The sequence below is a fragment of the Watersipora subatra genome, chromosome 11 (genome assembly GCF_963576615.1).
Source record: "Watersipora subatra chromosome 11, tzWatSuba1.1, whole genome shotgun sequence".
NCBI lineage: Eukaryota > Metazoa > Bryozoa > Gymnolaemata > Cheilostomatida > Watersiporidae > Watersipora > Watersipora subatra.
In genome coordinates, this window is record NC_088718.1 from 43,383,920 (window position 1) to 43,456,008 (window position 72,089).

General features: G+C 33.9%; 2 protein-coding genes across 2 annotated transcripts; one reads left to right on the forward strand and one right to left on the reverse strand.

Moving 5' to 3' along the window:
* The first annotated feature begins 649 nt into the window (after positions 1 to 649).
* Positions 650 to 17,525, forward strand: LOC137408100 (receptor-type tyrosine-protein phosphatase H-like). Its single transcript, XM_068094494.1, has 12 exons — positions 650 to 689; positions 837 to 1,082; positions 2,474 to 2,746; positions 4,101 to 4,346; positions 5,421 to 5,547; positions 9,263 to 9,275; positions 9,864 to 10,008; positions 11,618 to 11,782; positions 12,587 to 12,705; positions 13,122 to 13,281; positions 15,145 to 15,273; positions 17,395 to 17,525. Exons 1-12 carry the CDS (start codon positions 650 to 652, stop codon positions 17,523 to 17,525), a joined length of 1,794 nt encoding a protein of 597 aa, XP_067950595.1.
* A 31,897-nt stretch (positions 17,526 to 49,422) lies between these two features.
* LOC137408101 (uncharacterized) lies at positions 49,423 to 54,689 on the reverse strand. Its single transcript, XM_068094496.1, has 5 exons — positions 53,267 to 54,689; positions 52,720 to 52,912; positions 52,021 to 52,514; positions 51,419 to 51,930; positions 49,423 to 51,315 (listed from the first exon to the last, which is right to left on the reverse strand). Exons 1-5 carry the CDS (start codon positions 54,687 to 54,689, stop codon positions 49,423 to 49,425), a joined length of 4,515 nt encoding a protein of 1,504 aa, XP_067950597.1.
* Positions 54,690 to 72,089: the final 17,400 nt, after the last annotated feature.

A 72,089-nucleotide genomic window follows, 5' to 3' on the forward strand; every position in this document is an offset into this window, starting at 1 on the left:
TACCTACTGCATTTTGCACAATAACAATAAACCTATAGCCACATGAGCTCTAAACATAACTTATAGTCTAAAACTAGTCGTTTATATACTAACATAAAAGCAAGCATTTTTCATATGAGGCAAAGTACCAAAATCGTGTTAAGCATTAAACTACTATTAACCTCATACAGCTATTAAAATAATTAATCCCAGAGAAAAACAGTTTATTAGAAATACTGCGCAGAAACTGGTATTATTAGAAAAAAGATTTGTAAATGGGCAAACAACTCCTGTAACCGATAAAACTACAATAGATGGTATGTAAGGTGGTCTGGTGATGTGTACACTTTGCAAAAGGAAACTAGTTGTAGAGAGGTTTTATATTAAACAGCAGTTTTAACTCATTTCTTTCGATATGACTGATATATTCCCAGATAATGTCAGTTACGTGATTTTATACGTGTGAAACATACATATTCACATACATGTGAAACGATAGCCACATGAAACCTTAAAGTCTAAACCTTTCATTACAGCTCATAGTTAGCATCTATTGCCATATCATGAAAATTTTAATATGTAAATTAACAGATAACATTGAAATCAGACTCTAACATATATTTCTTTTACGTTAAGTTTTTTTTAAAGTGTCAATATTTTTGTCCATGCCATGACTATCCCTCCATACAAGCTGGCCAAACGTTCAGATTGTAATTTTACTCCTCCGTGTCTTTATTTCACTTGAGGTTTGCTACGCTTTGTTATCTTTTTTCATACTTTGCATTGTTTAGTTTCTAATCTTTTTACTTTATTATAGGTAAGATGTGTGTATTTAACTCTTAACTTACACTGTTTAGTTCCTAACCCAACTGGTGTACCAACTGTTGTGAGAGCTTCTACTAACAGCTCTACAATTGCTACTGTGTCTTGGAGCAATCCAACGTACACTGAGTGGGATGATGTCACAGTTTCCTGTCAGCCATCTTGTACAAACCAAATAGTTCATAAACCAACATCTACTGTGGATATAACTGGTCTAACACCTGGGGAGACATATACCTTTACTGCTGTTGTATCTATCAGTGGTGTTTACTCTAGTCCAAGTCAGACATCTGCTCCTCTCACAATGAGTAGGCTCTATGTTTATTTAACCACTCAAACTAAACAATTTGTGAACCTTCCTTCTTGCCTTTGTATGTTGTAGTATAAAAATATCTAAAATATTGTTTTGACATGCAACTTTTTTCAGATAGATGTACACGATTAGTTTACATTGCTATATAAAGATGTTTTTAGACCTTTTGTACTCTAAAATTATTTCCTACTGAAGTATGATAAGTACAAAGTTAAAACTAAAGTTAAACACACCACAATCTTACCTAACATTTCGACGTAGGTTAACACTCAGTTCAATTATTTTGAGAAATCTAGAGCAAAATATTTTTCACAAAGCAAAAGCAGTAAAATTATAGTTTTTGATGAAAGGTCAATATTTTGTCAGAGTGGCGCTAACTCGAATGTTTACTATTATCTTCATTCCTTCATTTAAGATTTGCTGTTAGTTGTAGTTCTTTGGGGAGTTTCATTAAAATTTAACCTGTACCTTGTTTGTCATGTTAAGGACTTTCTATATCTCTACATCTAAATGCAATAACAATCGCCAAACAATAAATACACATGTTTTTATGCTATAGCTATCTGCTAAACATAGTATTCATGTGTATTTAAATACTTTAGGTATTTGTTAAACATAATATAGTATTATGTACTACAGCTATCTGTAAAACATACACATGTGTATTTATAAACCACAGCTATCTTTTGAATATACAAATGTATTGAGATTACAAAATCAATTAAAAGAATCACTTTATCCTGTGGCATACTCTAGGCACAGCTTCATTATCTAATGATATATTGTGTCTTTAAAGTTCCTAGTTGAAAATATTGACAGTTGATTAAAGTTTCTGCTATTTGAATGGTTACATAATATGTATGAAATTAATTATAAAATTGTTATAAGTGTGTAGAAGCAAATAACAAAACCCTGTATGCCAGTTACCAGTATAATACTTGTATGAAATGTTTTTTGTACTATTACCTTCACATATGTCAATTTAACTTTATATATTATTCAATAACAAGATAAACTAGACATCTAACAACAATAGTTAAAATTTTATCTACTTAAACAGTGTAAGGGTCCCGTAAGGAATTACAACTCAAACATTCATATAAAAGTATCGCGCTTGCATGATAGAGATCATAGTTTTCATTAGACTTGATCAATGTGTGTATAGTTTATTTTCTGTTAACTCTTTATGAGGTCTTTATATACGTGAAACCTTAATTTTAAAGTTTCTTGCCAGCCATGCTTTTGCTTTATAACTTACATTTTCACTAATCCGAATATTTCCATCTTACCTCTATTTTGCTAAGCTTTGGTTGCAAAATATGTTTGGTGCTTAAACTGCTTTTAACTTACGCTGTTTAGTTCCTAACCCAACTGGTGTACCAACTGCTATGAGAGCTTCTACTGACAGCTCTACCATAGCTACTGTGTCTTGGAGCAATCCAAATAACACTGAGTGGGATGATGTCACAGTTTCCTGTCAACCATCTTGTACCAACCAAACAGTTGATAAACCAACATCTACTGTGGATATAACTGGGCTAACACCTGGGGAGACATATACCTTTACGGCTGTTGTATCTATCAATGGTGTTAAATCTTGTCTCAGTCAGACATCTGCTCCTCTCACAATGAGTAGGCTCTATGTTTATTTAACCACTCAAACTAAACAATTTGTGAACCTTCCTTCTTGCCTTTGTATGTTGTAGTATAAAAATATCTAAAATATTGTTTTGACATGCAACTTTTTTCAGATAGATGTACACGATTAGTTTACATTGCTATATAAAGATGTTTTTAGACCTTTTGTACTCTAAAATTATTTCCTACTGAAGTATGATAAGTACAAAGTTAAAACTAAAGTTAAACACACCACAATCTTACCTAACATTTCGACGTAGGTTAACACTCAGTTCAATTATTTTGAGAAATCTAGAGCAAAATATTTTTTACAAAGCAAAAGCAGTAAAATTATAGTTTTTGATGAAAGGTCAATATTCTGTCAGAGTGGCGCTAACTCGAATGTTTACTATTATCTTCATTCTTTCATTTAAGATTTGCTGTTAGTTGTAGTTCTTTGGGGAGTTTCATTAAAATTTAACCTGTACCTTGTTTGTCATGTTAAGGACTTTCTATATCTCTACATCTAAATGCAATAACAATCGCCAAACAATAAATAGACATGTTTTTATGCTATAGCTATTTGCTAGACATAGTATTCATGTGTATTTAAATACTTTAGGTATTTGTTAAACATAATATAGTATTATGTACTACAGCTATCTGTAAAACATACACATGTGTATTTATAAACCACAGCTATCTTTTGAATATACAAATATATTGAGATTACCAAATCAATTTAAAGAGTTACTTTGTCTTGTACCATAATCTATACACAGCTTCATTGTCTCATGACATATTGTGTCTTTAATGTTCTGGGTTGACAATACTGACAGTTGATTAAAATGCCGGTTATCTGAATTCTTATATTAAATGTATAAACTTTATTACAAAGTTGTTATGATTATTTAAAAATCAATGATGAAACTCTGTATGCCCAGTTACCAGTTTAATATTTGTACAAAATATTTGTTGCACTATTTCCTTTACATATGTCTATTTAATTTTATATATTATTTAATAGCAGGATAAACTAGACATCTAACAACAGTAGCTAATATGTTATCTACATAAACCGTGTAAGTTTTCTTTAAGGTACTACAAATTAAACATTTATATAAAAGTATTGAGCTTGCATGGCAGAAGCCATGGAATTTATTGCTAGACTCTACCAATGTATGTAGATTTGCTTAACTGTTAACTCTTTAAGAGTTCTTCAGATACGGAAAACCTTAATTTTACAATCTCCTGCCATCCATGCTGCCACTCTGTAACCTATATTTTCACTAATTTGAATGTTACTATCTTACCTATATTTTATTATAGCTCAGCTTCACGTGTTTCACGCTTAACTTATACTGTTCAGCTCCTAACCCAACTGGTGTACCAACTGCTATGAGAGCTTCTACCGACGGCTCTACCATTGCTACTGTGTCTTGGAGCAATCCAACTAACACTGAGTGGGATGATGTCACAGTTTCCTGTCAACCATTTTGTAACAACCAAACTGTTCATAAACCAACATCTACTGTGGATATAACTGGGCTAACACCTGGGGAGACATATACCTTTACTACTGTTGTATCTAGCGATGGTGTTAAATCTGGTCCCAGTCAGACATTTACCCCTCTTACAATGAGTATGTATTTTTATCATATAGTGATGTTCTTCATGCTCCTCTTTCTTATCATCATCTACTTTATCTCACATTAGTTCTTCATTCTGTTATTTACGATTTGCTGTTAGATGTGGTTCTTTTGGGATTTTCATTAAAATTTTAACAGCACCTTGTTTCTCATGTTAAGGCTTTCTATTGCTCTTCATATCAGTGCAATCAAAACCGTGAAACATTAAAAACAAACCTTTTATACTATAGCCATCTATTGAACCATCTATAGCCATCTAATCATATGTATGTATATGCTTTTGCTATATGTTAAGCATAACATACCCGTAGGACTCATATGTATTTATATACTATAGCTATCTGTAAAACATACACATGTGTATTTATAAACCACAGCTATCTTTTGAATATACAAATGTATTGAGATTACAAAATCAATTAAAAGAATCACTTTATCCTGTGGCATACTCTAGGCACAGCTTCATTATCTAATGATATATTGTGTCTTTAAAGTTCCTAGTTGAAAATATTGACAGTTGATTAAAGTTTCTGCTATTTGAATGGTTACATAATATGTATGAAATTAATTATAAAATTGTTATGATTATTTAAAAATCAATGATGAAACTCTGTATGCCAGTTACCAGTTTAATATTTGTACAAAATATTTGTTGTACTATTACCTTTACATATGTCTATTTAATTTTATATATTATTTAATAGCAGGATAAACTAGACATCTAACAACAATAGCTAATATGTTATCTACATAAACCATGTAAGTTTTCTTTAAGGCACTACAAATTAAACATTTATATAAAAGTATTGAGCTTGCATGGCAGAAGCCATGATAATTGTTGTTAGACTCTGTATGCAGAGTTGCTTAACTGTTAACTCTTTAATAGTTTTTCAGATACGTTAAAACTTAATTTTACAATCTCCTGCTATCCATGCTGTTGCTCTGTAACCTATATTTTCACCAATCTGAATGTCTCCATATTACCTACACTTTATCATAGCTAAGCTTTGTGTGTTTCACGCTTACCTTATGCTGTTTAGTTCTTAACCCAACTGGTGTACCAACCACTGTGAGAGCTTCCACTGACAGCTCTACCATTGTTACTGTGTCTTGGAGCAATCCAACTAACACAGAGTGGGATGATGTCACAGTTTCCTGTCAACCATCGTGTGTCAACCAAATAGTTGATAATCTAACATCTACTCTGAATATAACTAGGCTAATACCTGGGGATACATACACCTTTACTACTGTTGTATCTAGCAATGGAGTTAAATCTAGTCCCAGTCAGACATCTGCTTCTCTCACAATGAGTATGTATTCTTATCATATAATAATCCTTATTCTTGCTTCTTTTTCTTCTCGTCATCTACTTTATTTCACATTAGCTCCCTTTCTTTTTTTGTGACAGAATAGAATATATTATTAAATATGCTATTATGTTCTATTTTTATGTAAAACCTTAGACCATGGTACAGCGTATAGTTTATGTTATGTGTAATGTACTGTAGCAATCACAGTATATATGACAGCTGCCTAGATCATGCAGGGTGTGCTGCAATGGTCCTGGGGTGTTCTAAAAACTAGATCATTTGAAGGTCAACCGCTATTGGTGTAGACTGATGTAAGAACAAGTTTCATGTTTCTATGTACTATAGTTCATGTCTCTTGGGTTATCTGACAGTATGTTTTGCTAAAACATACTATTCACACAAAGTACAGGAGTTAGTATTATTTGCACATGGATGAAGTGGCCGTACTAGTTTTGCTATGTGCTAAAGGTTTCCGATATTTTCATTACTGTAAATGTTTAAAATGCCTGACTTCACAGCCCATTTCTGCCAAAGGTTCATAGCTGAGAGACAATGAAGTAGTTGAGTATTGTATATGCTTCATTCTGTGCGTCGCAAACTGGTTTAACATGTTAACAGTTTCAGGAGTACTTTGAATCTTTAAAAATTTTCAGAAGTTTTATTCAAATCTTTGCAATGGTTTTGAAGGAAATTATACTTATCCTACAGTTGGTCCAACTTTAGTAGTTCTGAATATTATTTAGTGTCAGCCATATGTTTGCAAAACTTGAAATGCTTCTTTTGAGAGAATTTTCAAAGCTCTTTCAAGTCTTGACTGAGTCATTATTTATTATCATTGTTAAGATTTTTAAAATGAGTACAGAGCCCTTCCCAGTCCTGCATCTCTCAGCTGAAGCTAACTTCAATGGTACTGATGCAATGCCTCAATGGAGTAACCAAGAAAAACTTAAAGAAAGTTTAAGTAGATTAAAATCATCAAAACCTGACTGCTGTTAGATTGCTCTGAAAAAAATACATTTAAAATTGCATCACTAGTCGATGTTGCTATAGTTGATACTATCCTTCGCGTTTAAATTGCAACTTTACACGTATATGTTTCTAGTCCGTCAGCTCCTTTGCAAGTATGGACCTCACAATCACACTTTCACTTTATTGGAGTATTTTAACTGCAATCATGTTCTGTTTATTTTGATTTTAAAACATCAAAAACTTGCAAATGATGGAAAATTACTAATACTTTCTGATTAAATCAATTGAAATTTTGGGAAATTTTGTCATGGATGATATTTCTCAAGGTTTTGATCTTTAGTGTGTTGTTGATGTCGATCACTTGTTGCAAGGCTAACAGTAGTAGTAACAATTTTCTCATCGCTAGTGAGCATCATAGGGTTAACACTTCTAGATTTTCCAGCAAATATTATACCCGAGTACAACAGTGTAAAAATGATGGCAACCACCCTAAAAATAAGAAATATGTTATGTTTATTTTATGGTTGCCATGTTTAAAATTGGCAAAGATAAATTCTATATATCCAGAATAATGTTCTAGATATATAGAATTTATCTCAGCTAGCAAATTCAGGATAAAACATATTATGTTTTATCCTAGATTTGCTAGCAGTTTACATGTGTAGTTGAAACTTTATATAATTTAATTCTATTGTTTTCATTCAACAAAACATGAAACATGTCTTTGTTGCAAAAACCTTTCAACAGTTTTGCAGTGGTGGCATGAGCACAACTTTATAAACAGCCCTTTTCCTTGCGATATTTCTACACTGTTGCTGAAGTCAGAGTTTCTTGCACTTTTTGCGTAGCACAACAGGACTTTTTGAGATTTTCAATAATAAACAAGTTTGTTATACACTAGGTCCTACAGTAGGTTATATAGTTTCAAATCAGCATCTGGCTATGGTAGACCCACAAATTGGTGTTTGTAAACATTCACACTTGTTATTTGGTTAGTTGTTGTGTACGTTAGTTGCAACGCACTGTTATTGCTATGTAGGCTGCCAGCACTTTCAATCTTAAGTCTCATAACATAGGTTTTACTATCTTTTTGCAACTTGATCAGACAAATATCTTAATAGCACATCTTTAACCCCTTTTGCCACAACTTTTTATTGCATAATAATAACTTGTGTCTATGACTTGGTCCAATAAATAGTACAGCATTTAAGATAGTATTGGAGTAGTATCTTAACAGCACGTTCTTTTATAACTTCTGGTGCTGGCTTCGTTCAATAAATAGTACAGCATTCGGGGTAATGCAGAAATTATGGCGTAATAGTTTATGCAGACAAAAACTTCTGTCCCAGCTAATGATCCTAAAATTATTGGACTGTTGCCTGGGTAGACATAATTTTCATGACTGTAGTGGCAAGTATACCGGTCTACTTGAGACTTTCCATGCCATTTTTCATCACACTAGGTATTGCCTGTGCTAACTTCCCACCAGCTGCATGGCTTTAATAGTAGCAAAGTCACTCGCTATAAGCCTGGCATTGTAATCATAGCTGTACATTAGTCTCTGCCTTTTCATCTCTCTTATTGCTGAAATATTTTCATCTATATGTTGGTTTTTTAATTCTTGCTTTGTGAGTTTGTCACAGGTCTTGATCTTACCATAGTTTGATTTTCAGGGGCCTTCTCTAATGTTTAAACAGTATTCTTAAGAATTTTTCGAAACTTTCATGTTGTTTTGTTCTTTTATTTTTGTACTTTTGTTCTCTGATACTAGGGTTATTCTTTTCGTCTTGTACTTGAAAGAGCAACTATTTAAAAAAAAACTTACACTTACTCTGCAATTTGAAAAACCAGCTTCGATTTTATTAGTATTGTTCGAGGGTAGACAACTTGAGTGCACCATTGACGTAAAGGCAACCAATTTTTATTTGTCATTTTTTTGCACTGTTCATTGCTGATTTTTCAGCTAAGTGTTGATTTTAAGGAATGCACTGTGCAATCACTTTTTTGACAAAACAGTTACTGCTCGTTTAAGCGACGACTGTTCTGTCAGATCAGTTAGTGCTTGTTTAGGCAATTCAACATATTGTAGTGTCAAACTAATTTGCTGTAAGATGGTTGACTACTTCCAGCATGCTGCTTCTGTGTGATATTTTTTTAATTAGACCTTATTGCTGAAATATTTTCATCTATATGCTGGTTTTTTAATTCTTGCTTTGTGAGTTTGCCACAGGTCTTGATCTTACCATATTTTGATTTTCAGGGGCCTGTGTTCCTGTAAGAATTCTGATCCTGTTTATTCCAAATAATTGGTTTCCTTTTAAAACTGGAAGATTAATGTAGAAAAGAAGATAATTGTTTTTCAGTTATCTTTGCACTTATGTGATTCTACAAACATTAGAGTGTTTGTAGACAAATTTATATTAAATGCATGTCAAAAAATTAGAGGTTTTTTGTCAGGTCTAAACATTGATGACCTCATCTTAACTGTTAGACAGTCAACAAATACAGTATACTCCACAAATGGTTAATTTAAACAGGTTTACAGGTTTGCCTAAAACAGACCTATTCCGATTGTTACCCTGATAATGGGTATATTGCAGGGAAGGCCCTAGAGTGAGCCACTTTTTGTTAAAATAGTGCAATCATTTGTTAAGAGCAGTATTGAACTTTTAGTTCTTACCTGATACAGTGGTAACCATATTTAGTAATGGAACATTGCCTCTCAAAGATGATTAAAATGACCAGCGGTGTCGGGACAATATGGTACACGTGCTAAAAAATTATGTTAGTTTTACTATGACTTATTTGTCTTCTGCTTGATGTCCAAGCTTGTCAAAAAAGATTTTAGCCACTAATTCATAGGATGAATAGGCATGAAGTCATCCTCTCGCTAACCTTGCATGTTGGCAGCTGCTACAGCAACTCGTGAGATTTTCTAGAATCTAACGAACTTATCTAAAATATTTAAGCTACAAAATGAAGTCGTATAAAACTAGTAGTGTATACTAACTAGTGAACCTTTCCATATTGTAAGGACATCAATATGTGTGCTGTATATATCAACAGTAAACATAATTTCTTGCATAGCTTCAACTGTAACTTTTCATTGCATGAGTTTTTTAAAATCTATCATGGCCTCAACTTCTTTAAATCAGACTACAAAAAGCACTATGTTAACCATTCAGTTTACTGTTTGTTTAGTGCTCTGTTGTAAATATTTTCATAAAGCCATCTGATCCAACATCATTTCTAGCCAGTGCTAATGGTGAGAACATAACTCTTACCTGGGACTATCCAGCTGGTCATGTTACCTCAGGCTTCTCCCTCCGTTGCAGCCCTTCTATTGGTTTGTATATCTCTATAACCTTTCTGGCTAATTAATTTATGTACACCTTTCACTCTGCTTATATTTTCTAGCTGTGTTAACTTAAATTAAGATAGTTTAGTTCTTGATAACCTCTCCTAGAAATAGTACTGTGATATGCGAACAATGTGTTGCTGTAATGTGGTTCTTGTCTAGCTATTGATAAAGTCAATAGATTAGCTTCTCTCATAACTCACCAGCTACCCTTATAACCCTATACATCATCTCTTGTATTCACATTTTAAAGCGGTTATAGCATTGTTGCATGCTGCTTTGCTGTACACACTACAGTAGATGCTTTATAATGTATATCTTCTATAACATATATTCCAGATAACCTAAATAGTTCATGTGAAGTTTTTGCTTTGTACTACATAATAAATTCTATATAATGTAAAATGAAAAGTTGGGTCAGTCCTCAAAGATGATTTGACTAGTAACCTATCTCGCCGAACTTGCAAGAGAAAAAACGAAATGCGTATAACATTTTATCAATGATATATAAAACTTTTGCGATATTCTAGTTCATTGTGATAGATTTTCAGATATGTCAACAAAACAGAGAGCAGGGTGGCTGCAAAATTGTTCATATGTGCTACAACATTCCATCTACCAATCTGAATGTCACAAGTTGGAGTATCGCCAAAATTTTTCTTTTATTTTAATATTAAACCCCTGGGGTGCAGATTCATGACAAACAGGTGGTATCGCTTATTCTATAGTACCAATAACTTTTGTTTTTCTATATTGTAGACGTATAAAATATTTTTGATTAGCTTTACTTTGCAAAATAGACTGTACTGCTAAGTAAAAATTAACAAATTATTGTGAATGACTATCGAAAATGCGTGCTCTCCCGCAACTAGATGAAAAATTATTGCAATCATCATTTACAAAATCAGTGAAGTTGATCAGAAAAAAGGAAAAATTGTCAATGCAAACCGATAGTACTGAATTTTTGGTACAGCTCACAAACTGAAAAATTAAGTCAAGTTTTTCTTTTTGTATGGCCAAAGAAATGAGTTTGGAAAGATTTTGAAACAAATAAAGCATTTTACATGTATTTTATTGTTCATATAACCTTAATTCCTTATAAAGAAAATGTTCCTGTAACGAATTAGTTAAGTTATATGAGCGGTTCTTATGTAGTTTAATTAATTGAGAGGTCTCATTAACTATTTTTGGATAAAAGACAAAAAATTTATCGAAACAAACAATATAGTAGATTATAGAACTGAATTTTTTTAAAGCAAATATTACAAGCCCATGTAGAATTTTTGGATGTTTTTCAAAATTAACTATTTTGTTTTATTACATTTTTGTATTATACTATGACTATCAGAAAACTTATTTTTATTATACTACAGCTTTTGTTAAAAGACTGAATATTAATACTGATAATTAAAATACTGGAATTGCCACGGTTAACCTATCGGAATGAAGCGGCAAAAAAGTGCTTGAAAAAGCAAATTGTCTTTGACTTGAAATTCTGACAGAACAAGAATAAACTGATAAATGCAATCAGTTATTAATATAAATAGTGAGTAAAAATTTGAACAGATTTTTATTTTGTATAATGAACTTGTTTCAGATGGCTGCAATAGTATATGGAAACCAGTTGATAGTGAAAACTCAAGAACACTTTCTTTTGTTGGAGCAAATTACGGTCAGACATACAGCTTCATGTTGAGGGCAGTATCTGGTCCTGCTGCCTCTAAAGTGTACAGTGACAAAGCTTCTTTGGCAATCAATTTAGGTATGTATATGTAAATAGAAGAGTAGGTTTCGTATGTAAATTGAGTCGAGTATGTATGTAGGTGTATGTAGGAGAGTAGGTTTAGTGTGTGTACAAGGATCCGATCTGGCTAACTCAAATTTGGTTGATTTGGCCATTTCAGCAGTTGTTTACAAAGTTGCCCTCCATTTCTGAGTCATTGTCAAGGTTGGTGAAATTTGATATTTAAAAGAAATTCAGTTTCATGTAAACGGTGCATGATTACCATTACCCTTATGTAGAATATCAATCATATATAAGCTTATTTAAAAAGTTAGGACTTAATAGAAAATGAGTCTATAAACTGTTGTACGTTAAGATTAACAATTTAGGTTAGTCTAACTAGGTGTTTAAAACATACCATGATTTTTGTGCTAGACTTAGGCACTTTCATAGTCAAAAACTTTTATTCCATGTTACATGATGAATCAAAAGTTCATCTTTATTTGTACTGCAATTGTGTAACACCATTAAGCTCAGCCATCCCTTGCTTCCATTAGGTACAAACTAGTAGTATAGTAGGACTTATCTCCTCTTCGAAAGATGTGCCAAAATTGACCCACAAATTTACTTGACTTACTCAATACCTATACTGGGAGTGACCTACTTAAAAGTGTTTTTATTAATGCTGTCGATGAGTATATTAAACTCATTTATTTAAAATTTGCTTTAGAGAGTTTAGAGTCCTGCATGTTGATCAGCAGCAATTTTCATCTTCATATTTCTGTTTTCTACATTTTTCATTGTTGCATTTTGATTGCTTACCAACAAGTTTTTATTCTACAGATGCTGCCAGTCCATTGAATCTTGAAAATATTGATGAGAACATAGACAATGTAACATTACGATGGAATGCCCCTGTGAACTCTGTGCTGCATTTGTATAGCCTCTACTGGAATGCTACGGTTAGCTAAAAAATTGTTTAACAAAAATTTTTTTCTGCAAGTTTACTGAAGGTTTTATGACAGTGAATATCAATTACCTTCACGTATGTTACTTTATATTAGATTTGAAAGGTTATTCTATGTTGCTAGATAATGGTTGCTCTAGAAAAAGTTAGTTAAGTATTAGCTAGAGAAAGCTGTGCTATTTTAGCTTAAATTTTAATGGCCTAAGAAGGTAGCATAAAAATCTGCCTGTAAGCAGATAGTTTTTCAGGGTTCACCCTACTTGATAAATTTACTTTTGTGCCATCGGGAGAGTTACCTAGCAACATGTATACATCATCTCACATAGTTTGTGGTTAAATTCATTTGTTATATAATCTGTTGTGTCAGTACAATAAGTGCCACTCTAAGTAATCTATATTTTACAACTACAGAATGGAGCACCGAGTAACTACGCAGATACTAAGGATAGCACATCTACAACTCTCACTGTGTCTACACTTGAGCCAGGTTTCAGCTATGACTTCTCTGTAGCATCTCTCAGCTACTCTGGTGCTCTGAGCTCACCAAGCAATGTGATCTCATACACAGCTTGTAAGTCACTCACTTTCTATAGCAGCATTTCATTGTCACTACTTACAATCTCTTATGAAATGTTGTGGTCTGAGTCGATCATCTGCAAATATTTATTTCTGTACTGGAATTTTGATAATAGAAACTAAATTTTATGTAGCATAATTTGTCCTATGGTAAATTAAAAAAACTACAAAAAAATCTTATTTACAGTTTATTTGATACACAGTATTTGCAAAATACATATATACATTGTAATTATTCCTTCCAATGAATATTTCTTATGATGGGCATCCATTAAACAGTAGGACTATCAAATAGAAATGGAAGTCACAAAAATGTCATTCAGTTTGTCTTTATTGACACTGGTACCTTTTGATACTGACACAAAATTAAAAATGAGATATCGAAATTAAATTTGTCAGTGAAGCCTATGAGGGTACTTTTCTGACAAAAACTAGAAAGAATGTAGAGGCAACTCCTACTTGAGAATATTTATGCAAACATTTTTTAGTGTTTCAGCTTATAGTGATTGCCCTTTGCTCTAAATAGAAATTGCCTATACCTTAGCTGGACTAATCAAATTTTTCTCCAAAAGTACAAAATTTTTGCCAATCATGTGCAACCAACTGAAAATCTTTTTGCTGAGCTATTTTATTTCTAATTATTTTTCAAAACGGGAAAAACAGTTCGCATGGCATAAAATGTCATGGCAGTAAAAAACTCTTCACATTTTTTCAATGCAAAGGAAGTGTCAGAAATTTTGTGAGAGTGGGATTCAGTAAAATTTTTATACTTATCCTGTAGAAAACTTTATTCTGAATAAAATGTATTTTACAGTAAAACGACACTTGCTTTGATTTTTGAGATATTTCATAAATACTTGCAGTATATCAATTTTTTTGAAAATTCGTTCGAATTAATTTGGTCCAAATAGCTAATTTAGCGCATTAGTAAGATTTAATAACAAAAATTACACACTCATTTATTTTGGAGCTTGCACTCACTTTAAGTTGCCTATAGCTAACATAGTTGTAATGATAAGAATTGGCTTATATTGTGGTTAAATGAGTGTGTTTCAGAGTGTACTTGCAATTAAAATTGTTGCGAGTTCAATTCTAATATTGGGCAAAATATTTCTGCTAGATTTTAAAAACTATAACTGGAAGAAGACAAACACAAAACAAACTGAGATTTATATATACGTATATAGATATTAATAAGTAGCATGTGTGAAAAAATAGCTTCTTATTTCACTCTCAATTGGTGTTTTTAGGAGACATCTATGTGTGCCATCATACTTACATAGACATTATTTATAATAAATGATGGTGTCCTGCACCACTAATAAACATTAACTATGTTTTTCTATGCACGTAGCCACAACAAACTTAAGCAGTTTTTGATTATCCACCGCGCCGAGAAGTTGCAGATGGCATTTTATGCAAATCTACAATATATCTATTCTGTACAACTTTTAAAGCTATTCAAACCTTTCGCTGATTTTTACTTAGGAGTTTCAAGTGAGTATTTATCATCTATAAAAACTTGTTTTATTGTGTTCTTTGTAAGCAGGCATTATTTATTGTCTGGTATACAGATGCTACCATGACTCCAGTGTCTCACGAGTTCTTCAATAATGGAACTCATTATTAACATGGCAGTTGGTACTGGAGAATTATTAAATATGTTTTTTCTTACTTAAAAGCAAACTAGTGGTTTTTTCTTGTGTAAAAAGCTTATAAGGTAAGCTTCAGACTAGTTTCAGGTAGTTTTACTTATTCATCTTTTTGCAAGGTTACAAGAACATTCATACATTCTAAATAAGAGCTTAGTATAAGTTTAAATGTAACTTTAATAAGATTATTTGTTCTCTTCCTACAGATCCTTCAGAGGTAACTGGACTAACTCTACAACCTCCTTCTCATGACACTCTTATATTTACCTGGAACTTTACTGGCAGATATGAAGACTTTACCTACAGCCTCGTTCCTGATACTTCTGGTAGCCAAGGTATAATTATTAACAACACTTTGTTCTTCTTATCTCTAATAAGTTGTTGATCAGCAGCTTGTGTTCTTTACAATAATATTATGCATAAACAAATTGTATAAAAAATATATATACTAGAAATTTCCCTGTCATACAGCTCACGACCAAAGTGATATTGGAAAAAAGAAAGGGTACTGATGTTTGAGAAATGCAATATTAGCAGTCAAATAGCACTGCGGTGCAATAGGATAACTGCAATGGTAGCTGCAATGGTAGCTGTAATGTACTGGGTTTGGGTGTTATTATATACAACAAACAGCAATAACGAAAGAAAAAGATTATATGTATATACAGTATCTCTACTCCTGCAATAGGAGAAACGCAATATTATAAATAAAATGCACTGAAATTATTAGAATAACCAATAATATTGATATAGTAATACAGTAATAATATAAAACCAATGCACAATTTTGTTTACATTTCAAAACGTCATAACTACCAATATCAAGAAATTGTGATATTTATATGGATTTTTAGAAAATCTATTTAACAGAATTATTTAGAAAAAATAATAACAGTAACATATTGCCCATCATCGATGTTGTTAGTGTGACTATAGCATTTCAATAGTCATCCAAACTTATAATTAAATATTGTAAAAAACTCATAAGAATTGTTAGAAAAAAATATCATCGTCATTTCCTTTACTTTCCCTGCTTTGGACAACAGTTAGAATACCAAAGTACTCAAAAGTGTCCAAAATGTTAGTTTCTTTGAAATCGGCAAAAAAGAAATGATTATATTTCAGTACTTCTACGTTAATTACAGAAACCGTCGGCGTTTCGAAAATGCTATAGACTGGTGAAATGTGCACGCTATTTTTTTATGAAATGTGCATTACCTAATGATTCTATTCTTTGTCACTCGACGATTTGCTTGCCGGTCTTAATTTTGATAAAAATAAGGCTTGCCAAGTTTAATAATGATTTTCGGCCAAATTAATCTGTCTATTGGTGAATAATCCAATCAGGTGGGTAAGTTTTAAGATATTGTCGACAATTTACAAAGACTTGGTAACATATTTAAATAGGCTTATATGTGTTTTGTATCTTTATTATACTTATACGACTCCATTGAAAAATGGTTAAACTTGTTGATGAGATTTCGATACAAGGGTTTGCGACGTTGTTGATGAATAATTTTTGTGAGTTGTGTGCACATGCATTTATCATAAAACTCTCAAGCATTAGCTCCGCTCGTGTTTGGTCGTGGGACTATATACAGTATATGCAATATATAATATACATTCCATATATTGACGCAAAGTGTTCACTATATAATACAACTGTATATAAATAATTATTTGCTCACCCTTTTGCATGCATAATTCATTATTGACCAGCAGTTTGTGTTGGCAATTTATGTGGAGAAAGAAGCTTTGATTTCAGGGAGAGGTTTGTCATCCTATAACCTGAACAGAAAAATATGGCTTCAAATATTGTATCTGATGCTATACTATCCATTAAAGTTAGTATTACTAGCTAGTAATATTGTCCAGTAAAGCTTTGTCTAATACAGTCATATTTCTACATACGAGTGCCTAAGTTTTTATTACATAGGGTCCAAAACGTTTAGTGTACTGAAAGTGTTGCTATCAAAACTCTCCCAAATCATTGTTATCTACCTAAAGATCTATACAGTAGTGTACATAGTAATGTAACATATTATTACAGATCATTCCAACTAAATATATTTTGCTACTCTTTTAGTACACATACCGAATTATAACAATTAAAAACATTTTTCATCAAAATATTCTGTTTGGGTAGTTTTTTCATAGTATGGTAACATATTAACTTGTATTTAGTTGTTTTATATAATAAAGATTGCCTTGAGACACAAGTAAATTGATATGCAAGCTTAGCTTCAGGGCATTAAGCTCATATGTCAGGTGTAATTGTAGTCTAGAAGTCAACTCAATGACATCGTCTACAAGAAGCACATTAGTTCTTATTGCCTCTACCAGCTTGTGAGAACAACTCCTGTATATCTATGAATTATCATAGACTTAGTCTCTCATGCTTCAAAAATTATCTTTACAGTAATTTGGTTGACAATCAGAGTTTTTCTTTATTTCAGTAGTTCTGGTGAACAAATCAGATGTTTACACTTTGAAATACAGCAGTCTTTCTGTGGACACCGAGTATAATTTCAGAGTCGGAACACAGGTTCAAGATGCAGCTAATGCTAGTAGTTACAAGTCTAAGTGAATTTATCACCGCTAGTGGACAGACCGATGAGCTCAGTAAGTATTGTTTTACTCACTGAAAAAAGCTTTAAAGTAGATTTTAATTGTTGAAAAGTTGAAAGTACAAACAAACCTCGACAACCAGGCCTTGAATACACATTCCCTTTGAGAGTTGGCATGGTCAGATTGTCTTCATATCATCATTTTATGTTGTACATGTATTAAACTGTCTGCTAAGTATCCAGTCTTCATATTCTGAGAGTGTAGCTGTACACTTATAGCTTTATCAACTCAGGTTGTGAGTATATAAAATTTTGTTATAAGTCATCTATTCATGGTACTGCTAAAGGCTCACTTATTTACAGATCCTGGCCAGGTAGTTGGTCTGAGAAAAGTTAAATCAACAAATAACTCTATCACCATAGGCTGGAATGCACCTGATCAACCAAATGGCGTAGTTATTGGATATGTTGTAAAGAGATACATGAAATATCAGAGTAACTGCACTAAGAGCGTGTTTTTCAATTGCACCAACTGTCAGGTATGTTTGGAAGATTGAGATGGTTGGTCCTAGTTACTGTAGTAATCACTTATAGTCTTTTATATGTTACTTTTTCTACTTGCCACAGATACACACTGAGTTCGCTTCTGTGAGAATACTAATGTGCGTTACTAAAGTTTCAACTTCATAAAATAATTTTCTAGTTGGTAAAAGTATGGATCATATGACAATTTGAAAGACACATATTTTTATAAAAACTTGTTAACATCCTTTCATGGTTGTTTGAATCAATTGTAAACTTACAGCATCTTAAAAATGACCTGAGGTAAGTTTAAATGTGATCCTTATTTTGAATCTATATATTATTGCTATGAACCACAGGTGTCCTTTAGCAGGGAAATTGCCAAAGCCGAGATCGGGCCGTAGTCTACACACACAAAAAAGCAACAAAGGTCCACGTATTTATGAGCAAAAACAAAAGTATCTACCCAAATATCTCACCAATCCGATGAGCAGCACACACAAAAACTAAACCAATCGACTGAGCCACACATCATGTTAAAATATTCCAAGTTTCAAGTCATGTCGTGCACAACTCACCTTATGGTTTGTCAAAACTTGTCCCAAAGTCCCTATTAATTTGAGACTGTCCAATATGTTTTAGAAATGGTCGCCGCTAACCTAACCTAACGTCCTGATTCAACATCTTAGGAACTATCGGGGCATTGCTGAGTGCTCCCGATCTTTTTGAGTCTCTCTTAAGCATGCAAGAACCAATCAAAATCGAGTTGTTTACACTATTGTAAACAAAACTTAAGACTGACTCAAAAGGATTGGGAGCACTCAGCAATGCCCCGATAGTCACTAAGATGTTGAATCAGGACGTTAGACTAGGCTAGCGGCGACCATTTCTAAAACAGATATTGGACAGTCTCAAATTAATAGGGACTTTGGGACAAGTTTTGACCAACCATAAGGTGAGTTGTGCAAGACATGGCTTGAAACTTGGAATATTTTGACATGATGGGTGGCTCAGTCAATTGGTTTAGTTTTTGTGTGTGCTGCCCATCGGATTGGTGAGATATTTGGGTTGATACTTTTGTTTTTGCTCATAACTACGTGGACCTTTGTTGTTTTTTGTGTGTGTAGACTACGGCCCGGTCTCGGCTTTGGCCATATCCCCGCTAAAGGACACCTGTGCTATGAACTTAGTAGGTACTAAACAAAGTTCAACTAAAAAAAAATTCTTTAAAGCTAACGCCACAAGTGAGTATAATCCAATTTTGATTTTTAACCAGATTCCATTCCAGAAAACTGTTCATGAAACAGCATTTTTGAATTTTTCGTTGATTTTTCCGATTAAAACAACTTAAATATTTTGAATTCTACTCCATTATTAAAATGTAGCACATTTAATTTGATAATACCAAAAGAAACTATAATGTGAAAATATCATGCAACACAAACACAAATAAAACAACAGTCTTTTTTATCAATTATAACATTTAAAACGTCACTGGCTTATTCCTCTTTGTCTTTGGTGAGCTATTATGTAAATTTTTGTTTTTGGCATTTGAAAGCTACAAATTTGTTAAACTTTTATGCTCCCACTTTTTGTTTCAGTGATTAAATGTTCAAAGATCAGTAAAAGGCGTAGAAAATTTAAGGTTTTGTTGAAGTTAAATATTTATTATATCTAATAATAAAACAATTTTTTCAAATTGAAATAACAAAAAAACATTAGAAAGTATATATTTAACAAATTTAAATTATGAAGTTGGGGCTGGCTATTTTCTGTATTTTTATCATCCCCTTTTCTTTGAACCTTTGACTAACCAAGCCTAATATTCTATTCCTGTTTCCGTCAAGGAATAATAATAACTTTTATTGATTACCACTCTATTAATTTAACATTTTAAATTTATAAATATATTATAAGTTATAATATATTTAGACTGTTATAGTAATTATACTTATTACAATTAATTCTTATGAAGAAGCTACCCCAACATATAACAGTTTTAAACTATGAGGCAGTTCAGTTTGTGAAACAGATTAACTTTGTATCTGTACGTTTTACTTACTAAACACTAGTTTGATTAACCTTTGTTACACGCTATACAACAATATAATGTTGGGTTAAAAGAAGGAGAAACCAATCATTGTGACATTACTTTAGCAATTAAATGCTTTTATTTTAAAATGAATCTATTATCTAGCAAAATAACATTCAACAATGAATAAATATTTTATGAATCAGTATTAAGGGCTACTTTATTGTTTTACTTTCTAAAATCAAAGTACAGTGAACCCTGACCATATGATTTTCTTTTGTTCCAATGTTCACCGTAAGACAAAAGTTTTGTATGGGAGACTGCGAAAAACCAATGGTAACTGTTTAATGCAAAAGCCCCTTGGTAAAATCATCAAAAGTTTATATACAGTATGTACCTATTAAAATTGCTAACCAAATATTTGCATAAACCTTAGTAACTATAGTTACCTACAAAAACTTGAGGTTGTTTATTGGTTATGACCTGCATTAAAATGTAACGCCACCATGTACTAGGTGCAGTATAATTTGTAAAGAGTTCTTACCTTTGAGGCAGACATTGAAAATAAATGTTAAATTTAATTTAAAATACTTCAGCTTACTAAACACATACATAAAGCTAAATTTTGTATTTAAACTATTTTACCAAATGAAAACTTGTACATTGACTAAAAATTTATCACGTATCTGCTTCCAGTTTTGTTTTGCAAAAACTAATAAGAAATAACGCCGAACTGAACAAGATCAAGCATTGTATTTTTTTCCTTTGTTGTTTGATAGATTTCAGCAAGATGCATATTTGCATCCTTGTTCTTTGCCATAATGCCAAATTTTAACTTAAAAGAATTTTTTTTATATGAAATTACGAAAAATATTTTGTATATAGAGGGCAAAAAATCATTGTGTTCTACATCATAGGGTAAAAACATCAAATAATAAGATCATTGTAACTTGAGGGCACACTGTCTATTATTCAACCAGCTAGATAAAATCATTTTAATATAATGAGTTGTCTCTCTTACACAATTTTACAAACTGTTTGGTACCTTTGCTTTCTGATTGTTTTCATGCCTTGAAACTCCATCCCAACAGCTGAAGCTTAAGCTGAGTCCAATCGTCATTTCTATGATTTCTATATTGTTCCATACTTATTACTTTTACTCTGTCTACTAGAGAAGAGAATATGACTACAGCACTACTGTCATCAACTTGACAAGTCGGTGCTCACAGCAGGATCCTGACAGGAGCTATGAAAATACAGACATATTATCATATGAGTTTACTGATCTCAAAATCTTTACAAAATATAGATTTAAAGTATTTGCTATCTACACCAAAGTTCCCTCTGTTGCTGAGATATATTTGATGACCAATGAAGCAGGTATCTCGGAAAATAAGTTAGCATTATTGAAAATCATTTTGGAGTCACTACTCTAGCGTCCATGCACGTTACAGAGTGTTTTAAATAACTACATTAATATAAGAAAAACATTTAATATCTGAATGTTACTAGTTAGTCATAGTAAGTAGAAGTGCTCTGAAATACTGATCAATGTAACACTTGTTAAGGTCTTTGTACTCAGTCCACTTTTCTTTCCCTCATTTTAAAATGTTATGGTAGTTGGCACAAAATCACCAATGTTTATTTTATGCAAAAGCTTTCTGTTACACGAAAACAACTTTCTCATCTCTCTTTTATTCAATGAAACCAGTAATATTTGTAACAAAACCGTTATTTTCTCAATCGTTTCTATGAAATTTTGACTGTTGGTGACAAATCAAGTCTAAACCCACCATTGCTCAGCAAAGAGCTTGAGAGCTTGGAAGTTGGCTGATATTATCGATTTTTGTTTAGTTACTAGTAAATTCTGCTGTTTTGTGATTTGGTTCAATTTTAAATGAAGCAAGATGGTTATGTTATGAATAACATGTTTTGGAAAAGTCAGAAGCAAAGATATAGCCATGAACTTAAACAGCCAAACTTATAAAATTTTACTCTCCAAATAAATGAACAGTTATAATTAATGAATTTGAGTATACTTACTTCTAATGTGTGTTGCTAAAATTCTCTTTGTATGTCCTACAGCTCCAGGACCTGTCAGTAATCTAATCGTAGACCCTGGTGCTAGGATCCTGTATGTTAAATGGCAGCCTCCAAGTAAAGCTAATAGAGCCATCAGAGAGTACAATGTTGAAGTTTTTGAGACTGTTAACGAAGTTGAGGGTGCTAATCCAGTATTTATTTCCAATGTAAGTTATATAGCTATTAGCTATGTCTATCATTGCTATATTGCTTTGCCTTTGATCGCATTTTTAAGCATTGATTTTCTCTTCCAGACTAATGACACTCACTTGAACATAACTGAACACATCAAACCAGACACCAGTTACACCATAACAGTTAGAGCCAAAACTGGGTTTGTAGACTGGGGACCAGAGACCACCAGTTTACCAGTCATAACTCTACAGTCTGGTGGGTTTATTCTTTACTAGTAGTAGCATCTCTAAGTAAACTTTTGTTTGGTGGTAAGAAAAGTTTGATCTATAAAACTGATTTGTTTGAAGCGCAACCAGCTCATTGCATAACTAATAAACTTGGAACTGAGGAAGCTACAAGTAATCTCCATTCTATTAGATGTTTAATGAAAACAGTGTGTATTGTGGAGAAACAAGTACACAACTATTGAGCATTTATGCTTTTTGCTGGATTACTTTAAAAGAACAGTACTTCATAGCTAATCAATTTTTGTATGTTTGTTTTTATCAGTGATTACCCTTTACATGTGTGTAAACAAACCAGACCAATGACAAGTATCAATGTAGTAAGAATACAAAAACCTGTGAATTGTTTATGTACTGTGATTTGTTGTGAGAAATCTATGGAAGAACTGTTCAGGCAAAGAGCTTTAAAGGACATTTACTTTCTGATTGAACATAATTTTGCCGAAGCAAATTTTCGAATTACTTCGACTTTTTTGTCAATTTAACAACCTCAACATTTAGGTTACCCTGAAGATCAACACAAACTGTTATTTTAAGGAGTAATGATATAACACACATCGCACACCACATACCACATGCTACACACCGCACACTACACACTCTACACTACACGCCAAACGCCACACACCAAACAACATGCACCATGCAACACGCACCACGCACCACGCTCCGCACACAGACATACATTTCGTTTACAGAGTAATATAACAACACACATATTTAATTAAAGCAAATAAACATATTTAACACAGGTAAACTATTGTGTTGAGTCTTAGTTATGCCAACAGAGTAGAAGTTATACTGGTGATGAGAAACAAATATCCTGAGGCTGCTGTAAGAAGGACTACATCAGAGCTGTTTCACAGACACGTAATGAGTAGAAGTAGATTCAGGGTTTGAGTGTGATGATAACTCCATTTTTATTAGTGAAGAATTATTTTGTGTTCAAGTTAGTCTCTAGCTGGTAACCTTTACATATCAATCCTGTAATTTTAGCCCCAACAGCGGCTCCAGCAAACTTCCAAAACATCAGCAGGGAATCCCTGAGCATAACGTTGAGCTGGTCTGAGATTCCCCAAGAACATAGAAACGGAGAGATCAGGTTCGCAAATCAGCTTGGTTAATTTTCTCTAACAAATGAAGCTACTAATAAGAAAAGTACAATACATAGGCTCTCCCACAACGCTCCAGGAATGTTTATGTTATAGAGATTTTACATTATAAGAACAAAACAATGCATGTAAATTGCCTAATCTGTTCCAAGATATTTCCATACTTTTCCCTTTAGGCATACAAAAGGGAAAAAACCTGACTTAACTCTTTGTAATTTGGGGGCTGTACCATAACCGCAGCATTATTAGTTTGCAAAGACAACTTTTCTTCTTTTTACAATGAATCTCACTGGTTTTAATAGACCATGATTGTCGTAACGCTACAATAAGTTGATAGGGTGCCCACATCTTTGCCATTCATTTACAATGAACAGCAATGTGTACCCTTCAAAATAAAACTAATAACAAATATTTTACATGTATGCAAGAAAGCAAAACAGCAAAGTTGATATACGATTTTTTCACCTTACGAAGTCAAACATTGTGAGATCTTCACCTCGCTATACAAATTTTATTTTACTTTTACGATTGTGAGAAAAGTATTATTAGAAGTAAAATGGCAAGCTGCTGTGTGTAATATACACACACACACATATATATATATATATATATATATATATATATATATATATATATATATATATATATATATATATATATATATATATATATATGTATATTACACAGCAGCTTGCCATAGATATACCTCTATTTCTATGACAACCAACTGAAATATGTTTAGAATTTTAACTTCAGCATAATTCTTTAGATATACATGTAAGTACAGAAATCTAGATAAATATCCCAAATTTTTGAAATTGGTTGCTATGACCAATGATATACAGCCTCCAAGCAATAAATATAATTATCTGCATATATGTATATTACCTATCCGCTTGCCATTTTACTTCTAATATTGCATTTCTCCTATTGCAGGGGGAGAAATAAAAACATATATAATCTTTTCCGTTCATAATTGCTGTTTGTTGTATATAATAACACCCACACCCAGTACATTACAGCTACCATTGCAGTTATCCTATTGCACTGCAGTGCCATTTGACTGCTAATATTGCATTTCTCAAATATCAGTACCCTTCTTTTTTCCATTATCACTCTGGTCGTGGGCTGTATGACAGTGGAATTTGTAGTTATTATCATTGTTGTGTTTTACTTATGACTATTAGAAAATCTCCTTATATTTGGAAATAGCTTCTGTTAAAACACTGAATATTATTAAATAAATTGAAAATATAGAAAATGCATTTGTTAACCATTTAGAAAAAAAACGGCAAAAATTGGCAGCTATATGTGAAATCATTATAGAGTAATGACTAAATATAGTCTATTTCACTACCATTAAAATAAAATATTATTTGGTAAAAGATTATATGATTTCGGTTCGTTTCAGTGTTGGCATGTAAAAAAATTGGAGGCTATAATTATAGATGTACCTAGAGTGATATAGAAACCCATAGTCATTATCTAATACAATCACCTCCTGGTAGAAATCATCATCATTAAAAATAGTACCAAAATAGTATGCTAACCTTAGTAACTATAAGTACCTGCAATAACTTTAGTGCATTTTCATATGATAATATAACACTACAATGCGCTACATAGAGAGTTCTTACCTTTGCGACAGACGTGCAACATAAACGTTGAATCTCGCTTAAATGAATTTAGTTTCCTAAACACATACATAGCTTGCTTGCGAAAAGCAAATTGTCTTCGACTTGAGATTCTGAGAGAAAAAAATTAGACTAATAAAGACATTCAGTTATTATTAATAAGAGTGAGTACAAAAGTGAACACATTTTTAGTTTGGGTAATAAACTTGTTCCAGATGGTTGCAATAGCATATGGAAACCAGTTGGTAGTGAAACCTCAGGAACACTTACCCTTGTTGGAGCAAGATACGGTCAGACATACAGCTTCATGTTGAGGGCAGAATCTGGTCCTGCGGCTTCTAAAATGTACAGTGATGGAGCTTTTGTGGCAATCAATATGGGTATGTATATGTGAATAGGAAAGTAGGCTTAGTTTGTATATAAAGGTGAGTATTTACATGTAGGTATATAGGAGTAGGTTTAGTATGTCTATAAACATGAATATGAAGATGTATATAGAATAGTAGGTTTACTATGTATATAAAGGTGAGTGTATAGATGAATAAAGGAGAGTAGGTTTAGTATGTAAATAAAGGTGCGTGTGCGTGTTTGTGCGTGTGTGTGCGAATGCGTGCATTCGTGTGTGTGTGTGTGTGTGTGTGTGTGTGTGCGTGCGTGCGTGCGTGCATGTGTGTGCATATGTGTGCGCATGTGTGCATGTGGGTGTGTGTGTATAATAAGGATCATATTGAGCCAACTACAAATCCCATTTTAGTGGTTGAGCCCATTTTAGCAGTTGTTTACAAAAATTTAGTTGTTGCCAAGGTTGTTGAAATTTATGATTTTGAAGCTAAGGTTTACATAAAGGTTTTGTGATTAGAATGACCTTTTTTAGAATCTCAATCATACATAAGCACATTTCAAAGTTTAGGATCTCATTGCAAATGGGTCTATAAACAGTTTGTATACATTAGGATTAACAATTTAGACCAGTTAACTCTGTGTTAACTAGTCCAGGATTTGTCTCCTCTTTGAAAGGTGTGTCACTATCCCCCACAGTTTTAATTTACTTACTCAATACTCATACTGAGAGTGACCTACATAAAAGTGTTCTTCACGAATGCAGTTGATGGGTACATTATTATCATTTTATTAAAAGTTTGTTTTAGAGTCCTGCATGTTGATCAACAGTAATTGTCATCTTCATATTTCTGTTTTCTGCATTTTTACTGTCTCATTTTGATTGCTTGCCGACATGTTTTTATTCTACAGATCTTGCCAGTCCATCAAATCTTCATAATATCGAAGAGAACATAGATAACGTAACATTACGATGGAATGCCCCTTTAAACGCTGTACAGCATTCCTATAGACTCTACTGGAATGCTACGGTTAGCTTGCAAATGTCTAACAAAAAAAACTTTGCTATTTATTCGCAGTCATTTCCTGCAAGTTCACTAAAGGAATATCAATTACTTAAATTAATATTATTTCCTGTTAGATTTGAAGGGTTGGTCTATGTTGCTAGATAACGGTTGCTCTGAACAAAGTTGGCTATGTATTAGCCAAAAAAAGCTGTTCTATCTTATCTTGAATTTCATTGGCTGAAAAAGATGAGCGTAAAAATCTGCATGTGAACAGATAGTTTTTGAGGGTTCACCCTACTTGATAATTTTACTTTTGTACTATTGGGAGAGTTACCTATCAACATGTATAGCCTACAACCCTTTGCCTAGTTCGTGATTTAATTCATTTGTTATATAAAATGTTGTGTCCCTACAATAAGTGCCACTCTAATGATTCTAATTAACCTATATTATATAACTACAGAATGGAGCACCGAGTAACTACGCAGATACTAAGGATAACACAACTACAACCCTCACTGTGTCTAAACTTGAGCCAGGTTTCAGCTATGACTTCTCTGTAGCATCTCTCAGTGACTCTGGCGCTCTGAGCTCACCAAGCAATCTGATCTCATACACAGCTTGTGAGTCACTTACATTCTATAGCAGCATTTCATTTTATTGTCACTACCTACAATATTTTAAAAAGGGTTGTGGTTTGAGTTGATCGCATGCAAATATTGATCTTTGTAACTGAGTTTCGATATTTGAAACATAGATTTTTCTGTAAAATTATTTGTCTCATGGTAAAGTAAAGAGCTACAAGCTTACCTTTTTACAGTTCATTTGATGCATAGCAATAAGAAAATACATAATATTATTCCCTCAAAAGAATCATGCTTATGATGTGCATTTATTAAGGATTAAGACCATCAAATAAAAATGAAAGTAAAAAAAACTTCAATCAGTATGTCTTTATTGATACTGATACTTCTTGATACTGGCACAAACATAAAAACGAGATATTAAAACTAAATACATCAGTGAAGCTCTCCCAAGTACTTTGTCTGACCTAATAAGAATTTAGAGGCAAATCCTACTCAAAGATATCCATGTAAACATTTTTAGCTTTACAATTTTAAGCACTTGCCCTTTGCTATAACTGGAAATTGAAGAGTTATGTGGCGAGGTTACAGTTGCACTGCAATGGTACATTTGAAATTAAAATGCAATATTTAGGAATTACAAATTAAAAAAACAAACACAAAGGTAATACTATTTAATAATAAAAAGTACATACCCAGTCAGCTTAAAACCTGCAATTACATTAACAGTCCGTAAATACCTTAGCTGTGATGATCTTAGCCTTATGGTTAGACATGTGTGCTTGCAAATATGCTTGCAATTAAAAATGTCACGAGTGCAATCCCAATGATGTGCAAATTTTTATTACTAGACTTTAAAAGCCATAACTAAAAGAAGACATACACAAGACAAACTTTGAGACATATCTATATTTGAAAAACCTATTAGGAAAAAATTAAACTTTTAGTAATTGCTTCGAGCGATGCACCCATCAGATGCGGTTGGACTAAAATCTTTATTTTAATCCAACCGCATCTGTTATATATATATATATATATATATATATATATATATATATATATATATATATATATATATATATATATATATATATATATATATATAACAGATGCGGTTGGATTAAAATAAAATTTTTAGTTATAAATATATATATTTTAGTTAAATATACATATATATATATATATATAACTCCAAACGAAAATCTATCACACTAGAGACGATCCTAGATGCAGACTGTGCAAAGATGCACCTGAGACCATCCAAAACATCATCAGTGGATGCAGGCAGCTAGCAGGGAACGCATACACTGAGCGGCATAACCATGTCGCAGGTATTGTGTATAGAAGTCTATGTAATGAGTATGGCCTTAATAAACCACAACACTGGTGGGAAGCTCCTGGTAAGGTGAATGAAAATGATCGCGCTAAGATCCTCTGGGACTTCTACATCCAAACTGACAAGCATGTCCTAGCAAACAACCAGATATAGTGGTGGTAGACAAGGAGAAAAAGAGGGCTACCATAATAGATATAGCAGTACCCAATGACTACAATATAGCCAGCAAAGAAAAAGAAAAGGTAGAGAAATATCTCCCTCTTGAAGAAGAAATTGAAAAATGCTGGAATGTAAGAACAACTGTAATCCCAGTAGTCATTGGGGCATTGGGCGCAATAACACCGGCGCATAAAATGTGGCTTGCCCAAATACCAACAACAATCAACTCAGGTGAGTTGCAGAAAAGTGCGCTATTGGGAACAGCTAAGATTTTGAGGCGAGTGCTCAAACTCCCAGGTCTCTGGTAGGAGACCCGAGTTAGAGCAGAATTTACCACCCATACGGGGTATCCGGGGTGAGGAAACAATTTTTTTTATATATATATATACAAAAAAAAATTATATGCAATTATATATATATATAATTGTATATATATACATATATATGTATACTTAGACAATAAAATATATGTATATATTGTATATACAATTTAAAATTATATACAATTATATATATATATAATTGTATATATACATATATATGTATACTTAGACATATAAAATATATGTATGTATTTTATATATATATACATGTTAGTATATATATACTATAAATATAGTATATATAGCATATATACACATACATATATGTATATATAATTATATATAAACATACATGTGTATTTATACATATCTATCTATACACATATATATAATTATGTATATATATATATTTATATATACATATTTATATGCATATATAAGTATATATAAATCTGCTATATAAACGGCAATCGTTGTCTGTCCGCTTTATAGAGTGGTCTTTTTTTATTCGTCGCAAGAATTTCGGTCGTACGAAGCCAACAGAATTAATACGAGTAGTAACAGTAAATAAATTATAGAGCGGTCCTTCTTTTTCTATTTGGTCGTACGAAGCCAACTGAATTAATATGAGTAGTAAATATCGTAATTTCGGACTATTAACCGCTACTTTTGTCTGACGGTTTGAGCCACGTGGCTTATATAAAGGTGCGACGATTCTCTTGTTTTTCTTTCACCGCAAGGGCGCATTATCCGCAATCTCCGGTTAGCACGATTTTTAAACAGCAAAAATGCTGCCGCGTTAAAAAGCCCTGTCCTGAGTTCTGCGGCCTATACAAAGGTGTCTAACAGCTATACCAATGTGCTACTCATTAAATAAAATAAATCAATGAGTAGTAATTTACATGCAATTAATATTTACTGCAAAAATGTACCGCGAAGGTCGCATAAACGTTGAAGCAAACGCATTTCTCACCTACCAAATTTCTACATCAAAAAGGTAAGTGTTTCTTATACAATTTTGAATTTCCACTCTTTCAATACATAACCCTTTCACTTGCGTTCATGTACAAATTCAGCTATCGGTCTACTGCCAACCATTTTGCCGATATTGCTTCATATGTATACAATATTTTTTCAATTTCAAACACCTAGAACGTTTGCTTAGGTTGTATATTTCATTTGGCCAACATGTTAACAAGCACTGCTGTGCAAAAAGGTTTATTGTATCTATACTTTGTGCAATTATAAAGCGATGTGAAGCTACAAAGTAAAATGATCCTCTACAATGTTCCTTATTCTTACAAAACCATTACTTTCACCACCATCAGAGTCAGTGCTGCTATTGCTGTTCTAATTATCTGTGTAATCACAAAAAATATAAATCGGCTATAATGTCATCAACATAAGTAGTTATTTGTTTTTTAACTGGATGCATTGAATGAACTTGCACAATCTCTGTTTTCAAGTTGGAAATTCTCGAACAAAGCTTTAAAATTAAACTTCAGACTAATTTTATAGATAAATCTTAGGACAACACTGTCACTACCTTAAAAGTCCTAAAGACCGTTGGTTATGTTATCAACGAATAATAAAATTTAGTTACTAGCAGTTGCTGGTAAAATCGCAAAAATGCGTCTACGCGGTCGACCATAGAAAACGCATAAATGGGTCTACTTCAGTCAAAGGGTTAAAAACGTTAGATTTGCCACTGTTTGTGATAGTAAACATGTTCATTTCCTTCGGCAGCCGAGTTACTTTTACTTTTTTCCAGCTACGAGTATACAGAACTACAGCTACTACAGAACTTGCACCTGTACTGCTACTGCGTTTTACCTACTAAGCCTTTATGCCGAAAAGGTTATTACTTCTCATTCAATGTTGTATTGCCTGTGAATTGCCACATATCAACTACTTAATAACGTTGGATTTTCCGCTGTTCGTGATAGTGGGACATGTTCATTTCCTTCAGCAGCTGAGTGACTATTTTTTTTCCAGTTACGAGTAGGCCTACTGCAACTTACTACTACAGAACTTGCATGAGTACTCCGAGGGTTGCGATAGAGGATGGTGAAAAGAAAGAGAGCAGCTGGTATTGACTTACTATCACCCTGCTTTGGCCATGACCAGCTGTATGTCGCCTGCTCAAAAGTAGGCAAAAGCCGAAAACTGTTTGTTCATACACCAGACAGAAAAACAAAAAATGTTGTCTATCCGCAAGTGTTGCGTTGAACTAACATTGTGTTATTGTTACGTCATGCTATGTTCTTCATGTTCTGCTATACCACATGCAGCATTTTCTAACATATTTTTTTGTATATATGTATTTTCATTCATTTCTTTTCCTTATTGTATCTCATACAAAGGCTATCATGTTGGCGCTATGTTTTATTAATGTATGGTGCTAATGCTGTATCTGCCTTGACATCATACTGTCTGTGCTGTTATACATATAAATTTTATCGACACAACCTCATTATTGTTTGTATACACCATTTCAAAACACAGGCTATAGACGAAAAACTGGTGAGCTATGATTAGTGTTATAAACATGTAGAAGTCTCCATTCAATAAATGCTAGTGATAGCAAAATGTTTTGTAAAATCTCTTAAAAGATGCAAAACTTTTCAATACTGCCATTTTGAAGAACTTCAGTTTGCCTATCAATGTCAATTTCATTATCAGTTCTCTGTACACAAATAGGGCAACTCCAATTTGAGTGGTTTGAGACTGATGCATTGTAGACTAGCTGTAAAACTTATTGCAGATTTACATTGTTCTCTCCAACATTATTGACATATATGACTGCATATGTGTATGCATAGTGTGATCAAGGTTAAAAAATCATGTTGTTGTTTTACAGTATGAAAGACAACTCTCAATAAACCTCTTGCTGTACATGAATCTGTTCTCGTGGACGGGTAATGCACCTAGTGGTTTGAGGCCGTGGCATCGCTCGGGGATGCGCGGGAGACCTTTTTCGCCCTGAGTGCAGCGAGAGTATCCAGGCACAGCTTTCCGGATGAATGAGTTGGCGAGTGCAAGGCTATTGAATGCTAAGCGATTGGTTGCTAGGCAATTTATGGCGAGGTGATTGATTGCGAGTGCGAGGCAACTGATTGCGAGTGCAAGGCAATTGATTGCAATGCGATTGAGTGCGAGGCGATTGAGTGCCAGGCGATTGATTGCGAGGCAATTAATTGTGAAGCGATTTATTGCAAGGCGAGTGCAAGGCAATTGATTGCGAGGCGGGCGCAGGCCGATTTATTGAGAGGCGACTGCAAAAGCGTGATAGTCAACTGCTCGGTGGGTAAAGACTGGTCAGCCAAAGCGGGGCCTCGGCGGCAGAAGTGCGTAATCGTCAATTGCAAATATAGACGGGTATAAACGGATGCGTGAATCTAGACACATGAATCTAGAATATTTACTAGATTTTACACGCATCTAGCTGTAAAACACATTTTAGATTTCCATTGTTCTCCAAAACATTATTGACATGTATATATGTATGCATATTCAGTGCAACAATTTTAGTAGACAATTTACACAATAATACATCAGTGCAACAATTTCAGTAGACTGCATATTTGGAATCATTATACAGTATGATAGACAACTCTCAAACCTCATGCTGCACTTGAATCTGTTCCTGTAGGCTGGTAATGCAGCTAGTAATATATATATATATATATATATATATATATATATATATATACATATATATACATATGTATATATATGTATATAAATATATATATATATATAAATATATATACAAATATATATATACAAATATATATATGTATACTTATAGGTAGCATTTGTGAAAAAACTGTTTCTCAGTTAACTTTCAGTTGATACTTTTAGGAGATATCTATGCGTGTCATGATAGCTATGTTCATATTATTAGTAATAGATGATTGAGTCCAAAACCATTATTAAACAATACCTATGTTTCTTTATACACTCAGCCACAACGACCTTGAACAGTCTTTGATTCTGTTCTATCGAGAAGCTGCAGATGTAATTTTATGGGAATCTAGGTTTACTCTGTACATTTTCTAAAGCTATTGAAACACTTTGCTGATTTCTACTTCAGAGTTTTAAATGAATGTTTATCACCTACATGTAGGTAAACTTATTCTATTGTGTTGTATTTCATTGCATGTAGGCATTATTTTTGGTCTTGTCTCCAGATGCTACCATAATCATATAAGTCATGAGCTCTTCCATAATTAAAATCATTAATGCAAAGGAAGTTGGTACTAAAGAATTATTAATACAATTTTTTACAGTAATTTTTCTTTTATTTTGAGACAAACCAGTTATTTTTTCCAGTGTTATCATTTTTCTTGGAAGAATAAAAGAATATTTATGCTTTCTAGATAAGAGTTTAGTATGAGTTTAAATGTAACTTTAATAAGATTATTGCCTCTTGTTTCTATAGATCCCTCTGAGGTAACTGGACTAACTCTAAAGCCTCCTTCTCATGACACTCTTATATTTACCTGGAACTTTAATGGGAGATATGAATATCTTATCTACAGTCTCTTTCCTGATACTCCTGGCAGTCAAGGTATAATCATTAACCAAATAGTGGTCTTATCTTTTATATTTCAGCATTATGTTGATTAGCAATTTGCGTTTGAAGTTTTATGGAGAATAAAGCTATAGAGGAGTATTGACTATATCTACGCACTCTGATTTTATCAAGAGTTTTGGCACTTTGAAACCTGAACACAAAAACCTTGAATAATTTTATCTGATGTTACACTATCTATTCAAGTTAATCTTGAAAGTTAGTAATATTGTCCAGTAAAGCTTTGTATGATACCAATGCATTATACAGTCATATCTCTACATATGAGTGCCCCAACATGTAAGAAGCTTGAGATATGAGCTGAATTTCTAGCAGGGATAGAAAATTGCAAAAGATACAAGTAATCTCAGAAAAATGGGTGTACAAGCCTGTTCTTGATGCGAATCACACTGTATAGCCAAGTATGCAGGAAGCCACCTTTGAGATCAGCATAGCTCAGTCTTTCTTCTCAAATCAGTATGAAAACAGTTTTAACAGGTTAGCAAAAAGTTACAGTGAACGCAAGGCAAATACTCATAATTGGAAACAGATACTATAAGATATCATGACAAAATAAAAGTACGTTTCATGAAAGGTTAAAACATAGCTTAAAGTCTGTGTTTAGTAAGCTAAATTCATTAAAGTTAAGTTCAAAGTTTCTATTATGCACGGTCGCAAAAGTTTAGTGTACCAAATTGTGTTGCTCTTAAAACTCTCTCAGACCGCTGATGTCCAAGTAAAATATCCATATAGTAGTGTACATAGTGATGTACATATTACTGCAGCTCATAACAACTAAATACTTCTTTTTTATTTGCTAGCATACATGTATGTGCTGAATTATAACCATTAGAAACATATTTTTCATCAAAAATCCGGTTTGGGTAGTCTTTTCATAGTATGGTAACAGATTAATTTGTATTTAGATATTTTATTTAGGAAATACTGCGTTGAGACACAAGTAATCTGACTTAGGGTTCAGTCCTAGAACACATTGATCTTGTATGTAGATGTATGACTGTAGTCCAGAAGTCAACTCAATATTGTCTATAGTATTAATAAGCTATAGTTCTCAGTCCCTCCACCAGTATGTGAGAACAACTCTTGTATATTGGCAACTCATCATGGCCTTAGTCTTCCATGTTTTAGGAATTAGCTTAACAGAACTCAAGTTAACAGTCAGAAATCTTCTCTATTACAGTATTCCTGACGAATCAATCTGATGTTTATACCTTGACATACAGCAGTCTTTCTGTGGACACTGAGTATAATTTCAGAGTCGGAACACAAGTTCAAGATGCAGCTAATGCTAGTAGTTATAAGTTTAGTGAATTTATCACCGCTAGTGGACGGACCGATGAGTTCAGTAAGTATCGCTTTAAACACTGAAAAAAGCTTTAAAGTAGATTTTTAATTGCTGATAAATTGAAAGTGCAAACCAATATTGTCTTCTAGACACTAGATACACACCCTTTGAGATTTGGCAAGATCAGATTGTTTTCTTATTAACATTTTCAGTCAGCTTATTGAACAAGCTTATTGAACAGTCAGCTAAATATTTTGTATTCATATTCTTATGTATTAGTGTAACTGGACATTTAGAGCTCTATTAACTTAGATTGTAAGTAGGTAAAATGTTGTTATAAGTCATCTATTTATGGTACTGTTAAGGGCTAATTTATTTACAGATCCTGGCCAGATAGTTGATCTAAAAAAAGTTAAATCAACAAATGACTCCATCACCATAGGCTGGAATCCACCTGATCAACTAAATGGCGTAGTTATTGGATATGTTGTACAGAGATACATGAAAGATGAGACTGATTGCGTTCAAAGCGTGTTTTTCAATTGCACCAACTGTCAGGTATGCTTGGAGGACTAAAATGGTCTGTTCGAGTTACTGTAATAATCACTACGTTCTTTATTTGTTTCTTTTTCTTCTTGTCACATATACACATTGATTCTGCTCCTGTAGGAACACTGATATGATCTTATTTTGAATAACTAAATTATGGCTTTTAACTGGTTGGATTGAGATACTAGGCAGATTAGTATTTATTGAACAAAGTTCAACTGAAATAAAAAATTTCTTAAAATCTGAATCCGCCAATTCAGATTTGTAACAAGAGGCAGTTCAGTATTTGTAACAAATTAACTTGGTATGTATACATTTGGCTTGCTAAACACTAGTTTGATTAACTTGAGCTACGTGTCATACAGCGATATAATTTTGGGGTAAAATAATAAGAAATCCACCAATTTGGCAGTATTTTAACACTCAACATATTTTGACTTAAAATAACTACAATCTAGCATAATAACATTTAACAATAAATAAATACTTTATGAATCAATGTTAACGGCTGCTTTATTGTTTTACTGTCTAAAATCAATGTACAGAAAACCCTCACCATACGATTTTAATTTATTCCAGCGTTTGCATCATAAAACAAAGATTTTGTATAGAAGGGTGTAGAAACCAATGATAAATATGTACTGCAAAGATCCTTTGCTAAAAATTATCAACTTTTTATATAAATACTCTACATATTGAAAATTATCAGCAAATAGTTACCGGAACCTTAGTAACTATAGTTACCTACAAAAACTTTAGTTTATTTAGTGATTATGATCTGTAATACAATGTAATGTAACTTTATCCTATATGCAGTATGAAATATAGTTATACAATGTCCTATGTGCAGTACAAACTATAGGGAGTTCTTGGGCCACCCCATCACTACCAACAAGCAGACATAGTAACTTACCTTACTTGTTTTGCTTGGTACCTGGCTCCGTTAGGGCAGTCTCCATAAGCTATGTCTCTGGCTTGTCTGACCCTGTGCCACCGTCTAAAATACTCTCCTCACTACTGCCAGCTCAATGGCCAATCTGCACTGGCTTTTCCATCACCCTGACCTCCGCCGCTACCATTAACTTTTTCGTGGCCACTGTCACTACCAACACTACTTCCACCAACATCTCCAACACTACTTCCACCAACCCCGACTAGCCTAGAGTCTTTTGGTTGGGTCAATAATGACTCCTTAACCTCAACTTCATCTCTTCCGTCTTCACCTCGCTCTCCCCAATAAGAGGCAGGCTTGACAGTCCTCCGGTGGGAAGTCTCTCCCTGGGTCGTAACTGGCTGCACAGGGAATGGCACCTGCTGCGAGTTGGCATAGGCCCAGACCTATCTAGCTCAACCTCACTTGCCACCAGGGCAGGTCTGCTACCAGCAATTCTCCTCGAAACCTCGGCTAACTCCTGCTCAAATACCCTGAATGCCTTGACATTTTCCAACTCCATGACTGCTGCCTCACGTATGGCTTTTAGCTTAGCCAATTTCTCCTTCGACTTCCTTCGCACCTCCTTTTCTTCTCTTTCAATCTCTGCTACCTTTCTCTCATGACCATCTCTGTCTAACATTCTATTGCTGGATACCTCAGCTAAAAAGAGCAAACCTTTTCCATTACATATACTGGTTCAGCTATTTTCTCAGCACCATCACATACCTTATCATTCGCTCTCTCTGTCAGAGTTATTTGTCAGGTTTTGCAACTTGAAATCATGTGAAATATAACTTGACCCAGCAATAATGGTTCTTGACAAAAACGGCTTAACTGGCTTAATACTTCTACACTCCTTAACAGGCTCAAATTTACTTTTGCGTAATGTGTTTACAACCGCAAATAATTTTAGCTGCTTCAACTCAGTAATGCCCAAAAAGTTTGTTCTCAATCCTTTCACCACATGAACTTCAGCATTCATTTGCCTTTCTTTGTTTTCCAATTGAGCTATTACACTTCCAACCACTTTTAACTCACTACCATCAGCAGTTTCTAAAACTGTCGACGGTTTCTTTAAACGTAGGTTCAACTTATTGGCTGTTGCCTCAGTTACTATTGACACCTCAGCCCCAGTATCAAAAGTTAAACTTATACCGAAACCAGAAAATTACCGCTAACGATAACACACAAATATCTTTTTTAGAGCTTCATCAACTGCGCCATGTTGTATAAATCAATGTACTTACATGTGCTGATGTGAAGATGAAAAAGAACCTTCGTCTTTTATTACACTTCCTTATCCTCGCCATACTGCCATACACTAGCTAATCTACTAGCTCTACCCACTAGCTTTATCTAGCTTTATAAAAATGACATATCAGCATGATTGCTATTACAATTTAAGCAAGAAGCCGACTGCCAAGTTTGAATTTCATAAAAGATTTTTTTGATATCATTTGGTGAAAAATATTTTATATGGAGTCGTAGAAAAATAATCGTTTTCTACATCACAGGAGAGAAAGAAAAATACCAGGATCACCGTATCTTGAGTGTGGACTGCATATGATAAAACCCACAGGGCAAAATCATGTTTATATTAGTAGTTGTGTCTCTTACACGATTAGGAAAATTTTTTACAAACTGTTTAGTACCTTTGCTTTCTGATTGCTTTCATGCCTTACCAAGCTTTTTAGCAGCTAAAACTTAAGCTGAGTTCAATCCTCATGTATATGATTTCTCAACTGTTCCACACTTATTACCTTCACTTTGTCTACCAGAGAAGAGAATATGACTACAGCACTACTGTCTTCAACTTGACAAGTCAGTGCTCACAGCAGGACCCTGACAGAAGCTATAACAATACAGATGTAATATCATATAAGTTTGCTGATCTCAAAGTCTTGACAGAATATATATTTAAAGTATTTGCTATCAACACCAAAGTTCCCTCGGTTGATGAGATATCTTTGACGACCAATGAAGCAGGTACCAACAATATTTACTTAGCATTACAAAAATCGCTTTGGAATTACTTCTCTAGCATCTCCGCACTTTACAAAGTGTTTTACTATTTTCATAAAGATAAAAAATGTTTATGATTTGAATGTTACTAGTTCGTCATTGTAAGTAAAAATACTCTAAACTGCTAACCAGTGTAACACTTATTAAGGTCTCTGTACTCGGTTCTCTTTTCTCTCCATCATTTTAAATGTTATAATAGTAGCTGTCACATAATCACTAATGATTATACTGTACAAAAGCTTCCTGCTACACCAAAAACTTGCTCATTTCTCTGTTATTCGATAAAACCCTTATGTTTGCTCAATCATTTCTATAAAATGTTTACTGTTTGGTAACAGGTCAACTCTTACTAATACTGAGCTAAGAGCTGGGAAACCCTGCAGTTCGCTACTAGTCTGGTTTTGTATAATTACTAGTAAATTCTTTTGATGTCGTGTGTTTTGGTAAGTTTTAAATATTGCGAAACTGTTTCTACGTCTAGTTTATAAATCAAAATTTTTAGCACGGATAGAAGCAAAGATATAGTCATGAACCTGAAGAATCTTAACCTTCACATAAATGATCAGTTATAACTAGTGTCTTTGATTTCACCTCCAATGCGCGTTCCTAGAGTTTTATTTCTATGTCCTACAGCTCCAGGACCTATTAGAAATCTGACCGTAGACCCTGATGTTAGGATCCTGTATGTTAAATGGCTGCCTCCAAGTAAAGCTAATGGAGTCATCAGGGAGTACAGTGTTGAAGTATTTGAGAGTGATAATGAAGTTGAGGATGCTAATCCAGTCTTTAGTTCCAAAGTAAGCTATATAGCTATTCTCTATATTTATCATTTCTATATAGCTTTGCCTTCGATGACATTTTATAACTTTGATTTTTCTCTTCCAGACTACTGAAACTCACCTAAACATAACTAAAGAAATCAAACCATACACTAGTTACATCGTATCAGTCAGAGCCAAAACTGGGTTTGTAGAATGGGGACCAGAGACCACCGGTCTACCAGTCATCACTCTCCAGTCTGGTGAGTTTATACTTTACTAGTAGTAGCATCTCTAAGTATGCTTTTGTTGGTGATAGGAAAAGTTTTATCTATAAAACTGATTTGTTTGAAGTGTAACCAGCACATTGCAGAACTGATGTCTTAAAATTAAAACTAAGGAACCTACATATAATTTCCATTCTATTAAATGTTCAATGAAAATAGTGTGCATTGTGAGGAGACAATTACACTTATGTTGAACATCTATGTTTTTATTGGATGACTTTAAGGGAACAGTACTTCCTAATTAATCAAATGCCATCTGTGTGTTCAGATCAGTAATTACCCAATAGGTCTGTATAAACAAACCAGACACCGGACCAAAATTAAATGTCAACTAATAATAATGCATACCTGTAGATAATTAATGTACCATGATTGCCAGAAGTTTGTTGAAGAGATAAGGTTACAACATAAAACTTAAAAGGAAATTTATTTTAGTTTGTGTATATTATTTTACCTAAGCAAATTTGTGTGATTTACTTGGGTTTTTTGTCAACACAACACCCTCAACTTACCCTAAAATAACACGTTTTTGTTGAAGCAAAAATGACAGCACAACACACTTCTTGTTAAGTAGGAATTATAGAACAACACACACATTTAATTAAAGCAAATATTCAGATTTATCACAGGCAGACTATTGTATTGAGTCTTAGTCCTGCCAACAGAGTAGAAATTATACTGATGATAAGAAACACGTATCCTGAGGCTGCTGTAATAAGGACTAGATGAGAGCTGGTTTCACAGACACTTGATGAGTGGAAGTAGATTCAGGGTTTGAGTGTGAAGATAACTCCATTTTATTAGTGAAGAGTTAGTTAAAGTTGGTAATTAGCTGATAACCTTAACATATCAATCTTGTATTTTTAGCTCCAACAGCGGGTCCAGCGAACTTCCAAAATACCAGCTGGGAATCCCTGAGCATAACTTTGACCTGGTCTGAGATTCCCCCAGAACATAGAAATGGAGAAATTCAGTACGTGAATCAGCTGAATTTCTCTAACAAATTATGCCATTAAGGTTACATTCATGTCTTGTTCTACAATCCGTCTGTTCCAAACTGCATGTGTGACGCCTCATTTATTCAACCACATGATAAACAGCGTTGAGATAAAATATTTCAGGACCACCCGTGCAAGCCATTAAAAACATACCAGTAACCTTTAATCGTTATGAGCAGTATCAAATATTAAGACATCATGTGCTCTTTCATTCCTTGTCTGATCTCAGGCTATCTAAGTAGTCGTGGCTGTGACATCTCAAGTACATAGCTGTGTGGCATCTTGGCATATTCATGGTACCATTTGTTAAATGAGACCCTCTCTGCTGTTTGGTGAGAGCTTTCATGAAATGGCTGATCAAACAACATCAGTCATGTTCAATGTCGGCTGCATAGTTTACTCTTGCTAATTATAATTCAGCAATATTTGTTATTGTGATTTATTCTTTGAGTATGTGTTTTGTTTCAGATCAGTGTAACAACTCAAGTCGCACTTGAATTGCGTTGGTTGAAGTTTATGAATTTCATAAACATCGTTTCTATCCATGTTGAGGCTACTTTTTAGCTTTTTTATATGTTTCTGGAATTTTATAAGAGTTTAGGCCTCTGTTATGTCAACACGTGCCTTTTACTTTGGGACATTTGTTTTGTGGTTAGTCGGTACACCTAACTGCAATGTAGTTCTAACTATAATTTAGTATACCAATTCTGGCACCTTTCCCATTGTGTGCTTCTCATTGCTCATTTATTGCGTGCATTAGTTTTTACAAGCGAGTATCTACATTCAAAGAGTTTATTTTGATTTCACTTTTAAACTGCTGTTAACAATGGTGATTGTAGAGGCTACATACTGAGATTCAACCTCTCTAGCGGCAAATCTATCATTACAAATCTCTCCAAGGGTAGCCAAACTGTAACTGTGCCCGTGGACAAAGCAAACAGTGTCTATGTGTTCAAGTTAACAGGCTATGTGGTGATAGATAGACAGCGTGTTGAAGGTTCACCTGCGAGCATTAGTGTCATGTCTAAACCAGCAGGTAATCTATACCCGTGTTTACCATTCCTCAGCTAATCTAATATATATCTTGTTTTTTTTAATTTAATATTGTAATTGTATTGCTTTTAGGATTCGTTGTCATGTATTTTTATCACACATAATTCAATTTCAGGTGTTGAACATCTCAGAACTTGAAAAAATCAAAATTAAAACAAAAATTGGAACTTTTGCTTCAGATACCAAACAAAAGCTTTCAATTCACAAACCTTTAAAATAAATCAAGAGAATCTTGCAAAATGGCTGTAGCTTTAATATCTGACTGTTGTATTGTAATTGGTGTTATGCAAGAAGAGAGTGTGGTTCGGTGGTTGAGTGTTCTGACATGTGACATGTGATTAGTAATTTGGTGGTTTGAGTCACATAAGGACCTCATTAGGAAGGGCATACAACCGCAGTTGTTTTTGCTACATCAATTCCACGCCTGTGTACGTCTCTCATAGATGGTACGAGTTGGCCTGCTTCTTACTTTCACAAGAAGGAGCATCCTAAAAAGTAATTAATCTATAAGTTTTCATTTTACTGTTTTAGGCACGCACGCCAAACATGGTTTAGGAAATACTGCCTGTATTTTGCGTTTTCCAAATGTATTAATGTGTTATTTTACTTTTATCACCGAACTACCTTTTTAATTATTTATTTCACACAAAAATTTGAGAAACCTATGTTCAGTGTGAGTTGCCAGAAAAACAGCAATACATCCCCCTACCTAGCTTTTATGTACTGTATTTTGTTGGGAGAAATTTGTTGAAAAAAAGATTGGAGCAAAAACCTAAAGGGACTTTTATTTTTGTGAGTCAAAATAATTGTACAGTAGCAAGCTTTTGACTCACCTGGATTTTTGGTCAATTCAACATCTTCAGCTCTTACCCTGAAACAACGCACACTTTAGTTCAAGGAGTAATGATATAAATCACAAGTTTAGTTCAAGGAATAACGCTATAACAACACAAGTTTAGATCAAAGAATAACGCTATAAAAACACAAGTTTAGATCAATGAATAATGCTATAACAACACACACAGTGAATTGAAGCGAATAATCAAGTTTATCACAGGCAAACTAACTGTATTGAAACTTAAACCTGCAAACAAAATAGAAATTATATTGATGATGAGAAATGAGTAAGAAGGAGATGCAAAAAGGACTATACCAAAGCTGGTTTCACAGACAATTACTGAGTCTAAGTACATTGTAGATTCAGGGTCTGAGTGCAAATATAACTCTATTTTTAGTAGCAAAGAATTAGTTACAGTTAGCAGCAAGGCTGTTGATAACATTTAGATATCAGTCCTGTAATTTTAGTTCCAACAGCATGTCTAGCAAACTTCAAAAACATCAGAAGGGAGTACAAATCAATAATCTTGAGTTGGTCTAAAATTCCCCAAGAGCATAGAAATTGAGAGATCAGGTGCATAAATCACCTTGGCTGAATTTAACTAACAAACAAAGTTGTTAATAAGAAAATTACAATACAGTAAGCTGTCTTGCAAAGTTTCAGGAATGTTTATGTTATATGAATTTTGCATCATAGGAACATTAAAATACGTTTAAATTACTTAATTTGTTCCAAAATATTCCCAGACTCACTCCTTTGGGTATACAATAAGGAAAAACATGACTAAGCATTTTTAATTTGTGAGCTGTACCGTAACTGCAGCATTAGGAGTTTGCACAGACAACCTTTCTCCTATTTATAATCAATCTCACGGGTTTTTAGAGACCGCGCTTGCAGTAATTCTACAATAAATCAATGGGAGTCTCACATCTTTAACATTCATTTACAACGAACATCAATAAGTACTCTTCAAAGTAATACCAACAACAAATATTTAATACGTCTACAAGAAAAAAAAATAGAAAAGATTTTACAAAAAGGCGGTACCCCTGCTTTTTGTTGCCTATCTTGATCTAAAGGAGAACATTAGGATAAAAAACTTTTCGAAAATACTTCAATTCGTAACATTCGGATTGATGGACCGACGCTGCAACACCTGCATCAATTAATATGAGCCTTTTATCTGCTGTCAAGTTTTGTCAATTTGAATATTACAAATTCCTGACAATCAGATTACCTAAAACATCAGAAGCAATCAAGCTGATAAAAAAATGTTTATTCTTTCTGATAACATTTACCAAATGTTTTGTGTAAGTTCATTTTTAATATAAAGTTGAAAGTTTTCTACCATAAACAAACATTGTCTTTTTTTCTCTACAGTTTTTCCACAAGGGTTAAAATGTACCAGGATTTCATCAATGTCAGTAGATCTGAGTTGGACCAGAAGTAGAGATGTTGGGTATGTAAAAGAATCTGACAACTTATATCTAGCAATTCATAAAATCAAGAGCTACTCACTGCAACTTTTATAACACTAACAGTTGTTTTCACAGTTGGTACAATAACCTGTAGGTCTGGTATCAGCACTATTATTATAACCATTATACTAATGAATGTACCAAGAAAAGATCATAAAGTGTGTTCTCTACCTTGATTAGATACTAGATTTGATAGTAGATGGTAAATTTCCGTCGTTACACACACTATCTAGATGCCGGTAGTGCGCCCAATTTGATGCATGCCTTCTCCTTAAAAAACAATAATCATTCGAAGAAAAAGTAGGGCATAGCATTGAGTTTGACTTGAGAATTGATAGTTCTAGTAAAACTATAATGTATTAATTTTGTATATAATCTATTTGAAAGTACTTTCCAATGTATGCCCTTGCAGAGGGTACGTATTGAGATACCACCTTAACTCTAAAAGCATCGGCACTGTTGATCTTGGCAAAGATGAAAACCAATACACTGCCTCTGATTTACGATCGGACACACTCTATGAATTTAATTTGGCTGCATATATAAATGTAGATGAGAGAAGAGAGGAAGGTCCACCAGCTGTTATCAATGTAAGAACTTCTGCTGCAGGTAAGAAGTAGGATATTTTTAACTAAATACATCTTGATTTTTTTTATTATTTTAGATTCTAGGCTCATGAAACGCTGTCTCTGTTAGTTACAATACTGTAAAACCTCTTTTGAATGTCAAATTTATTTGAACGCCACCTCTATTGCGCCGCCACTTGCTCCCTCACTATGCTGGGAGTTTTACTAACCAATATTAAAAAGTGATCAGAAGATAATCTTCCACAGAACGGTAATCATTATAACTTTATTACACCTACAACAATTAATTGTCTTATCGTTGCTGTAGAGTTAGCGAGGGTTTAGTGATGGTGTATCAGAAAAGATTGAGTGTCACAAATAACAAAATGACATCCTGATTTGAAGTCACTAAGCTCTAACTTCTATCTTTTGTTGCCCTTCCTATCAAATCATATATTTTGTTGTCATATTCGTCAAATCTGAAAACTCTAAAAATGTATTGGTGAACAATAAAAATACACTTTAGGAACAGTGTACGATGTAAAAACAGCCAATGCAATGGCATGTCAAAGTTTGTTTTTAGCTTCAAAATCTTTTTAGTTTTTTCCTCCAAACTGCATAAGCAACAACACTAAAGTTAATAATAACAGTCTCTGTCTAATAGGTTTTACTCAAAGTAGTTCCTTGTTTAACTCAATGTGATACTAATTAACTACTAATCACAATCCTTTTTAGATCATGTATGATGTTTGCTGAACAGAGGCTGTGAGTGTTTTACAAGCAATGCTGTGCAAATGGTGTTTATGTAATCTTGGCTAAACATGTCTGAGTTCAGTGAGAAGGGAACCTCAGAGACTAGAGACATGCTCGGTAGCAAAGAGCTATTTATGCTTGAAGTTCATTTTTACCACCACCAGCGGCTTTTTGGAGATTTAACCCCAATTTTTCTGTGATTTGTACGCCAGGTGTTCTTGACTGTTAAGCTATAGCTGCTATCGGTCTGATAATTTGACGGATATAAAATTCATTTAGCAAAAATGGTGAGAATGATGGCATTAATGTCTTTCTTCCTCGATGAGAGGGCCAAATATGGGCAACATTAGTAGCATCACTCTGCCCTTAAAAGTTTCGAACTTACCTTCCTAAAACTCTGACATGCTGATCAAAAAATAAAGGACCACACTTTATTTGAAAGTTCGCTTTAATAGATCGCTAGAATAAGGGAAGGGTTAGAAATACAGGGACACGGTGCTCAAATTAAGATTTTATGATAGATGAAGATTTTAGCTTTCTTGGTGCCAGCTTTGTGTCGTATGTTTAAGACACTACACTAGCTTTTGTGATGAAACCTTACATTTCATGATAATAAATTTTGCATGACTATTTACTTTGTGATGCATTTTTATGCAATCTTTTTTTGCATCACACTCTATTGTTACTAAAATGATTTATATCATCATCAGAAACTTTTCTGACAGCATGACTCAACTTAGCTAAATGTACAGACATTAAGAAAATACTTTTAATTTGTTGAACATATTTTAACTAATTTTAACAAATTATTCAGACAGTTTGAAGATCAACTTGTTCTTTTTTAAACTTTCAAATTTTTACGTTAAAACTTACTCAGTGAAATTTTCTAGCAGAGCTATTGCTAAAAGGTTACATTACACATGAACGTTGGATAAAGCAGATTTGAATCTGAAGTCTACATGATACACATAGTAAAGCTACTTGACAGTGTGTTCCCATGTCCCATGTAATATAATGATTGCGATATACACTGCACAACATTTTAGTCTTTTAGCATTGTTTGTTTTACATCTGCATCAATGTAAATTTGGTGATGCAACCATCAGTAGAACATCAGATATAGTCTTAGCACTTGCTAGTTACCATTACCCATTGTTGAGACAAACATGATAATACAGAAGTAAGCATTATAATCTAGTTCTTATTAACTAAAACGAGTGAGTAATAAATTATTATATGTATTTTTGTTTAGGTTTAAGTGGATGGACAGTTGGAGTCATTGTTCTGATAATATTTGTCATCATCCTAACTTGCCTTCTCACCCTCTTACTAGTCAAATATACTAAACTGATTCGGAAAGAAGAGAATAAAGATGAAGGAGTTGCGATTCCCCAAATCAACAATGAGTATGATGTTATTGCTGATACACTGGAGCTCAGAGAAGGAATGTCGGTTAACGGTTTCTCAAGCTTTGAAAACAAAAACCTAAGTAATGCAGATGCCACCTATGAAATACCAGAAGCCTCACCCGACGCACATCCCTATGATGTGATCGGTAAACGATAATAGTTGCAAGCTTCTGTATTTCTTTAGAAATTTAGACAAAGTCTTCATGTCTAAGTCTATGTCTGTTGGTTTTATTACCACATCGTCAAATATGGCAACTGCAATTAGAACTGAGTAGCTGCTGTAAATCTATTATTAGATAAAATTGGTACAGGTCTGATGCAAATCTGCGATTCTTCAATAATTCTGTCAGAACTTTGTAATACACAGGATAATTTTTTATTTGATGAGTTTTATTGCTCACTTTATTACGGGAGTTATGATTCTACACATTTATTGTTACATAAACAAAAATATAATTGTGATAACAGATTTATATTATATTGTCTTTATATAGTGATATAATTTTTGTAGAAAGTAAAGTTTTATTGAAATACTCTCAAGCAGGTAATTAAATGAGTCAAGCGCAGAATGATTAGATTCACCAAAACATAGCTGACTATAATACACAGCGTTGTTAACATCTTAGCAAAGCAGTTTTACTTGACACGCATTAATATGAATTATTCGCATGCCCATTTTGACATTATTCAACCTCAAGTAGATGTAAAATTAGCATATGAATGTGCTAGCATATGTTATATGAATGTACTAGCATATGTTATATGAATGTACTAGCATATGTCATATGAATGTACTAGCATATGTCATATGAATGTAGTAGCATATGTCATATGAATGTACTAGCATATGTCATATGAATGTGCTAGCATATGTCATATGAATGTAGTAGCATATGTCATATGAATGTACTAGCATATGTCATATGAATGTACTAGCATATGTCATATGAATGTACTAGCATATGTCATATGAATGTAGTAGTTAGTCAAACTGTTTATTTTAGCAAGCATATTCGGTCAAGTTTATTTTAGCTACAATTCTGTATTCCTTATCTACAGATCCAATCAATTAAACCATCATTTAAAATGAAACTTTAGACCAACAACTGTACCCTTTCCATAGTACCTTCCTGATCACTCTAATGTTTTTTGTGCTCAGACTGTCTTAGCTAATGACCCACTCACTGACTTCTCATCAGTTGTTCTCCAAACAGTATATAAAATTCACAGCCTACTTGCATCTATTTTTTACATCGAAAAAACATTATATAAGAACACAAGTCCCAAATACACATGTTAGGAGTAATACATGTATTTTTCCCAATACATCTGCTCACATCACATAGCGACAAACTAAATGTATGTTGATATCAGTTCCACACCAATATGCTCACTTTCTATCACAAGAACTTGTTTTGCATATTTAAAGTGTAATTAAAAATTCCTTCAAAAATGGTTCTTTGAATATTGCTTCTAACCGTAGTCTGCCAATGATTGATTTAAAAGTGTTAAACACATTTGAACTGGGAATTGCATTGATTTGGTTTAGCAATTAGTAAAAATCCTGTAAACCACATGTTGACTTTTGAACAACAGCACACCGGTGATAATTACTTGAAGATATTTAGAAGTGTCTCTGTAGCGTTAACCAGGAAGGAGCGATAGCGTCTCTGTAGCGTTAACGTTACAAGGAAGAGTGGTTATGACTGATGGAATTTTATTTCATCTCACACAGTTCTCACCGTAAAAACTGCAACATTTATGGAACAGTTTAAACAATAATTCTATGGCTAAACTTTATAAACAACAGTCTTTTTTGCAACACTAAGAATCCTACTACCGCTACTAATAATATAATAAAACCACACACAGACCAGATGTATAATCCAGAAGGCAATACTAATTCATAATATTTGTTCGAAAAGTTAACATTTCTGTTAATAACGTGTTATCCCACTTCACGAAACATACATTGGCTAATACAAAAAATAACATGAAATCCAAATACTAGTGTGAACATTCATGTTGTGTAATTCATGAATTGAAGATTAAAGTCCGACATAGATATTCTACTGACACAAGATATATGTAATATAAGTGAAACAAAGCCTTACAAATGATTAAAGCTTTATAAAATTTGACATATAATGGTTGTAAAAGGCTATAATATAATGATGCAACAGAAAACATACCTTGTGCTCTCTGTAACAGATCAAGCTGAGCTTAGAACATGGTCTTCCGCTAATGATGACCAAATTTAATAAAACTATGTGTACTGCATATAGTCAGTGTTTAAATGTTGAAGTAGAAGATTTATGGTTCTTCTGGCAGAGTTTGTGTTATACTATCTGAAGAATCTTGAAGTGCTGCCTCTTATATTCCTTTGGCAATCTTGTAAACAAGCAAAAATAAACAAAAACAGCTTACTAAAAACTTTTGCAACTGGAACGCAATTGGAAGCGTGATTCAGATTTTCTTTTTGTTTTAGTACAAAAAGACTCTTTTAACCTAGTTTTAATTATTGTTTTCAACTTTGAATGATGACATCAGGATTAGCACTCTCATAATAAGGGTCATAGGCCATTGCACATAGACCATACAAACATGCTGCCAATGAGCACACAGCGCCCACATGCATAATAATAATAATAGGTGATTCACTAGAGTGAAGCAACAAAACAAGGCGAGTAAGGAAGCCCTGTATTTATACTCCCCACTTTAATTTGTCCACGCAATATGACAAATTCAAAAGGCTATATAAATGATAATACTATGTATACATAAATGTGCTATTGGTTTGTTACTATATGTGTGGTTACTATTGTATATGTATATATACTGCTAAGGTTTGTTTAGTCTGCACAGGAGGACCACTTTATGTATGGGTCTCTCAAGGAAGGTCTGTGGTGTGAGTCGTTTTCCTTTGTTGCTAATGTTACAGTCTGCAATCAGAAGTTTGACCTTTCGGACAAAACCATCCCTGCCTGGGATTGTAGATACGACTCTAGCTAGAGACCAATGGTTACGATGCTTGTTTTCATATTTCAAGATGACTATGTCGTTAACTTCAATGTTGGGATTAGCTTTAGTCCATTTCTGCCTCATCTTGAGCGTCTGCAAATACTCCTTATGCCAACGTGCCCAAAATACATTGGCTAAGCCTTGCACTATCCTCCAACGTTTTCTGGAGTAAGTGTCGGCATTTTCAAACACTTCGGGTGGAGGCAACACTACTTTAGATTCCATAGTGAGTAGCTGGTTTGGAGACAATGCTGCCGCTGTTCTATGTCCATCATTGTGAGCAGTCAATGGTCTGCAGTTTACTACTGCCATGACCTCATAGAGAAATGTGCGAAGTGTGGACATGTCTAATCTGTTGTGATAGTTTACCAGGATTGAGTTTAAAACACTTCTAATGTGGCCTTCCCACACACCTCCCATGTGACTAGAATGAGGTGTATTTGTAACAAAATCAAAATGATTGCTCTGGGCATACTTCAGTAACTTGAGATTGCTGCCTCCTGTCAGAGCTTTAGAGAGCTCATTTGCAGCCCCTATGAAATTTGTGCCTTTGTCAGTATGTAGCTGGCGGATTAGACCCTTTATTGCTACCAAACATTTAACGGCATTTATAAATGCATCTGTGCTCATGTCATCGATAATTTCAATGTGAATAGCTCTAGATGCCATGCATGTAAAGATAACTCCATAACGTTTCAGTTCTTTTTGATTGTCTTTTACAATAAATGGGCCAAAACAATCACACCCAACATAAGTGAAAGGAGGATTGCATGTTACTCGTTCACTTGGCAAGTCTGCCATCTTTTGAGTCTTATTGGGACGCCTAAGCCTTCTACCCGACACACAACTGTGTATATAAGAGGATACGAGAGAACTAGCTCCTATGACCCAAAATCCAGACGATCTTATTTCATTTATTGTAATTCCTTGACCTTGGTGTTTCACTCTTTCATGACATTCTGCTAATATTAGTTTGGTTACATGTGACGTCTTGAGCAGGACGATAGGATGTGCTTCTGCAAAGGGCAGGCTGGCTGATTTCAATTGACCCCCTACCGTCAGAACCCCTACAGTGTCAATGAAGGGTTCAAGTTTGGAGAGTGCACTAGACTTGCTTAGATTATCTTGTCTTATGTGCTCATACTCTGCAAACCCTTCTTGCTGGACCCATCTTACATGTATAATAGTCATTTTAGCTTTTTCAAGCATTTCTACTCTTGAGTTCTTATTTTTTTTTGCCTTTTTAGCCCTGACACAGCTGTGTAGTTTGTCTACAGCTCGTACAGCTGACGAGAGACTTGAATATACTCGAAGCCTATCATCCATGGTTAGTTTCTTTGAACTTTGTGTGTCATGGCATGTGGCATTGGCTTCAGGGTCAATAGGACTGAGACCAGCTTCTGTTTCGACTATGGGTTCTGGTTCAAAGCTGCTGTTCCAGAGCACCTCTGGTCCGTTAAACCAGCGTGAGTCAACCAGCTTTGCAACGGTAGCTCCTCGTGAGGCAATGTCTGCAGGATTTTCTTTAGTGTTGATATAGTGCCATTGGTCAACAGATGTCACAGAGCATATCTGCTGGACTCTATTGGCAACATAAACATGAAATCTGCGTGCCTCGTTGTGAACGTATCCAAGAACTACTTTGGAATCAGTCCAAAAGACCTCTCTGGTTACGTCGGTTAGCCTTAGCCCTGTTTTCAAATTTTGATCTATCTTTGCAGATAGCACTGCCGATTGTAGCTCTGCTCTAGGGATTGTTATTTGTTAAAATGGGGCAACTCTTGATTTGCCACAGAGCAGATTTGCATCTGCTGACCTTTATTTTATCCGATGCCAACAAGTCATGTTTCCATGCGTGCCATCTTGTTTTGAGGTGGTCTGGTAATGGGTCATCCCAGTCCAGCTTGTCTCTGCACATTTCTTGCAGGATCTGTTTTCTCAGCAAAACAAATGGAGATATGAACCCCAATGGGTCAAACACTGAAGCAATGGTGGACAAAATTTCACGTCTGGTAGTTGATTGGCTATTGAGTGTGGCACGGAACTGAAATTGATCCTGCTCAACACACCATCGCATGCCTAATGCACGTTCTATTGGAAGAGAGCTGCTTGCAGCTTGTAAATCAAGGTCTTGACATTTAGCTGCTTTTTCTGAACTTGGAATAGTTTTCAGAACCTCTTTGTCATTAAATACAAACTTATGCAATCTAATATTGCCCTGTGAACATATCTCTATTGCTCTGTCTATGACAGCTACTGCCTGCTCCTTAGAGTCTAAACTAACAAGGCCGTCATCAACATAGGAATCATTTAATATGAAGTCTTTTGCTTATATAGTGTATGGGTCTTCAGCATTGTGCTGGTCAGTGGCTAATTGGCGTAAACCAAAGGTAGCGCACCCCGAAGAGGAGATGGCACCGAATAAGTGAACCGCCATTCTGTACTCAGCCACTTCCAACATGCAGTTGTCCTTGTACCACAAAAATCTGAGAAAGTTCCGATCAGACTCGTAGACTTTAAACATGTGAAACATGCGTTGAATATCACACATGATAGCTATCTTGCCCTTTCTGAATCTATGTAGCACACCTATAAGGCTATTCAGTAGGTCAGGGCCTTGTAACAAGTGGTCATTTAGAGACTTGTTGTGGAATTTGGCACTACAGTCAAATACCACGCTAATCTTATCAGGTTTTGTGGGATGGTACACACCGAAATGAGGTATGTACCAAACATCACCTGGTGTAGCTTTGTGATCTGTTTGTACTAGTTCAGCATCTCCAGACTCAATGATTGAGTTCATCAATGAAATATAATCACTTCGATATTGTTCGTCCTTCGCCAGTTCCTTTTGGAGCAGTTCAAATCGCTTTTTGAGCCATGTACAAATTCTTTGACAAGTTTGAACGAGCCTTAAATGGCAAAGGCATAGTGTAAAAGCCCTCACTGGTCTGCTTTATTTTTTCAGTGAGTGTACTAACAAATTGTTTGTCGTATTTTGACATGGAAACCTCTTTAGCTTGAAAACTTTCAGAAAAGTCTTGCTGCAATAATTCTATAATCTCTGTGCTTGTAGGTAAATGTTCTTTGTTCACTTTTTGTGCAAAGCTAACCGACTTGGGTTCCAGGTCAGCGTGGCCAGGGTTTTGCAGTGTTGTGATTCTGTGACTAATTGGACCCGTTTTGCTTGACCCTTTTCGGGTTTTTCCTATTATGCTCCAGCCTAGTGGAGTTTGCACAGCAAATGGGTCATGATGGTTTTTACCTATGATTGTCTTTAGAGGTATAAGAGCCCTAGATGTGTTGTAACCTATAAGCATACCAACTTTTATGTTTTCTTTCTTTAGGTTTAAAAACTCATGTGCTATTGCTTGCAAGTGTGGCCAATCATTGGCTGTTTCTGCACTTGGTACATGACTCTTGTCCAATGGAATGATGTTTCTAGTGTATGCACATGGCACCTCAATGCTAGCATGTGCATTGTATCCTCTAATGGTTAGGTCATTATACATTTTGCAATGTATATCTTTGCTATTTGCAGTCATAGTGGTCAATTGAAGAGTAGTTGCTTTACCTTTGATATTGAGCTGAGCTACTGCTTCTTCTGTCACAAATGTAGTGTCTGACATTGTATCAAGTGATGCTTAGACAAGAACTTCATTACTCGGTTGCTTACTACTAGAAAGCCAGACTGGCACTACCATAGAGCTGAGACCGTGATTTTGAGCTACGTGATTATCAATGCACGTTGCGAGTGATTTAGATTCAGTAGCTTGAATCTTTGGTGCAAATGCACCTGAGGTTTTTCTTGCATCATTATTCAGTGACACGGCAACAGGTTTTGACTGTTGAACCTCACTACTCTCATTTTTGTTACTTGTTTTGTGTTTGCTCCCTATTGGTTGGGCCACTTCTGGCTGACTGTTTTTGTGTAATGCAGTGGGATGGGATTTTCCACATTTCTTGCATGTTGTTCCAGCTGTACATTGAGCAGACCTGTGATTTGTTGCTTTTAGACATGAGAAGCATAGGTTATTATCATGCAGAAACTGTTTCTTTTGTTCTACAGACTTATTTCCTAGCCTCATACACTCTACTACCTCATGATTTGACAGCTTGCAAAAGGTACAAGACGATTTTACTTCAGCATTACTGTTACCATCACTTGGTATACTATTTGACAAATGAGTGGTTGACTTTGGTTTGTCTGACCTTTTCACTTGCTTCATGCTGTCATTGTTAGCAGAGTAGTTGACAAATGCGGGGTCATTAAGTATGTCTGACTCATAATTGGGAAACTGAACAAACATGCTAAACACTGGAAATTCACCTGCAGCTTTCTTATGTTGTACTATTTTGCGCTTCCATCTATTTGCTAGTGCTTCAGGCAGTTTTTTTAATTGTGCAATGTTTTGCTTGGAATCATTTAGAATCTCTAATCCTTTGATTTGCGTCATCGCAATTTCACATTGACTGAGGAAACCTGCAAATTTCTGTAATTGCAAATTATCATTGTTTCTGATTTTTGGCCAGTTTTGTAACTCGGAACGAAATGCTTCGGCTACTGCAAAATCACTGCCAAATCGTGCTTTTAGCTTTTCTTTTGCTTTTTCATAAGCATTGCTAGACTGAAGCAGGAATAACCCACCTATTGCCTCTTTTGCTGGCCCTGTTACGTATCTTTTGAGATAGTGGATTTTATCAGAGTCTGGTATGCCAGATCTCTCCACAAGTGTTCTGAAAGACACTTCCCAATCAACATATTTTAGTGGGTCTCCAGCAAATATGGGAGGTTCAGGTATTGGGAGCCTGTTGCTATTCATAGCTTTTGCAATATAATCTGCTAATACTTGAACATCAGATGTGCTACTTTTATCTGACATGCCAGTGAATTTAGAATCGTCTATACCTACTGCACGCTGAGCTACTACATTCGATTTAGCTACATTTTTCAACACCGGTTGAGAGTGAAAACTTTGATCAAGCAACTCTGAAATTCTTTCTCTACTATCTAAATCATGTTCTTCTAGTAGTGAACATCTTTGCAAAATTCTCTGTTTTTCATCCAGCAAGGGCAGTTCTTGCATTTTCAACTTTTGCTCTTACATTTTGGCTTCTAATTCAAAAAGTATGCGCTAATTTTCTGCTTGGTTACGCAGCGCTTGAATTTTAGCATCCAACTCAACTGATTGAATTTTGGCAACACTAAGAGCTATTGAGGTTCTAGATTTTTGGCTATGCGCTGACTTTGAACTTTGTGATTGCTTATCACTGTCAGACTTGACATATTTCTCCATTAGCTTAACTTGTTCTGTAAGTTTTGCACTCATAGAGAAAGAAGGTTCATGATCCCTTATTATGGTAAGGTCTGCAATAACGTCAAGGTATATATCTGTTAGTTTGCTTTCTTTCTCAAGAGTTAATTTGTCACCCTTTTTGATTAGATTGTTAAACTTTCTGATATTTCCTTCAATATTCTGCTCCCTAGTAGCAATGTCATTCTCAATAGCTTTTCTACTTTTTTGCTATTACGTTTCGGCATTTTTGTAGTTTAGCTAATGGTTAATGAAATGACAATAAAACTTTCATCATTAGTGATACCGCTCCATAACACGTGTGGCAGCTCTGAGCAGGCAAGCACAGGTGTACTTGTCAGAAGCTACAGACAAGCCCACAACCAGATTACCCAGATACTCCCATAATGTCATAGCTCAAATGAGGGATAAATTTTGATTAGCTAATAAAAGGCTGACCTATCATACAAAATGATATCAAATTCCAATGATATACCAGGTTGCAATTAACACAAGTAAACCTAATTGCTACACTATGACTACCTACAACAAGGCTGCCAAAGAAAACTTTTTCTTGTCCTTGAAGTTGATATCACTCACCCAACCTCTTCTTATGTTGACTGTGTGTACATCTTTACTTTGTGTAATGACTCCTATAGCAGTGGTGTCTGTTCCTCTCCTCCTTCATAGGAGACAAGTTTTTACTGTAGCGTTAACCCGTTACAAGGAAGAGTGTTTATGACTGATGAAACTTTATTTCATCTCACACAGTTCTCACCGTAAAAACTGCAACATTTATGGAACAGTTTAAACAATAATTCTATGGCTAAACTTTACAAACAACAGTTTTTTTGCAGCACAAATAATCCTACTACCACTACTAATGATATAATAAAAGCACACACAGAACAGGTGTATAATCCAGAAGGCAATACTAATTCATAATATTTGTTCGAAAAGTTAACATTTCTGTTAATAACATGTTATCCCACTTAACGAAACATACATTGGCTAATACAAAAAATAATATGAAATCCAAATACTAGTGTGAACATTCATGTTGTGTAATTCATGAATTGAAGATTAAAGTCCGACATAGATATTCTACTGACACAAGATATATGTAATATAAGTGAAACAAAGACTTACAAATGGTTAAGGCTTTATAAAAATTGACATATAATGGTTATAAAAAGCTATAATATAATGATGCAACAGAAAACATACCTTGTGCTCTCTGTAACAGATCAAGCTGAGCTTAGAACATGGTCTTCCGCTAATGATGATCAAATATAATAAAACTATGTGTACTGCATATAGTCAGTGTTTAAATGTTGAAGTAGAAGATTCATGGTTCTTCTGGCAAAGTTTGTGTTATACTATCTGAAGAATCTTGAAGTGCTGCCACTTATATACCTTTGGAAATCTTGTAAACAAGCAAAAATAAACAAAAACAGCTTACTAAAAACTTCTGCAACTGGAACGCAATTGGAAGCGTGATTCAGATTTTCTTTTTGTTTTAGTACAAAAAGACTCTTTTAACCTATTTTTAATTAATGTTTTCAACTTTGAATGATGACATCAGGATTAGCACTCTCATACTAATGGTCATAGGCCATTGCACATAGACCATACAAACATGCTGCCAATGAGCACACACCGCCCACACACGTAATAATAGGTAAATCACTAGAGTGGAGCAACAAAACAAGACGAGTAAGGAAGCCCTGTATTTACAGTCTCACTTACAGTATACAATATCTCGTGTTCTGAAAAAAATCATTTGCACTCAAGAAAAAGAAACCATCAATAATCTTTGCTAAGTAAAACAGCCTTCAGGTTATTCTAAAATACCTTAACAAGTACACTTCTATCCATCAACAATCTTTTAGTAAGATAAAGTCAAGAAGCAAAGGAAGTCACCAATATCTGTGCTAAAATTCTGATGCTGTTTTTTAGCATTTTTGCGTTTGTTGTGATGCTGTATTCTTCCTCTTTCTAATATCTCTTTATCAAGGAAGTTTTTGTAATCCATTTTATTTTCATCTACACAGTACTCTCAGGTTTAAGGTGAGAGAAGCCTTATTTTAGATAATGTTTTAAATTATCTTTAAAGCCTTTTCTTAGACCTCTTTGCTTCTGTTTGTCATATGTTAATTTTTTATGCTGGAGCTTTGATGAAAGTCTATCATGCTTCAACTGAGTAACATAAATTCTGACGATGTTTCAACTGTGTAACAAAGACTTCTATGATGTTTCAACTGTGTAACATTGACTTCTATGATGTTTCAACTGTGTAATATGGACTTCTATAATGTTTCGACTGTGTAATATTAATTTCTATAATATTTCAACTGTGTAACAAAGACTTATAAAATGTTTAAACTGTTTAATATATACTTCTATAGTGTTTCAACCGTGTAATATAGACTTCTATAATGTTTTAACTGTGTAACATATATTTCTATAATGTATCAACTGTGTAAAATAGACTTCTATAATGTTGAAACTGTGTAACATAGATTTCTATGATGTTTCAACTGTGTAACATGGACTTATATAATGTTTTAACTGAGTAACATGGTGTAAAATAAACTTTCCATCTGAGCCCATTCTTGAATATGAGCACTTTTATGATAAGAATCTCTGACTATGTTTGAACACTGTTCCTGATACAATATTCTGACCAGTGCAGATTCCAATGCATTCAGATATTTTGAGATCATTGTTTGAGCAGATGAATGTACGGAGCTTGCTCTAGGTTACTCAAGTTTTCAATTTGCCGATCAATGTTATTAGCACAAAGCTTCATGCACCATTAACTCGATGCTTGTCTTCACATGTTCATTTTAAAAATCTTTAGTCTTTAGCTGGCCAACAATGGTATTGGCTAAGTGAGGTCAGTTCTCTGTATCAAAATCAGGGTTGGTATTTGAAAACAATGCTTTTCAGAAGCTGAAACTGTCCACATCTCCAGCTTTTTTATGGATTTTCATTTGTCTTCATCTGCATAAGCTTCTTGTTTAAATGCCTTAGCCGTGTTTATGAAGAATCTAATTTCATACAAACCAGTTCTTAAACAGGAAGTTGCACAAAACTTTTACTGATTTTAATGGAAGGTATCGGTATTTTTTTATTCTTTGCAATTACTTTCTATGTTTAAGGTGATCTGACTGACAATATGTTTCAAGACTAAAACTGATAAGACTCGATTGTGATTAACACAGTCAGAAAAAATTGTGCAGAATGTCTTCCCTAATTGCTATCATTGCTATAATTGATATCATCTAGTGTGGTCAAGTTGCAGCGTAGCACGTTTTTACTCTGTCAGTCTCTTCGCAACTATAAACATAAAATACATTTTTATCTGAGTGTTTTATTGGTGATCCAGCTTTGTCAACTTAATTTTGAAACATCCTGGCAGTCAAATCATCTCAAACATGAAAACAATCATAAATGATAAAATAATACTAGTACATTTTGATAAAATCTACTAAAATTTTGTGCAAGTACATCTTCAAACAAACATAGACAACCTTCTGGAAGTTTCTACGTTACAATGTTTGTTTAGTAGATCCTGGGTGAAAATACTGATAGAAAACTATCGATAACATAAAAGCAAATAACCTTTGCGATATCCTTTGGTTTATGTTGGTAACAAAAGTGTATTTTTAAAAAGTCTGTTGTTTCAATCACATAGTTGAGAAAAACCGTAAAAAATAATTTTAAAAATATGTTTTAAAATCGGGTAGCTTTTAAAGTATCAATAGCGGTCTAGTGTCAAAATATGTAAGTGGGTCATTTGTAAGTTTTCATCCTTCGACAACTTATAACCTTAATAATGGATGTTTCTATACACAAATGTACTGTAACTTTCACAAACTACAACCGAACGTATCATAAAAACAGAGCTGATTTCAATTTTACCAAAATCCTTCAGTATGTACTCAATTATTTATTATATACATGTAGCTATGTTTGCCTCTGTAAATTATCACTAGGAGCATCACCAGACTTGCAAATAACTTGAAACAAACAGTGAGGGTGTATGTCATATCACATTTTTATTAGCATTTAGTAAAACAGAAATTGAGGGATAGAATTTTCAGCCACGTAAAATGCTGGCACAAGGGAAAAAGACCTCTGGCTTTATACTTTCGTCTTTTTTTGGCTTGCCTCATTTAGGGGTCACCACCGCATGGGGTATTTCCTAGCACCAAATGCATTATGAAAACTTTCTCATGAGATTCTCGCAGGAACAGTTGTGGCCTGATGCCCTCCTTAACACCCTCAATGGTCTTGTGACTCAAACCGCAGACCTACCAATTGTATGCCAGCAAACTCACTACTAAACCATGGATGCTCTTGTATCTTTGGTCTCTGGCTTATATATGAAAAAGTCTAATCTTTTCTCAAATTATTCAGTCGGCAATAAAAATCTTATCAAAATTACAAGACCGATGTAACATTTTATATCTTTTGATTTTAAAAACTTGTTACACAACATTGTGAAGTTAGAAAGCCTATTACTAGAAAATCTTTAGTTAAATCACCAATAGCATTATCAGCTTGATGCTCAAAACACACTTTGTCAAGTTTTCATTTGGTAAAACCATTATTTAAGAGCTAACTGCTACTAGTTTGATTAATTGCCAAAGTTTTTTTATTGATTATTTATCTGGAAAACAAAGAAAACTTTGGCTGCTAATAACAATAGCTCCTAGTAAACATGACTGTCAATTTGCGTGAATACCAGCTATAATGGTTCCCAATCACCATGAATACACATCACCATGGCTACCAATCAACAAGGTTACTAATCAACAAATATACAAATCAGCTTCACAATCAATTGCATTAGATACACATAACTGCGGTCATATATCAGCATAAATGTTAATTTATAACCATTTGGAACTATTACAAGTTTTCCATCATCCAACCTGTTTGTATTCAGTTCTCATTGAAAACTCAGTTTTGATGTGAGTTAGCAATTAGCAGACATTAGAGAGCCTTTACTTTTAGATTTAAAAGTCAAATCATATGAATTGGATAGAAGGCATAGACTATTTCATAACCAAATACAGTTTGACAAAAAATGGATAGCTATTTTAAAGAAATGTTTTTTAAATTCTGCAAAAGTAGAATACTTTAGCTGCAATAATTGGTGGGCACCCAATGCAACACATTGTGATACTGCCACATGCATGTAGAACAAAACACATAACATGCATGACAGTTCTGATGAATTTTTCTTTGCATTACAGGGTGACTAAACACTCCTAACCATATTAGAAGGTTCTAAAAGTAATTTTAAATTAGGAACAAAAATAATAATAATCTAAAATTTTCAGAGGTGGTAGATACTGATAACTTGGTCACCTATTTTCTACTATACTGCTCGACCCAAGCATGCATTGCTAACATGCAAGTCATTGTCTATTTCCGACAGACAGAAAACCACAAAAACAAATTCATTTGATCACATTATTCAAATATTTGAAATATTTAAGCCAAAACCTTGTATTCATCCATATTTTCAGAAATACTTATAGATTTAAGAAAAAATTACTAAGTATTACAAATGTTGCAAAAAGCACTCCATAAAAACAAAACTCCATTGTTTTATGAACCAAATCTACCCTAAGATACTTATATTTCGCTAGTATTTAGTTTCGTCAGTAGCATACAAAGTAAAATTTTGCTGCAACTTAATTTCGCAGCTCTGATGGGTGTGAAAATATAGAGATGTGAAAATAAATGCAGTGGAACAAACATAATTAGATTCCTCACGTTCAGTTCACCGATAAGAAAACAAATTCAATTTGGGACTAGTACATGTATGTAATTTTGAACCGCAGGTAGAATGGCGTGGGCGAGGTCGATAATGCAATTTGATCGCTTGCTGCCATTTGTTTCTTGGACTATCAATGAACAAAGCTATTTGATTTCGCGTTTTCCCTCGCTCGTTATGATAGTTTAGTTTTGCACATGAAATTTTCGTGAGAGGATGACTCCGCAAAAACGCGAAAGTTAGATGAGGCGAATACATAGGTGTCCTCGGGTAATGCCCAGTTGTCGAGAATGTCTAAAAACTAGTACTTGCAGCTTTTAACAGTATACTAAAACCTTTGGTTTAACGACATTTTCAAATGATTTCTAATTTCACCAGCTTTTCTTCTCTACAGTCATACTTCGACTTAGGAGCTCAATGCGTTCTGAAACTGAGCTTGTATGTCTATTTACTCGCATGTTGGTGCAATTTATTTATATATTTAACATTTAAATATATATTGATTGATTTCCATATGCTAAAAAAATGCAAATAAAACACTCAAAACAAGATATTGTAACAAAAAGAACATGTTGGTTATTGTCCTAACTTACCACAGGCTTTCAAAAAGCAACATATAAAAAATATAGCAAGGAAATGTGATTAATTAAAATTTAAAATTAAATCCATACAATAGCAGCTAATGCTAGCATTTTCCAGGGAGGAAGATATAAGTTATTCTTCATTACAACAGTTGACTTTGACAAATTTGGATTTTATTAAAGTCTTAAAAGACAAACTTAGAAGCAAACCTAAAAGCAAACTTTCATTTTTAACTTTACATAATTAAAATTTCTTTGGCGTTCATAGTCTGAAGTTTCTCGTTGTTTAGCTAATTTTTCCTTTGTTTTTCTCCCCCGACTAGCCGGTCGTTTTAAGATAAACTTATCTAAGGACGTTTGCCTTTGTCGCCCTTTCAACATGTTGAGATTAGGACAAACAAAGGTGTCGTCACAAAGTTGGCACAACCATTAGCCAACTTGTCCGAATGTCAATTTATATTGGTTATATAGTTTTGATAGATAGCACCGGCCTTTTCACATAGCTTAGTTTTAGTTATGCTGTCACCAGCCAATTGTTTATCTTTTATCCGATGCCTGAGAAGTCTCTACATCAGCGGTCGTGAATATTGCTGTGCCGTTTATGAACTATGGTTAGTCTTTTTGTGAACTAAATGCCCTGAACATAATCCTTCTGTTTGATAATTGTGGATGTATTTCTGTCATATTGCTGAGCTAACTCAATCATGCATACACATTTTGCATATTTTTCAATAATTTTCCGTTTAATATTAATTGTTATATTTTGCTTTTTCTTTGCTTTATCTTTCATTTTACTGGCAAAATTTTACTTTCGGTCTACGCACAGTACTTTTAATTACCATAACTCTGCACTGAAAATTGCGCACAAAAAACATGGTACAAAAGTATAACCTGAGCAGTTAGAAAATACAAAGTGATGCTGTTCTCATAAAAAACCTCCGGCATATACTTGGCAACTGACTCACGTGCTCGTATCTCAAACATGGCTTGTATGTTAGTGCTAAACCTTGCTTAAAAGCTTGTTCGTATCTAAAGTTTCTTGCATGTTGGAGCACTCGTAAGTTGAAGTATTACTGTATATGGTTTTTTGAGCATCATTCTTGATTTGATTCAGCGCACTTAACTTATTATTCATGTTACAAAACTCAGATTTGCATAGAGTTTGTTTTAATCACATTTACAAAACTTTTTAAATATGCATCACAATTCTCAAAAACATGGCAAAAAAGTCCTTTAGCAAACACAAACCTCATATTCTCATATTGTTCAATCTCAAGAACAATTTATTTAAAGAACAATATTTAAAGAACAATCTCATATTGTTCTTCAAATTGAATTTGGCTTATTGTTGTTATGGATAAAGCTCTTGATGGTATGTTAAAAAATTCTGTTTGAAAGTTTTTGCCTTGAAACTTTAAATTACAATACTAAACATTCTCATATTTATACAATATATGTTAGATCATTAGCAGCCAATATGCTTACTATTTTCAAGGTTTTTATATGCCCATCTAGAAGAATGCCACTCCTGTTGTACAAATCTTTTTACTGCTCTTCAAACAATTTTGGTTAAAATTTGGCTGTCACATAGATATATTACACCATAGCTTTTTGTAACCGAAAGTGAATGCAAATATATCCAACTAATATGTCTGTAGAGAGTTACCCCTAACCTTGTAGAAGTTTCATGTGTATTTATATCAACTTTATTCTTCCACCAATGGCCTTTTCCATTGTTTTGGCAATTTACCAATAAACATATTCTTTAACTTAAAGTTTCTAACATGCAGATTAGAAAGGGTAAAAAGCAGCATAGCAAACAGTCCCACTAGATGTTCTGGGTTATATGCAGAGCTGGTGATGCTCTTAACGTTGTTGTACAACATGGGTAAGGAATCTATGGCTCTCGAGCCTTATATGGCTCTTTTGATGGTTTCATCTGGCTCTTTGATAAAGCAGTGAAAAAAATAATCCATAATTTTGCTGTTATTTCAATTAAATACATAATAGGAATAATACTGAAATTACAGTAACAATAAGCAAAAAGATTATGTCCATTTAATCAAAACATATTTGCATTTGCAATATTTTAATGTTGCACGCGCATCAAAGAGTTTTTAGTGCTGTTTGTACTCCGCGGTACCTTTTGACCATGTTTTGCTCTGTATATGCATGCAGCAGTCATTCTCACTCATGAAGAATATTAAGACAAACCTGCGGTAACGTTTAATCAATAGAAGCCTTAATACTTGCATGAAGATGAACCTCACCATGTAACAACCTGACTTCAAAGCTATCAGCAAAAGCATGCAGCATCAGAAGCCGCATTAATAGTAAGAAGTACTTTTCATAATATTTTTGATACAACATGGCTGTTCAAAATAAATTCAGTTTTCTTATATTCTAAAAGTGTTCAAACATTCCAAATTTGTTGATCTTCTTTTTAAATTTTATTTTTTCGAGATTCAAAATATGCATATGGCTCTCTTAAAACTAAATTTTGAAACATGCGAGTTATGTGGCTCTCTCAGGCAAATGGTTTTTGACTCCTGTTATATTGAATCGAACACAACTATGTGATAAATAATTGAGTTCATTCGGAAAGTCTTCCTGAATTATTGAAATCACTTCTATTTTTAATTTTTTTAAGCACACCAGGTATAGCAGGTCTGTTATAGCAAGCCAGGTATAGCAGGCCACAGGCTATATCAAGCTCCTATTGGTAATACATAGAATCTGGTACTACCTGGGTATGGATCGGCAAGTGAATAAAGCTTTAGTTCTTTGATATATTTTTATCATTATCCCTAAAAGGGTAATTTTAACAACCTTAATGAACCAAGAGCATCTGCTAGAGCATTGCGCTATACCAGTGATGCACTGCGGAAACATCTAGATGAATAGACCGATATAGATCGGAATAAACAAACCTATCATCATTGTCTACCAGCTGCTAACCCACAAAGAAAATTCTATTGAAAAATTCTGTGAAAATTTCTTGTCTATTGTGTTTCATTTCCTTCTTGCGGGCAGAGTAAACTCTGTCTAGAAACCACCAAAAACCATGTTAGCATTTGATTACAGCTTTAAAGAATAGAAAAGTTATGGTATTATGATGCTTTATTATGTATTTTGAGGTGTTGACTGATGTTCTAAAAAGAATCAAGGAGATTGACCCAACATAAGCTGAGATATAGCCAGCCAAACACAGGTCTACCAGAAGACATAAGTGATATGGTAATCCTCATATTAGCATCAATGTATGATGTGTCACACGGTCAATTAAGCTAACTAATGCCGCTCTTATAACAATCACAGCGTTTAACTTGGTTTAATCTTTGGAATCCGATAGAACAATCAAATTGGGCTAACATTCATTGCTCTGAGAATTTCAAACCAGTCCCTCTGACGTGTAGATTAGTTTTAGCATGAATTATTTACACACATCTATTATTTCGAAATATTTCGCTATCTTGCCGGCCCTTGCTAGTTCAGCTCAGTTTTGTTGTTCTCCCACTTGGCTTCCCTATTCAGACCAATCTTTAGCGCTGTTCAGATTTTCTTATCTATAGCTATTACATAGAATCAATTAAATCAATCCTCAATCTTGGTTATCATTTTGAATTTTCTACAAGTTATATTAATTACATCATTTATTCTATACACAGTTTTATTATTATTTTGTATAATTTGAATTATGATTGTTATATTAATCATAAAAATAATTTCTTAATTTAATCATAAAGATTATCATAGATAAGATAATGGATAAATAGAAGAAACAAATTAAAAGTTATCGTTATCTTTTTTACAGCAAGAGCAGCATGTCAAGTTATTCTTTCAAAATTATGGCTGTAGTGAACTTAAAGTCGGTTAATAGTGACGATAATCCTGCAAATCAACTGAATGCTGCAGTAAGTACAATGTAGAAAGATGATGAAAAGAAAAAAGTCACAATCCGGTTTCTTATTCTAAACAAACTGCAAATGACGGATATCGTATAATGTAAATTATCCACGCGCCGTTTGTTGAACAGAGGATCTTCGAAGCATATCCGTGGAAATAGAGTTAAAATTTGAGGCTCAATAGTCAAAATCTGATCTTTCGCTTTGAAAAATCATGGCCAAGGGTTGTGGGCAACTGTCATTACCACACAGAGTTTGCTTGGTTTTCCTAAAAAACAGAGCTAGTCTGTAAATTCTTTACTATCACAAGAAGCGTTTCACATCTCGTAGCCTAAAACAATCAGTATACGCAATGGAGGAAAGGGTGCGCAACTCCGGAGCATGTTCAATAAGTCGATTTCATACGTCACGATTCTCGGGATTTTTCAAGGGTTTTTCCTTTGATTTGTTATTAGGTAGACCTATGTTTGGCTGGCTATATATCAGCTTCTGGTGGGTCAATACCCTTGATTTTTTTAGAACATCAGTCAACACCTCAAGATACATAATAAAGCATCATAATATTCACACTTTTTTATTCTTTGATTTTGAAAATCTTTAAAAGTTGACTTGCAAAGAACTCACATTACAGTTATTTGGTATAGAAAAATCACCATGTCTTACTCTGCTGTGTTGTAGGTGCAAAACATGTAGAAATGTGATTACAAGCTTTTAAAAGCTCTAAAACAAACAGTTAATTGCCGATATCACAAAACTGCCATAGATTAAAGAGTGATTAAAGACTGCCTTTTTTAAAGAGCGTTTTGAGTAGATTTTGCTCTGGAAAACTCTATCACCCAATGCCTAGAGCTGAATAAAGTACTCATATCTGATCAGACCACAATAATGAGATTGCCTTTCATAGAAAAAATGCTGGTATTATTGCGAATGCATTTGCTTTGAATGAAACAAACCTCGATGAAAGTAAATATAAACTTGGGAGTAAATTAAATGATTAAATAAGACCATAATAAAAATATATTAATATGGTCTTATTTGATAATATTATCTCCTGTTGTTATTTCTGGAGACATGAAGGTGAGAATATGGATGGAGTCAAAAATTTAGCATAGTGTTTTGGGAGCAACAAGTACAGACAAATACAACTCAGGCTGTCAACTGATTATTACAAACACTGTTCTATGCCTAAAGAACATCACCAAACTACCTGGATGCATTCACAATCAAAACTCTGAACATCTTTTAGACTTTATCATTACAAGATGCTCAGACATAAATGATATACTTGACAACAGAGTCATGAGATGAGTTCATAACACGGTCTGGAAAAATCCTGCGCTCAGTGGGAAACCCTGAAAAATGTAAAACAAAAGGAAGCACACAAAATAATTGTAAACAAAATGATGCACTTAAGGGTTTCAGAAAACAGTAGGTCAGAGGGTAAATTACGTCAATTAATTTTGACAAACATTCAGGTAATCACAGCTTAGATTTTCAAATACAAAACTTAAGCATTTATATAGAAAAATATACATGTGCAACAGCCCATATAAACACCATGTATGCAATTATTTACTTAAAGTTTTATCTCTATTCATGCTCCAAGGCTGAGTTACATATACTGAACCTTTTGTAAAATTGAAAGCTGTCTCATCAATAGAAGCACTGTGCAGTTTGTGACGAGATAAGAAATGGAGGAGCTTAGGCTATTCAGCTCAATTGCAAACATCCAGTGGTCAACAAATCTTACCTATGAAATATTCTAGGCTACCAAGGCAAGGAATTTTTTGCAGGATCTACTTTAAAGAATAGAGAAAGCATAATATTATTATGCTTTATTAGTTATTTTGAGGTGTTGACTGACGTTCTAAAAAAGAATCAAGGAGATTGACCCACTAGAAGCTGAGATATAGCCAGCCAAACACAAGTATACCTATTAACAATCAGAGGAAAACCCTTCGAAAATCCCGAGAACTGTGACGTATGAAATCGACTTATTGGACATGTGCCGGAGTTGCGCACTTTTAGCGCTGTTACGTATAATGATTTTATTAGGCTATGAGATGTGAAACGATTCTCGCGATAATAAAGAATTTACAGACTAGCTCTGGTTTTTCAGGAAAATCAAGCAAACATTGTGTGGTAAAGGCATTTGCCCACAACCCCTCGCCATGATTTTTCAAAAGAGAAGAGCGGATTTTGACTATTGTGCTTCAAATTTTAACTCGATCTCCACGGATAAGCTCCGAAGATCCTCTGTTCAACGAACGGCGTGTGTATAGCCTATATGCGATATCCGCAATTTGCAGTTTGTTTAGAATAAGAAATGGGAATGTGAATTATTGTTCATTCATCATTTTTCTACTGTGTACCTACTGCAACATTCAGTTGATTTTCATGATTACCGTCACTATTAACAGACTGTAAGTTCACTACAGCCATAATTCTATAAAGAATAACTTGACCATGCTGCTCTTGCTGTAAGAAAAGAAAACGATAATGTTTGATTTGATTTTTTTTATTTATCTATTATCTTATCTAAGATTATTTTTATGATTAATATAATAATCATAATGCATATTATACAAAAAAAAATAATATAACTGTGTATAGAATAAATGCTGTAACTAATATAATTTGTAGAAAATTCCAAATGATAACTGAGATTGATTTAATTGATTACATTTATTAGCTATAGTTAAAAAATCTGAACAGCGCTAAAGATGAGTCTGAATAGGGAAGCTAAGTGAGAGAACAACAAAACTGAGCTGAACTAGCAAGATAGCGAAATTTTGCGAAATAATAGATGCGTGTAATTATTTCATGCTAAAACTAATCTACACGTCATAGGGACTGGTTCAGAATTCTCAGAGCAATGATTGTTAGGCCCAATTTGATTGTTCTATACTTTCAGGGATTAAACCAATTAAAACGCCGTGATTGTTATAGGAGAGCGCATTAGTTGGCTTAATTGACCAATGGCACACAAGTCGATTTCATATGTCATATATTGATGCTAATATGATGATTACCAAAACGCTTATGTTTTTAGTAGACCTGTGTTTGGCTGGCTATATCTCAGCTTCTGGTTGGTCAATCTCCTTGATTCCTTTTTAGATCACCAGTCAACACCTCGAGATAAATAATAAAGCATAACGATATTATGCTTTCTCTATTCTTTAAAATAAAATTTTAACATAATTTACATAGTTCATACTATCAATAAGAATTGACACTCTTCAAAGAACAATGTACAAGTACAAGTACAAAGGGTAAATTATGAAACAAATTTTGGACTGTTGCCTTTTAAATTTAAATAGGAGTGATGCAACAATCCTACCACTTCTGCTAAATGGAGTAGTATCTATGGAACGTGCAAAGTAGTAACTATACCTGTTTCAAATTACTAACCCTGAAAGTGTAGTCAGGTATTGCTAGAGTAATATATAACTAGAAATTTCCCTGTTATACAGCCCACGACCAAAGTGATAATGGAAAAAAGAAAGGGTACTGCTGGTTGAGAAATGCAATATTAGCAGTCAAATGGCACTGCAGTGCAATAGGAGAACTGCAATGGTAGCTGTAATATTAGCTGCAATGTACTGGGTTTTATTATGTACAACAAACAGCAATAATGAAAGGAAAATATTATACAGTCAAACATTGATAACTCAAACTTCACAGGATCGAGTGAAAGTGTTTGAGTTATCAGCGCGTTCAAGTTATCAGAGCACTGTCATAAATCTATGTATTTATTAGTAGATACATGTACATAAACAAACTATAATATAAATCTAAAGGATGAATGGCTTGTTTCAAATTAATTGCTTCTAATGTAGTTTAAAATTTTTTTATCAGAAAGTATAGAGGTTTTCTATCACTTTAGATTTGTTTGTTGTTTTATGTGATGTGGCTGCCAGGACGTTTTCAGATTAAAATTGGCAAAACTTGATCGCTGTTGAAATTCTCAGAAAAAATACATCTTTTTCTTTTGAGCGTTTTAACCAAGATCAATTTGGCCGATTTTTCTTGAAGTTTATGCAAAGGTTACCTCGCTTTTCCTTGCCTTCAAAGGACCATTGCTAAGCGGATGGTGGGTAAAAATCAAATTTCACCAAACCTTTAGAAAATTCGTTGACAATTTTCTTTTGCTGATGATGGTAATAACGAAGCCTACAAACTACTAAAAGTTGAGGTTTATCTCTATGGCTTGGAATAAAAGGATATTCTAAAGCAATAACAACCGTAATATACACATTTTGAAAGTTGATTGTGTTGAATGTAGAATGATTTTGACAGTCATCTGTAACAGAAAGCAAGCATTAGCATTCACGTGTGTCTGGAAGTTTTCTGCAAACTGAAGCAAAATAAAGAAACGTTCTTGTCATAAAAGAGAATTGTAGTTCGGCCCTAGCTTATACATAAGATGGAAAGAAATTTGGCTAATGTTGTAGATAATTTAATAGAACCTTCGGTAATTGGACAAAAAAAATGTAGGCTCATAAGCTGTGTACCACTTTTTCGTACCTGTAAATCGGTCTACGGTCTACTCCTCAAACGGTCTACATTTATTACAGAAACCTTTGGCAACTGTACAATCCCATAGACTGGTGAAATGTGCACGTTTTTCTTGAGAAATGCGCGTAGCTTTATGGCTTTACTATCTGTTGCATAGCTTTATGGGGGTTTTGTTGGCCGGTCCTAATTTTGATTAAAAAAGGCTTGTCAGGTTTTAATGGCGATCTTAGGCCAAATTAATCTGTCTAATTATGTATTAGCTGTTCAGATGGGTAAGATTTAAGATATTGTCGACACTTCAAAAACTTTGTAACCTATTTAAATAGGTTTATATGTGTTTTGTATCATTATTATACTTAAACGACTCCACACAAAAATGGTTAAATTTTTTATTGGATTTCGGTACAAGGGTTGGGGTATGGCCGTCGATGAATCATTTTCAGGAGTTGTGGGCACATATGCATTAATCATAAAACTTCCAAACACTCACTTCGCTCGTGTTTGGTCGTGAGAAAACCATTAGCAATCATATGTATGCAAAAAAATTGGTTCACAGCCTACAGAAATTTATAAGTATATCATACTACCTACTAAGCTGCAGAATCGGCAAAAGACTTGTAGGAAGATAAAAAATAGTTTGTCTTAATATGGGAGTCTCAATGAAGAGAACAGTACTAGAACAAAAAATCAAAGATTACCGTAAAGAAATATAAAGATTGTTAAATTTGGCTGAAATTGTTCAGTAAGATTACAATAAAAAGATTTTCTGCAAAGAATTTTGATGGTTTCTTTTTCTTGTAATGGCATTTTTAAGAGAACCTGAGATATTGTCTAGTGTAAGTAAGACACTTATAGAAATCTTCAAAAAATAAGCATTGATGGACTTTTGCCCAATAGCTAACTTGTGGCTTACATCATTTCTCAAACTTACTCAACCAAATCAACCAAATCAGTACACTCCAGTTAAAATGTTTCTTACACATTTAAGGTTTGTGTTTGTGTACTATGGCTATAAATCAATATTCATTGAACTGTTTTTGCAGAAGATTTTTAAGCAGAATTGAAAAGTGAGCAAAGCATGTTTTTATGACAGAAAGCAAACCTGTAGCTACAGAATTACATTCAACTTGAGCTGCTCTTGTTTTCTATGTATTGTCTTCTTGATCTTGTAAGAATGCAACTACACTTTGGCTTCTGCATAGTATCATAAAATAAACTATAGGAGCAAAGAGAGAGGAGGAACAGAGAAAGTTGAGAAGAGACCAGCATAAGTCACCAATTTTATGAAAAGAAGGATGATGAGATGAAGCTGTGAATGGGTCCGTGACTAACGGAGGCTGATGAAAAGTAAAAAGCAAGTGAAAGTAAAAAGTTGTAGAAAAAAGAAAACTGCAATATGAGTTGTGGTTGCAATTTGTGGTCTACAATTTAGTTTTCAAATAGTGGTTTAACTGCTTGGAGTGGCAGATAAAAAATAAAAACACTGCAACTCAAAGAATTCAAGATTAATAATTTCTACAATATTATTCATATAACATCTGCTACTTTTACATCCATATGGAAATAAATAATAATCGGGTTGCAATCGGAATAACCCAAATGAATGCGCATGAAATCAAACCATTCCTTGCTAAAATGCTAACTACACAATGTTTTACTACCTGTGGCAATGGTACACAGTATTTCAGTAAAACTCTCATTTCAGCAATAATGGCATTATCATAAAATGAGAATATAATATAAATCTTGTATTATAATAATGCATTTGTCAATATAAAAATAAAAGTTTAAGATCGTGAAATACACAAAGTAAGTAAGCAAAAATTATTTAAACAAGTATCAAGCATTTTACTAGAGCTCTAACAAAGTTATTCACAGATCACAGAATAGCACTCATATTGTTAAAATTTGTCAAAAAATAGACTTACAGTTGTTACAATACTGCTCAATTTCCATAGTAACAACCTAGGTAGTATGACACTGTTTATTTATCTTTTTATAACACTATGATAATGTGGTGATAAAACCAACTGACTTTGACATGAAGGTTCTGTCTAAATGTTCAAAAAAAATGCTGAAGCACACGGGTATTATCGTTTTTCTACCACATCATAAAGATGAGCGTCAGCAAGTGCTTGTGGTATTTCATAAGTAGAATCTGCATTTTCTTGATTTTTTTGATGCTTGAAAAACTGTAACAGAAGTTTCTGCTCTAAGCTAAACTATATCAGCAATATCCTCATACACATGATGGGTTTCGGAAATTGCCACTCCTTCATCTTTAGTCCCTTCTTTCCGAATCATTTTAACATGTCTGACTAGTAGGATGGTCAGAAGGCAGATTAGAATAATGATGATTATTATCAGAACAATGACTCCAACTGTCCATCCACTT

Coding starts and splice junctions, on each gene's coding strand:
- LOC137408100 (XM_068094494.1), top strand. CDS start 650: ATGACTATCCCTCCATACAAGCTGGCCAAACGTTCAGATT. Junction 2,747..4,100: donor ATCTGCTCCTCTCACAATGA/GTAGGCTCTATG, acceptor TATACTGTTCAG/CTCCTAACCCAACTGGTGTA. Junction 11,783..12,586: donor TTCTTTGGCAATCAATTTAG/GTATGTATATGT, acceptor TTTATTCTACAG/ATGCTGCCAGTCCATTGAAT.
- LOC137408101 (XM_068094496.1), bottom strand. CDS start 54,689: ATGCAAGAACTGCCCTTGCTGGATGAAAAACAGAGAATTTTGCAAAGA. Junction 52,913..53,266: donor TTCTAGTAGTAAGCAACCGA/GTAATGAAGTTC, acceptor GTATGCTTATAG/GTTACAACACATCTAGGGCT. Junction 52,515..52,719: donor CACGCTGACCTGGAACCCAA/GTCGGTTAGCTT, acceptor TTGCCATTTAAG/GCTCGTTCAAACTTGTCAAA.